A 72,089-nucleotide genomic window follows, 5' to 3' on the forward strand; every position below is an offset into this window, starting at 1 on the left:
GTGGTAGTTCCCCGAAGCCCTGGGAACGTCTACATAAGTGTGCAGTTGCCTTTCAGGATAATGTTGGTGTGGTTTTCCTTCTCACAACATCTTTAAGTGGCTCTTTCTACAGCCTAATTCTTTCTAAATATGCTTTAATTAACCAGTAAGATTTTTTTAAAAAGTACATAAAACATCAAAATTATGTTTGTGGCTATCAGAGAGGGTAATTTCAACATGAAAACTGAGCAGGAACACACTCATTAATACAACACTCATTCAACATTGAACACCTATTATGTGATAGGTACATTCTAGACACTGAATATATAACAGTAAGTAAAACAGACAAAAATCCTTACCCTTATAGGGAGAGTCTGGAGGAGAGGGATACTACACATTTAAAATTCTTCTTAAATAGTTTATTTTTAATTGAGGTATATCATATATAGTCAAATATATAGATCTTAAGCATACAGGTTAAAATTTTACATATGCAATGTATATACTATGTAACTGCTACTGAGATAAAGATAGAATATTTCTAGCTTCCCAGACTTCTTTGTTCTCCCTCCCTCCTTCAAAGTTAACTACTATCTTGATTATTATCAATATGTATTAGTTTGGCTAATATTTGAACTTTAAATAGAATCATAGTATGTACTATCTTGTGTCTAACTTCTTTCATCCAAAATTTTGTCTGTGAGATTCATCATGTTGCGGCATATAGCTGAAATTTATTCTTTATGTTGTATGGCATTACATATAAATATACCACAATTTTTAAATTCATTCTCCTCGATATTTCCATTATTTCTAGTTTCTGGATATTGGGAATAAATTATGAACATTCTTATTCATGTGTATGGATGATCATATCATTCATTACATTTCTATGAAGTCAGAGTGAATTAGCTGGGTCAATATAAAATAGAGACTATTCAAAAGATCAATAAGCACATGAGAAAGATCTTAATCAGGAAATGTGCATTAACATTAGCATGAAATACCAGTACACCAGGCTACCACATGTCTAAGATTAAAATGACAGTTTGAAAGCTTGGCAGGAATTTGGAATAGATTGAAATATCATAAATGGCTGATAGCAGTGGAAAACTGGCCATACCTTATTAAAGTTAATATAAGCATATCTTGCAGGGAAGTAATAAACAAATATGTTTGTTTAAAAATATAGTATGTTAGAGGTCTAAATACTATGAAAAAATAAAGCAGTGGAGAAGAATAGAGAGGATGTGAAAATGTTTTACAATTTGCAGTTATTCGGCATGTGCTGTGTGCCAAGTCTCACGGAAGTAACTGGGTATGGAATAAGATGAAGCATCTTCCCTTAAAGAGTTCCCAAAGGAAGAAGGCTATGTAACCAACTAACTGTAGGATACAGTGAGTGCTCTAATCTCTTCTAGGTGCATGCTTTGTGAAGGACCATTACAAAGGATTGGAAAATTCTGACTAGGTGAGTACAATCAGCTCTGAAACTGAGCAATGGAACACCCGTGAAAGAAGACAGAGATCTGAAGTGAAAACCAAAGACCTAAAGCCAGAGAAAACATAGCTGAGTCCAAGGAACTGAACTATGAGGGACAGCATATCATAATAGTTAAGAACTCAGACTGGATTTCAACTGCTTAGGTTCAAATCCTGACTCTGCAACTTACTAGCTGTGTGACCTTGAGTACATCCCTCAACGTCTAGGGCCTGTTTCCTCCTCTGTATAATGCAGTATCCTGTTCACTGGGCTGTTGCGAGAAGTACATGAGTTAATTAATATCCGTGAAGCACACAGATGTTAGGAAAGGCATTATTATGACTGTGGGGATGAATGTTTACTTGGGTTACACAGTGTGTTCCTTATAAAAATTCAGCTTTACAGGCACATAGTATAATTTTACAAGGTGACAAATTCTATGTTAAAAATGGGAATAACAGAAGCAGTAAGTATGCAGCAAGACCAGGTTACTCTCAACAATAAGGACATTTTGTTTTCAATCTTAAGTTGTCTCTGTTAGTTTGATTCTAGATGGGTCAGCTCATGGGATTTCAGTCTTGTTTGTGTTGCCCAACTAAAGGGGTTTGTTTGCCTGTGCACATCAAACCCAATCAAATATGAATAGGAATTTACAGCCAAGAAAGTAGTGTTTATTTTGAAGGAAATGGTGCCAAACCCAGAAGCATAGGTGAGTTATTGTGCAAAAGCTGGGTCCCCAATGGCTTCTAGGGAATGGGTTACATGGGAAAAAATCACTTATAATGGTGACTAAGGGATTTAGGGTTGTGATTAGGGTCATGGCTCTGTTGATTGGTTGGAGCTAGAGGAGGAGGTCATTGATCCCCCTCTGGTCCTAAGGTGAGCCCTGGAGTCACTCCTTCTAGTTTTGCAAGGGTGTGGTCTGTGGGGTCCTTCAGTTTTCCTGGGTCTGGAGCTGAAACACAATTTAGGCCTAGATGTTATCCGTAGTCTGGCTGAAATTCTGCCTCTGTGGTCAAGAACCCCCTGGCTTTGTTCCCAAGACTATTTGACGCTGACCACTGTTGAGCACTCATTGTTCCGAGGCTTTACAGATTAAGGGAGTGAAGGGATAAGGGAGAGGGAGGTGGGTGAGTCAGGGTGCTGGATGAGGCCAATTTTAATTAAAAGGGAAAAAAGAGAGAAAGGTCACATTAAAGAAATAAAGTTTCTGCATGATTATGTTTGTGGTTTTCATTTTTTGTTGTTGTTGACATCTAAAAATATCTGGAAAGTGACCCAAAAACTGGTGATGAAGGGAAGCTGAGGCTCAGATAGCTCAATTTAGATGCTAAGAGTTTTGTTCTGTTCTGGTTTGTTTTTTAGTACAAGTTGAAATATTTCAAGGGAATTACAATGATCCTATTGCAGTGTGTAACCCCTTAGTTATAGTCAATAATATTTGGGAGCTAATAGAGATTCAGTCCATTACTCCAAAGAAAGTAGTATTAGTCATTTACGCATAGATCTGGAATACTGAGATGAAAAAGAGGAGTTCTGAAAGTGTGGTCCCCAGAGCAGCAACACTACCATCACCTGAAAATTTCTTATAATGTTAATACTCCAGTGACCCTATACCCCAGGCTTCAGAAACTCTGGGGACGGGGCCCAATGATTTGTGTTTTAATAAATCCTCTGGCTTCTTCTGATGCAAGTTAATTTTGAGAACCATTGGTGCAAAATAGTCCTTTTATGTTTTTATCCAGTCAGCTTTCTGTCTGAATGGAATCTACTTCAGAAGAGAAGGCATCAGATCCCTTCCATCTCTTAGGTATTGTTCTCCTCTTGCCCTCCTTCTTACCCTATCTGGTCAGTTCTCCCACTCTACTGGAAATAAAGTGTCAAATCCTTCTAGCTTTAGGTCCTCTTCAGATGAAGAATTTACAAGATAAAGAAAACTTTCTCTTGCTAATCTTGACTGTATCTCAAGTTAAAACTGGAATAATATTATGATACAAAACAAACAAAAAATTCACCCTCCCAAAAGGAAAAAAATGGAGAAGTAAATCAGTCCTTTACAAAAGTTTATGGCTTCAATAGCCCTAAATCATATGCCAGCTTCTATAATGTAAAGTGAGTATCAGTCTTTGGGTCTTGTTACATAGCAGCAGAATGCATTCTAAAGCTTTATTTATGCAAAATTTGAGTTGTGTAAAGCCTTTCAGAATTGAGTAACTAAGGAGCCAAAGAGTAAGCCTTCTGTTAGGCATACCTAAAGGGAAGAGAGAAGAGAAGGACTCCTAGGCTGATCTCAAAGCCATACTCTTTACACTGACCAGTGTGGCTCAGTTGGTTGGGCATTGTCCCACAGAGCAAAAGGTTGTGTTAGATTCCCAGTCAAGGCACACGCCTGGGTTACAGGTTTGGTCCCCACACAGGGCATGTACCACTTAAGAGAGTCTACCACTTAAAAGAGGCAAGTAATGATTTTTCTCTCTCTCTTTCTCCCTCCTTTCTCCTCTTTCTAAAAATAAATAAATACAGACAGAGAAACTGTACTTGAACAATTAAAATTAAATTAGGTTAAAAATAAATAAAGTCTTTAAAAAAACATTCTTTAGGAGCTACTTACACTTTACTGAGCAATTTTCCTTTCTTCCTTCTTCCTCCCTTCCTCCCTTCCTTCCTTTCCTCCCTCCTTCTTCCCTTTCTCCCTTCCTTCCTTCTTTTCTTTCTTTCTTTTTTATTATTGTTGTTCAGTTACAGTTGTCCCACCTTTTCCTCGTTACTCTCCCATATCCCACCACACTCAATCCCCACTCCATTGTCCATGCCCATGAGTCCTGAATTCATGTTCCTGACTTGCCTCTCCCCCTTCTTTCCCTAATTATCCCCCTCACTCATCCCCCCCATCACTGTCAGTTTGTTCTTTATTTCCAGTTTGTCTCCAGTTCTATTATGCTTGTTTGTTTGTTTTGTTGAGTAGGTTCCACTTATAAGTGAGATCATATTGTATTTGTCTTTTACCACCTGGCTTACTTCACTTAGCATAATATTCTCCAGTCCCATCATGCTGTTGTAAAGTGTAGGAGTTCCGTCTTTCTTTCTGCTGCATAGTATTCCATTGTGTAAATGTACCATACTTTTTAATCCACTCATTTATTGATGGGCACCTAGGCTGCTTCCAGCACTTGGTTATTATAAATAATGCCTCTATAAACATTGGGGTGCACAGGTTCTTTTGGATTGGTGTTTCAGGATTCTTAGGATATAATCCCAGCAGTGGGATCACTGGATCAAAAAGGAGTTCCATCTTTAGTTTTCTGAGGAAATTCTATACTGTTTTCCACAGTGGCTCCACCAGTCTGCAATGCCACCAACAGTGCACTAGAGTTCCCTTTTCTCCACATCCTCACTAGCACTTCTTGTTTGTTGATTTGTTTATAATGGCCATTCTGACTGGTGTGAAGTGGTATCTTGTGGTTTTAATTTATATCTCTCAAATGGTTAGTGATGCTGACTATCTTTTCACATGTCTCTGGGCTTTCTGTATGTCCTCCCGGAGAAACATCTGTTCAAGTCCTTTGCCCACTTTTTTAATTGGATTCTTTGTCTTCCTGATGTAGAGCCATGTGAGTTCTTTACATAATTTGAAGATCAAACCCTTGTCCAAGCTGTCATCGGCAAATATATTTTTTCATGTGTTTGGTTCCCTTTTCATTTTGTTGACGTTTTCTTTAGCTGTGCAGAAGCTTTTTAATTTGATGTAGTACCATTTGTTTATTCTTTCCTTTATGTTCCTTGCCCTAGGGGATGTATCAGTGAAAATATTATTGCATGGGATATTTGAAATTTTCCTGCCTATGTTCTTCTCTAGGAGTTTTATAGTGTCACATCTTATATTTAAGTATTTTATGCTTCTTGAGTTTATTTTGGTGTATGGTATAAGTTGGTGGTCTAGTTTCTTTCTTTCTTTCTTTCTTTTGCATGTACTTGTCCAGATCTACCAACATCATTTACTGAATAGGCTATTTTTACTCCATTTTATGCTTCTGTCCCTTTTCTTGAATATTAATTGACCATAGAGACATGGGTTTATTTCTGGGCCCTCTATTCTGTTCCATTGTTCTATGTGTCTATTCTTATGCCAGTACCAGGCTGTTTTGATTAGAATGACCTTGTAATACAATTTGATATCAGTTATTGTGATTATGATATGTCCTACTTTGTTCTTCTTTCTCAAAAGTGCTGAGGCTATTTAGGGTCATTTCTTGTTCCATGTGAATTTTTGAAATATTTATTCTATATCTGTGAAATATGTCATTGGTATTTTTATAAGGATTGTGTTGAATCTATAGTTTGCTCTGGGTAGTATGAACATTTTAATGATGTTAATTCTTCCAATCCATGAACACAATATATGCTCCCATTTATTTGTGTCTTCTTTAAGTTCTTTCTTCAGTGTTCTGTAGTTTTCTGAGTATAGGTCTCTTACCTCCTTGGTTAAGTTTATTCCTAAGTATTTTATTTTTCTTGTTGTTATAGTACATGGAATTTTTTCCCAATCTGTTTCTGATATTTCATTGTTAGTATACAAAAATGCTTTCAATTTCTGAATGTTGACTTTGTATCTCACCTTTTTGCCAAATTCATTTATTAGGTCAAGTAATTTTATGGTGGAGTCTATAATGTTTTCTATGTATGCTGTCATGTTATCTGCAAACAATGACAGTTTTACTTCCTCTTATCCAATGTGGGTACCTTTTATCTCTTTTTCTTATCTGATCACTGTGGCCAGAACTTCCAATACTATGTGGAATAGAAGTGGTGAAAGCAGACAACCTTGTCTTGTGCCTGGTCTTAGGGGGAAAGCCTTTCGTTTTTGCCCATTGAGTATGATGTTAGCTGTAGGTTTCTCATATATAGCCTTTATTATGTTGAGGCATGCTCCCTCTACTTCCACTTTGCTGAGTGCTCTTATCATAAAAGGGTATACTTTATCAAATGCTTTTTCCACATCTATTGATATGATCATGTGGTATTTGTCTTTCATATTGTTCATGTGATTTATTACATTTATTGGTTTGCATATTTTGTACCATCCTTGCATCCCCAGAACAATCATGGTGTATGATCTTGTTAATGTATTGCTGGATTCAGTTTGCCAATATTTTGTTAAAGACTTTAGCATCTATGTTCATCAGCCATATTGGCCTATAGCTTTCTTTCTTTGTTATGTCTTTATCTGTTTTTGGAATTAGGCTAATACTGGCTTCATGAAAACAGTTTGGGAGTCTCTTCTCTTCTTGGATTTTCTGGAAGAGTTTGAAAAGTATTGGGATTAGTGCTTCCGTAACTGTTTGGTAAAATTCTCCCGTGAAGCTGTCCAGTCCATGGCTTTTGTGTGCCAGGAGCTTTTGGATTACTGCTTCAATTTCATTAGCTGTTATCCATCTATTCAGGCTTTCTGCTGCTTCTTGACTCAGTTTTAGAAGATTATATGTTTCTAGAAATTTGTCCATTTTATCCAGGTTTTCAAATTTCTTGGCATATAGTTGTTTGTAGTAATTTCTTATGATTCTTTGTATTCCTGTGGTATTGGTTATAATTCTTTCCTTCCTTCCTTCCTTCCTTCCTTCCTTCCTTCCTTCCTTCCTTCCTTCCTTCCTTCCTTCCTTCCTCTCTCTCTCCCTCTCTCTCTCTCGCTCAGCATCAAGTTTATTACAAAATTTAGGAGAACACCCACAAACATGGGAGCTCAGAACAACAGGGGAGGGGAGAAGAGCCCCAGGAAAAACAATTCAGTCTCTGAAGTTTCATTCAGCTGAGGGCTGAGAGGTAGACCCACAGTGAGGGCAGCCTCTCTTCCTGTCCCCCAGGGTGCTGTAGGCTGTCCTCCAAGCTCAGCAGATATTTTGAGTAAGATGCTTCTGAAGGCCATGGAGATGCTCAATATCCTCTTCATGTGAATCCCATGCAGAGAATGCTGTGGCAGTTTGCACACCTCTGTTGTCCCCTGGACCAAGCCCTGTCACCTGTACACACAGTGTGTATTTCTGGTAATGCTCTCATCTGCAGCTATTTGCGTCCAGCCTCTGGCTCATCTCCCAAGCCATGCGGCCAGCCTCCCTGGAACTTAGCACCTTCAAGTTCAGCATTTAAAATGCAGGGAGTGTGGCTTGATCTCCCCAGCATCTTTGACTGTGGCTCTGCCTTGTCTGTCCATCACTTAAAAAATTATATTGGCTTGACCACTGTAATAACATAAACAATAACATATTTTAAAAACTAAATTGAAAGAATATGGAATAAAAAATTATATTGCTTTGACTCTTGTCTTTTTGAGATGCTGCCCTTTAGTGGATGGCCTACAGCATATAAATTTTAAGAAAATCCTGAAGATCCTGCTAGCCACAATCTTGACCTTTTGCATCAATCTCTCTGTCCCAATCTTAGTACCTGACAACCATCAACCTTATTTCTGTCTCTGTGCTTTTGTCTTTTCTAGACTATTATAGAAATGAGTCATGCAATATGTAACCTTTTATGTCTACCTTCTTTCACTTAGTATGGTTTTAAGATTTATCCTTTTGTCACATGTATCAAAAGTGGTGTTTTGGGAATTTTTTTTTACTCCTGGGTAGGAGTGTAAAAGTTTTGACTTTTTCAAGAATTTGTTTGCAGTCTCTCTTCTAATAGTGTACTAAGATGACCTGATATTGATGCCCCCTGGAGCAAACTTAACACATGAGAAACAGAAGCTGTATTGAATCACAAGCCTGTTTGGAGCAATGAAATATCCAAAGTCAGTCAGACTTATTTGCTGGATTATTCTGCACACTCTCCTTTTAAATCCTATGGTGGATTGAAGAGGTTTCTCTTGAAATCCAACTTTTTCCTTTCTAAAGCAGGAACAACACAAAATGTGTGCTGTCTGTCATTTAGTAAAATGAAGTTTTTGTTCACTGATGGGGGTTGGGGGAAGCAAATTGTAAACATCTCATCCAAACCACTGGCTTCAATCCTGCCTGGAAGTCAAAATTACCATTAGAAACAAAGTGTCTTCACATGCAAATCCCCATGCCTGACTTTGGCATGTGAACATTTTTTTTTTCTTCTTTTTTTTTTCACTTTTTTTCTTTCCTTTTTTTTCCTTTTTTTTTCTTTTCTTTTTATTTTTATTTCAATCATTTTTCAAGTACAGTTTTCTCCCCCCTACTCCCATTCCAGCAGCATGTGAACATTTTAATTATGGTTATTGGCTCCAGTGAATAACCAGAGTTGAGAATCCCATGGTTGACACTCTCCTTAATTTTGAGAACTTGAATCCTCTAGTATAGAAGAGACTCAAGCTTTACCTTTTCTCAACTATTTCCTCCTCTTTTCCCAAGATGAGACAAACACTTTGAGACAGGTCATCTATGAAGAAGCCTGTGACATCCATATTTCCATTTTGTAGAACTGGGTACAAGGAGCCAGGAACCCCAACTGTAAATGGTTCCAGGGAAGCCCATTATCCAACCCCACTGCATCTATTAAGATGAAATGCCACTAAGGAGCCATTATCAGTCATGCAGAAAGGACAGGGTCAAATTATTGGCTTATTTTTAGGTGTAGCACAACACTCACCATGGTAGGAACCACAAAACATTACGAGGGATGGCTAGGCTTAAGTGAAAAAATTGCTTAATGAGTAAATCATATAAACTCTGTAACTAATCTGATGTATAAATTTATGGAAACAGTCACTAAAATTGCCCCAGATGTTTGTGTAATTTAAAAACATTATTTGTGGTCTATATGTAGATGCAACTTTTTACTCCTGCTGTCTTAATTTTATGGTGACTATTGCCTACCATTGAGGAGGAAGTGAAACCATTCCCACACATATGAGGCATTACTAAAACCAGAATAAATTTACAGTAAATTTATAGCTAACCACATCTTCCTAAATAATTTGAAAAGCTCTGAATAGTGCATTGAAATTCAAAGAGTTCTTATTTCCTCTTCTTCTTTTGCAGAAGAGTCAGAATGATTTCACTTAGATTCTCACACATTTTCATAGCTGGAATTGTTTAGGTGAGAATGAGAGTAATTGCATCAGTGACTTTATAAAAAAGTAATATAAAAGTAGTATTCAGCAACATGGAGAGCAGTAAGGGATAGAGGAAAGAGCATGTACCAGACAGGGAGCTCTGAATGCCTGTTCTGCTCATACCCTTTTTAGAGCCAATGCCCAAAGTGGTTTTCACAGTCAAAAGGCACCATCCTGCCACATGACCACAGTTAATTAGCTCAGGGAGGGATGTCTCATTCAAGTTATTTATTGGCTAGCAGATTGTCTCTAGACATAAGCATAAAAGATCTGCCCAACAGAGGGGCTTCATACTGACTGGACTTGCCAACCAATTGGATCCTCTCTCAGAGGGAGTTTGACTGTGAGCAGTTCAGTTAGTCAGTAGAAGCAGAAGTGGAATCAATGCAAACACACATTGGAAGTTGAGCCACTCCTTGAATAGAAAGTTAGAGTAAGGAGTCATGCGATTCATTTCCAAGTATTCAATTAGCACAAACACATCAGAAAAGGCTCTCTGATTATGACAAAAGACTGTATAGGACTACCCCAAACACTGGTGGGGAAATGAAAGGAAAGGATCCAAGTGGAGACCCACTTAATATATGTCTAAATATTTAGAAATTATAAGTCAAATCATGTCCATGGCTCAGCTCTTCTTTCTAGCCAACAACCTGCTATTGATGTGGCCTTCAAAGACTGAAGGCTAAAGCAGCTGGACTCCCACCTCTCTCGCTACCCTCTCCCACCCCTTCCATTCCTCAGCAGCCTTCAAGGTTGAATGGTACTGTGGGTCTGTTAAAGCAGGTGGGAACTGGCCTCTGGCCAAGACTCCTTGACATAGCTGGCCCTGTCCAAACCTAGGATTGGGACTCATCAGGTCAAGTGCACTGTAGTGTATAGATGACCCTCCCCAGTGCCTCACTTCTGATTCCAGATTTCCAGGTAATTCTAAGCACCTCCACAAATCACATGTCACCAACAGATTGGAGCAAAAGAGAAAAGATGTCTGCAGGGACACCCATTTCATGTGATTTGGTGTAGACAGCTTCTTACCCAACCCCCACTGCTCACATGTAGACACTGACACACCTTCTTCAGCCTTGCCCGGGCTGACTTAGAGGGCCAACTCAACTTGTGCATTCTTCTCCCATAAGGTTGTTCACTTAGTGAGGTGGCAAATTTTCAAAACACCTTAGTTTATCAAGTAGAAAGAAGGCTTTATAGTTCTGTGTTTTTGATATGCAAGACACTAAATGCAGGGCCCACTTGGTTGCCCTTCTTGCCCAGTTCAAAGGGTGGTACTGGCTGTGTGCCTGCAGAGCTTCTGCCTGTCCTCCCCGTGTCTACAGGCATCCTCCCCATGAACTTATGCTATGGGGTACCCCAGGGTTTTCCTGTGCCTGGTACTTGAAAGAATCTAACTTCAGGGCACTAGCTTATGAGAAATAAGACAAATCACTTTATGTCTTTCATGATCATTATATGTTATATGAGCTATCTATGTCTAGCTATCTATATATCTATCTATATGTATATATGTGTGTATTAATAGAGATATGTCTATATATGCATATATCTATCAATATACACACATATATACATATGATAGATAATTGACAGATACAGATATATATATGTAGATATATATCTGATACAGATACAGATATATATATCTGTATTTATCTATTATCTATCTATCTATCTATCTATCTATCTATCTATCTATCATTTTCATTCCCCTGCCATACACTGAGCTTACAGTCTTAGTGGAGAATACAGAATAGAAAACAGGCAATTGTAATGCACAAAGGGGAGTCATGCCCCTCACCCATACCTGGGTTCAGAAAAGGCTCTCTGGATGAAATGAAATTTAAAATGAGGTCTGAAGGCTGAAAAAGAAATTAGCTGGGACAAGAAGAAAGGCATATCTAAAGCCAGAAAAGAGAAAGAGAATGACATCTTCAAGGAACTGAAAGAAGGATGATGGAAGTATCGAGTGCAATGGAAAGAGGGCAGCAATGAAATGGAGGACAGAGAGTCAGAGACTAGGTTAGAGTGGCAGGTGTGGACATGGGGGTCGGACCAGGTGACCCTTGTAAGCCACAATGAGGAGTTTGATTATATCCTCAAAGCCAACTGGAATCATTGATGGGTTTTAAGCAAGGTAGTGTGACACACTGCTAAATAAGGAGGAAGTAACCAGACCCTTTTCTCTCCTTCCTGAACAAATGCCTATGACTACGAGATGACTTTGGCTTCTGGTGTAGGTTTGTACTCTTGACTAATTTGAAGGTAATTTGCAATATTGCTTTTTATGATTTATTAATAAAAGAAAGCAATGGATATATCCTAAGCACAGAGTGGAAAGAAGCAATATTTTGACCTCTTTAGTTAATGTTCTAAGTGAAATTAACTGATAAAAAAAACTCCAAGAAAAAAAAAAAGGATTTTAAATTTTATATTCTGTTTTTTTTTCCAGTGTGGTTTGAATCATCCATATAAACCTGTATTGGAAAACCTTATATATTCCTTATCTAATTTGTTCTTTCCACCTAGAAGAAAATTCTTTTCCATTCAAACCAAGCCCTGACATTCACATGCAGGATGGGCATGGAAGAACAGTTTCTGTCAACTTTCAGTCAATCAACAACTTCCATGTATATTTTAAATATGTGAGTATAACTTCAAGGGTATTAGAAAAGGAAAATATACATATCTGAATCTGAAAGATTATGATCATTCAGGGGAAGACCAGATTAAAGAGGAGAGAATTTCAAGCCATGAAAAGCAACATTTTTTTGTTTAATCTCTATTGTATTTTTTTCATTACCATTTAGTCCCCTTATGCCCCCACCCCTCAACAATCACACTGTTGTCCATGTCCATGAGTCCTTTTTCCTTTTTGCTCAATCCCTCCACCCCCTAACCATTCCCCACTAGCTGTCAGCTCCTCTCCATCTATGAAAGCAACGCGTAAACAGCCTGAAACAATATCTCAAACAAACTGAGAATGGGAATTAGTATGTCTCAGTGTGTGGTCCACCAGCATCTTTTAAGTCAGAATTTCCAGAGGTCCGACTGAGCTAGAATCTGCATTTTCAATATGGACCCTGTGTAAGACATATGCAAAAATTTGAAAGCTGCTGGTAAATGTTGTAGGGAATAAAAAGAAAGGAATGAAGATTTCATTTTCCTGTTCTCTTTTTCAAAGAAGAGCCCAAAGACTGTAGAAAAGTTTAGTCAGCACATGAGTTGGATGAGACACAGTTTGGAGGAAACCACTGACTTCCATGGAACCAAATCCCTGGCCTCAGGTTGTCATCTTTTCTACATGGGTAACCCTGCTATGGGTAGGCCCTCAACTCAGATTCCCTCAATGAGTCCCAGAAAAGGATAAGACCGTGAGTGTGCATTGTTAAGGCCAGTGCACAGGACATGGCCACCTGGATCCCCCGAAATGTGTAGATTCTTTTTGCTTCACATCAGTTTTGCCCATGTTGTCTTCCTGTCCACCCCCAGGTCTGCATTTCAGGAGCACAGATGACTCACTTGAGATCTTCTTGAAGCCAGCTTGTGCCTACAATGGACATGTCGAGCAGTAGCTTGAAAAGCCTGTTAGTTTTACTTCTCTGGGTAGAAGTCACCTTCTAAAAATATGAGGATTGCCAAAGTGAGGCAAGTTCAAGTGTAGGTGGGGGAGAGTTTCACCGACTTCAACCTACAAGAGTAGGAGCAGCCCCAGAGTACCTTAACCTTGGATGAGCTGTAAATTTACTTAAAACTTGTTGTGTTTACTTACATTTCAATCTATTCTATGTGTTATGGTAGAAGTAATTATGTCTTTTCTTTACATAGAACTCTACAATCTACACAAAGTTCTTATGGGGTGTCTTACTTATTTTTCAGGCTTCGGATGTCCCTTAGTCCATGGACATTGAGGTTGATCCAGACATTTACTTTGGAGTTTTTCACATGAGAATGATCATTTTTTAGACTTTCTTTTCTCAGCCATTTCTCTACTGCATTGCTGCCTCACAGTAGCTTTTAAGTCTTTTCCAGATCTTTTATGTATTTGCTGTAACCAGGACTGCAGGAATTATTAAAAGATATATTGCACAATAAAAAAAATACTTTCATTTTTGCACAAACACAAAAAGTACACATCAATAATTTCATATACTGTGGAATAATTTTATCTGAGTGCTTAAGAATCTGGACTTTGGAGTTATTCAAGCTTCAAGCCTTAGTTCTGTGTCTCACTGGCTGTGTTTTTGAGAAAATCCTTAACCTTTTCAAGTCATGGCTTTCTCATCTGTAAAGTGAGCCTGATAATAGACCTATATACATCTGTTGAGAAAGTCAGATGACATAATGAACATAGGACACTCAGCACAGTACATAGCTCAATAAATGTTAGACATGAATAATAATATTGTGATTATTAAAAGATCAAATAAAATTAGAGTTAACTCTTTCCTCAAAGGGAAAGTGTAAAATGCCTAGTCACTATGCTGTATACCTGAAACGAATATAAAATAATATTGAATATCAACTGTAACTGAAAATTAAAAAGGGCAGGGAGAAATGTATTACTCACCTTCTTTAAAATGGAGACAAAGGCGACTTTGCAAATAATCATGAAATAGAGAAATTTTTTTATTTGTTTGCCTGCACAATATCTTCTCTTTCTGTTAGTAAAAAGCACCCCTCCATTACTTTGAGGAATCCCCATTCTCTCCCGCAGGATGATTGTGCGGCAGAACTCAGTTCAGTTCAAGCCAGAGCCACCTGTCCTTACCAAGCGTTGCCAAAGGTCTTAAGCTGGGGGAACCCAACTCTCACTGCCTGGAGTTTGACTCTTGAGTTAAGTAACATAAAACAAAAGCAGTTGAGTGGAATTATCTCAATGGCATTGCCCAAAGAAATTCAGGTTCCTGTTGCTGAGATATCAGAACTGCTGGATTTTGTCTTTTCTGACATCCAGGAGTTTAGCTGTTCTTTTAACTCTGTGAACTACCCAGAATCTTTGCCAGACTCAACTTCTATAATACTTACACTCAAAAAGCCCTGGGGACATAAAGTGGAGTAAAAGCTAAAACAGAGAGGGTAGTACTGGATTTAGAAGGCAGATGATTTTTGGCTAGGGTGACAAGAGGATGCCTCGTGGAGACAGTAATATGTCCAACAGGCATCCATCCAGATGGATCAGTCATACCTCTACTTCCACCTCCACTCTTGCTGTCAAAGAAGTCCCTCTTCTCTCCTCTATGTCCACTCACAACTTTTCCTGCCTCATGGCTTCTGTCCATTGACTCTTCTCTATTTTTTTCTTCACTCTTTTCCACCCTAAAGTCTATAGATTTCCTTCAATCTTGCATTTAAATTTCCCAGGAGGAAATATCTGACTAGTCCAGTATAGAACACCTGTTAGACATAGTTCTCTTGCCAGATTGACTTAGAGACCACTATGTAGGCTAGAGATGTCCAGAAGTTCCTAGACCAGATGCTTTGGCCAGAAAATTGGGATCCTATGTAACAGAGTATGGTGACCCTGTGTATGGGCCAGGAGGGCATGGACATGGTAGACATGAATAGTGTTGTGTCCAAGACAGGCTCCAGGGTGAGTCACTTAGATTCACTCATAGGCAGTGAAAAACCACTGAAGGTTTTGAATGAAGACCAATTGCTAGAATATTGTTTAGAGAGATCAGTTAGTAATGGTGTGGGGGAACGATTACCAGCACAGAATGTGTAATACTGTGGAGGACACTGTAATCGCCTAGGTAAGAAGTTGTCAGGACCTGACCTAGGGCTTAGCAAGGCCTTATTTCTTCCATACTTGGGAAGTGGGAATAAAAATTTGGCAAGAAAGGCATTTAGAACAATTAGGCAACTGGTTGGATGGAGACAGAGAGGAAGAAGGAACTGTCAAAAATAATTCTGAAGTTTGAATTTGTGTGACAATACCAAAAATAGTAACAGGAAATTCAAAATTGCTTGTGGGAAAGACAGACAGAATTAATTCTACTTTGGTGATGGTTACAATTCAAGAAGGAAGGGGCTTTTCAATAATCATAATCAGTGATTTTAAAAGTTTATATTTTTAATTTTAATGCAAATACATTTCTTCACATGAATCTTAAGTGGAAGTCGGAACTGCCTAACAAAATAAAGGAAAAACTATTCCTGTTGAGGTAGAATCAGATAGAAGGGTCCCAGAGCCTTCCCACTCAGGCTTCATCTTACTTTCTCCACTCTCAGCACATACCTAAGGGGGCCTCTTAGAAAGTTGGAAAACCAGTGCTCCAGAAAGAGCTTCCCACACAAGAAAAAGCTAAAGGACTACATCACCACTAAACCAGCATTATATGATATGTTAAAGAGTCTTCTTTAAGAAGTAGATCAAAAAATGAATAATAAAATGGCAACAAATATACATCTATCAACCACTGAATCTTAAAAAACAAAACAAACAAGCAGAACAAAAACAGAATCATATATACAGAGAACATTTTGATGATTGCCAGATGGGACGGGAGTTAGGGGAATGGGCAAAAAAGGTGAGGGGATTAAGAAGCACAAGTAGGTAGTTACAGAATAGCCATGGGGATGTAAAGTACAGCATAGGAAATAGAGTAGCTAAAGAACACATATGCATGACCCATGGACATGGACAACAGTGTGGGGATTGCCTAGGGGAGAGGGGATGCTGAGTGGAGGGAGGCAAAGGAGGAAAATTGGGACAACTGTAATAGCATAATCAATCAAATGTAATTTTTAAAAAAGTAAATTGAGAAAACTTCTGTCCAAAGAGGCAAAGTGAATTTCCCAGGGCGGGGACAACTGGTCACTAACCGAGCTAGAATGAAAACCCAGATTTCCTAGTACACAATTAGCTAAATGGAATGTGTAATGTGTGCCTGGCCTGTGCTAGGTGCTAAGGTTACAATGTGACAGAGATAGACTCAGGCCATCTTCACAAATCCATATGCAGAGTGATGAGCGCTGTAGAGGAACTGGAACAGACTGCTGTGGGAAACAGTAGCTAGACAGAGTCTGCTGTGTGAAGAACCAGGGGAAGTATATCCAGGAAGGAATTGCGATGGTAAAGACCCTGAGGCAGAAATAAGTTTGATATAGTTGAAGAACAGGAAGGCACTGCTGTGGCTGAAAAATAGTGAATAAATGAAGAGATACTTGATACAAGAGAACTGACATCAGAGAAGCACACTGGAGCCAATCACGCAATCCTCTTGTTTTCTGAACTTTGGTGTGCCAATAAGACACACCAAAGTTTGAATGGAGAAGTCCAATAGACACTGAAAAGTTGAATCATGAGCAGGCCAGAATCACAGGTTTTTTAAAATCATATTTTCATTTTATTATGGAATATTCTTTTTCCTTTCTTTTTAAATTTTTTTCAATTACAGCTTGCATTTAATGTTATTTGGTATTATTTCAGTTGTACAGCATAGATGTTACACAGTTGTATACTTTACAAAGTGTTCTGATATTTCTGGTATACAACTGACATCACACATAATTATTACAATGTTATTGACTATATTCCCTGTGCTGTACTTTTCATCTCCATGACTACTTGGTAACTACAGGTTTAAGAGGCTGTATCTCCTCAGGGAGGAGCCATTTGAAACTTTGGAAGGGCATCAGGCAGCCGAAAGCATGGGCACGAGGAAAAAGTAAAAGGGCTGATGAAATAAACTTAGGGAATATTTGTGAGAGAGTAAAAAATTCACAGAACTAATAAAAACACCAGTTAAGTGAAACCTCACAGAAACTATGCATGCCATGACCTTTAAAGTTGGAGGCCACATCAACATTTTCAAATGCTGCCTCTTCCCCCCAAGAGTCAAAGACATGAGGGATTAAGATTCTCCAGCCTGGTAACCAGCAAACCCAATATCCAGACACCTGGAAGCACAGTCTTTGTATGAAGTAAAAGACCCAGCTTCTTCCAGGGCTATATTTTCTCTGTCAAGTTTGTTCTGGCTTAGCCATCATGTAATAACAGAACTCTACTAAATTTATTGATACCACCGCTAGAGGACCCTAATTCAAAAATTAATTGGCTTTAAATAAATAGGTTTTAAAAGACAACTGAAAACTAAAGGAACAGACAATATATCTCTCTGTATAAAAAATATGAATGATGCTTTTCTATGTAATAAATCATCTCTAAATACAATGTGTGTTTCCATTCTTTCCTATTGATTAGTATGCATGACTTGATAAGTCCTTGTTTTTTAAAATTTTTAAATTTTTTAAATTTTTATTGTTCAAGTACAGTTTTCTGCCTTTTACTCCCATCCCAGCCCATCCACCCAGCCCTCCCCACCTCCCTCCCGTTTCCACACTCCCCCTTGTTTCTGCCATGTGTCCTTTACACTTGTTCCTGCAAACCCTTCCCCCTTTCCCCTGAAATGCCCTCCCTTCTCCTCTCTGGTCACTGTCAGCCTGTTCTCAATTTCAGTGTTTTTGGTTATATTTTGCTTGTTTGTTTGTTTTGTTGTTTAGGTTCCTGTTAAAGGTGAGATCATATGGTATTTGTCTTTCACCACCTGAAAGTCCTTGGGTTTAAATGTGGAGAAATACTAACTAATTCGTTCAGAGTGAGATCATTTAATCAATAATTCCCAGTGATGGAAACCAAACTCCCATTTACACAGAGCTTAGCCCTTAGAGACTGCGAAAAACTGTGGGAGTGTTTGCATTCTTCCAGTGGTCCATGCTGCGGGGAAATCGACTAGAGGGTCATGGCACCTCCCCTGCCAAGGACATACACAGGCACGCAGCGCAGACGATACATTCCTCTTCTATACTATTTAGACACATGTTTCTCAAGCGCCTTTGGGCACAGCAGCTTACAGCAGGACACATCTCTACAAACGGTCTGTTTTCCAAGCCCCCTCATTTCTTCCCATTTCCTTTTCCCTTTCTCCTCGCCCTTTTCCCTGATCCTGCTGGGCAAACCCTCCTCTAAGCCAGTCGGCAGCACTTCCTACACAAGGGTGTTTCCTAGTCAGAATAAGACCACTTACCTGGAAAGTTTAATAATGAACATGACTATCTCTGAAGCAGGATGACTGCCAGATTTATTCAAGGTCGCACAACCAGCCCTGGCCTGAAAGCCATGTCATCTAGTCAGCTCCTCACCACGGCCAGGGCTATAGGAACCACCACCCGTGGGAGGACACAGCGAAGATGGAAGACGCTATGCCTTTTTGCAAGATTGAGAGTGCTCAGGGCTACAAACATAACATTAGCAGCTGTCTTCACTTTGCTTAATTCAGTGACTGTCTAGACATACAATAGAACTCTAAAACCCCAAATAACACCTACTTAAGGAATCATTGGAACTTTTGCATTTTCATTGAGCGTGAGAAGGCAGGTGCAATCAGTTCAGGGACCTGTTATTTCCCAACTACTCTGCCCACCAGTTGGGCTCCCAGGAGTCAGGAACTGTAAGTATTTACCTAGTCTGCCATAGAAAATTGTTTAATCCCTATTTTTAAAATCACATAGAACAAATAACTTGATTATTTATAACTGTAACCTGCAGATCAATTCCCATGATTAACTAAATATGTCCTGGCACTTTTTACCTTAACTTTCAGCTTAGATGGCTTGGTTCAGTTTTATGCCTAAACCTAATTTTGGTTCCTCCCTGAGAAATATATCAACAACCTTGGTAAACAGAATTAATCTGCTATATACATAGAATTACTATGTTTAGTGAATGAAAACGTGATGAACAATAACACACACAGAATGAATTTATTCTGAGAGATGGGGGAGACAGTCTTCTTCATGGTAGCCTGCCAGTCTCTGAGAAATTCAGCTATGACAATGAGTCTCAAGGGCATGTACGAAGAGCCTTCTCAGGCTTGACTCAATGCTGATGAATATGATATCATGTTCAGTAACAGGCATTCAGCTGATTTAAAACCAGGCCTCCCCAGGGTGTGTTTTTGCCCCTTGGGTCCAAAGTCTTAATTCGCAGTCACTAAGTAAAGAATCATCAATGATTACACCATCAAAGGGAACACCTTAAACGGAACTTGGAACTGATAGCATTAATTTTCAGTTGGGGTTGGAGACAGGCTAAGAGATAGGTCAGGTATCCTTCGGGTAGCGTGAGACACACTTATAGTGCTGTCAGGTAAGGGTGGGGCCATGTCAGTGAGCTGTCCATGGAATGAGTACACTCACACCATGAGGTTTTAAAACAATGGTTTTAGAACCAGAGGATTTGGTTTTCAGCTACACTACGAATGCTCAGAGTTGATTCAATTAGTGATGCAGAAATAAAGCCAGACTCATGGTTGGAAAAAATGACTACCTTGTGCTTTAGTTGGCTGGGTCATGTGGCATGATTAAGTTGTGTAAGTATGGGAAGAAGTAAGTTTATAAAAAAAGTTGAACGTCAACAGTTTCTGTCCTTGCTCGTCCTGAGGATCAAGCAGGATTTTATTCTTAGATGGGCCATACCCTAGAGTACAGTGTCTTGTTAACCCCATCTAGTCCTTACCTTTCCTTGGGAGAAACCCTGATGATTGGCTAATCTTCCTTGCAAAATGTCCCTGGGCCTTTTCCCCAGGCTCTGTGTATACTCAGGAATTTTAAAGCTAGCTTAAATAAGGCATCTAGTAAAGAAACTGTTTCTTCCAATAACCTTTCACATGTGTTCCATGAACAAATAATAAATCCTTTATTAGATGTTCTATCCTTTTTGTTAAACCATTGCATTCCCATGCTAATATCTGCTATTTGTACAGACAGCAAAATAGATCATCAGATAGTCTTCACAAAGGGCACAAATTCCTTTTGATGTCACACTCATGTAGGAAGAGCCTCTGTTGGCCCAGATCAAACAGAGAGGCAGGACTTACTAGCTATAAAGAAGTGGATGACTGATGTTTGTATTTTTAATTCCAGAAAGCTCCTTCTTGGAATCATTACAGCAGAATTTTATGTTCTCAAGAAGTGTGGAGGATATACACACAGTCATTTAACTAAACTGAAGAGAATTAGATTGTGTGAACAAAGGAAGTAGTTAAAGGTTATAGCAATAAATCTGATAAAAAGAATGCAGCTACTAGTTTGTGGATGTGCTTCATGTCTCTGGTTTGGGTAGACTCACACTGCATATCTCCAGCAGCACTGTTCAGGTAGCAGCTATCATTTTGTGAGCACTTACAATGTGCTCAGAAACACATGCATTAGTTTGGTTTAGAGCATAACTCCAGAGATAAAATATCTGGGTTCCAGTCGCAGTTCTTCCACATACCAGTTGTATGACTTAAGACAAGTCTCTTAACCTCTGTGCTTGGTTGCTCACTCATAAAGTAGAAACAAAAATAGAACTTCTGTGACAGTGAGTAAATTTGTGGCAGCCAGTTATAAGACATAAGCAGAGCAAGGAGGGTGGACTAGGTACAGAGGTCACCAGGATGGGAAGCCCCTGGTGTCTAGTGATGGGCAAAGCTGGAAAACAAGGACCTCTCCTCCAGGGTAACCTTTCCTCCCCTAGCATGTCACTGGTCATGTGGTTTAGACCCCCTGAGCTTCCATGTGATTGGTCATGCAGTTCAGACCCTCCACTGACCTTTCCTCCCTGGTATGTTGCTAGTCACGTGGTAAACCCCCTTGGAGGAGAAACAAGGGGCTAAAGAATTGCCTCATGTGACTCCCATGTGGGCCCTTGAACAACCACTCCCCTAAGTATTAACCCCTAGAGATCACATCTAGGCCTCAGTTGTGTTTCAGGTCCGGGCCCAGAAAAGCAGAGAACCAGAGAAGTGATGCCAGGGCTGCATCAGAACCAGCTGCCTTGACTCATGCCCTTCTGCCCTGGTGCTGACCAATCAGTGAAAACCATGACCCTGAAAGGACACCCCTGGAAAGTTGATGAATATTCTATTGAAATCCTCCTCTGGGACCTCCCCTAAAATCCCTACCCTTAAAAGCCCTTAGGACAAAGGACCCAGGATCTCTTTTTCTCTCTGGAGCTGCCTCCACCATTCCCCTTCCCTTCTTCTCCCCGTCCACCCCAGCCCCACCCAAGCACATCACCTTTACCTTCCTCTCTCCTAAGCTCCAAGGGCCCTTCTTTTGCTGTAACTCTTTTCCTGAGCCCATTCCTTCTACATCTTACTTCTTCTACCTCTGTGACTTTCTAAATAACCTTTCTCTTAAAGCTTGAGTCTTGACTCTGAATTCTTTCTTAATCAGAACTCAAATACCTAGGTTGCTTAACTGAGCAACCTAGTAAAAATTGGTGCTGTTTCCGCTGTCAACAAATTAACACATGTAAAGCAATTAAACAGCTTTGGAACATAGAACAGGGTAAAGACCCACTACTATTATTATGAACCACACTTTAGAAATGTGGTTTATAATGGACTCAGAGAAACTGAGTCTCTCTGAGGATTTCACACCTCAGGATCCTAGAAGCAAGTTAAGTACTGCCTTAGGGCATAATATTTAATACACGGTTGGATTACTTGTTCATATTATAACATTGGCTCCAGTTTCTCCTCTCCAGCCTCCCAGAGTAGCATCCCATTGTCAAACTAATCCTCCCGTGGAGATGACACAGTCAGATGGCAGTGTGCTTTTCTCCAACGGCCCCTCCTCATTCTGCCTTGAAAGGAAATGGGGAATGTTCGGTGGGCTGAGTGTTGAAAGGACAAAGGAGCTGGGTGTTGTCAAGAGGTCTGGTTAGGTTTGGAATAAAGTGAAGATGAAAGGAGACTGATAGATGGAGAAAAATGAAGGGGTGTGACAGCACCACACTTTTAAGAGCCCACATTGCTCTGCTGAGACTGCAATCCTCCGAGGAGCTGTGAGTGTGCCCGTCTGCACCCTGTGTCTGCTCTCTTCCCGTTCAGTCCCTTTGGCAGCCACTAGCTACAGGTGCTACTGAGCACTGGAAACATGGCTAGTTAGGATTGAGATATGCTCTAAGTATAAAATACACACTGGATTCTCAAGACTTCATATGAAAAACAGGATGTAAAATATCTCATTAATAATTTTTAAAAATGTAATTATAATTGAAATATGTTGGTTATATTGAGTTAAATAGAATGTATTATTAAATTCCACCTTACTTGTTTCTGTTTACTTTTTATGTGAACTTTTTAATTACAAAAATTTTAAATTGCATATATCACTCATCATATTTCTATCAGACAGTGTTATCCTATACCATGAATCCCTTGAATTCACCAATGCCAAGGTCTGAAATGGCCTCTTCCACCAGTCTGTTCTACCAAGGATGGACCCCTCAATGGTGTGCATACTCCTGGTGGTGACCAGGGGCTACTGGACACAGGAGTATGGATGGATCTACAGGGTGGGGTGTTCACACACATGTGCGGAGGAGGTCCCTTGCCATGCTGAACAAAATCAGAGGGAGGAAGAGAAGAAGAATCTGCTGGGAAGAGAGTCCTGATAGTTGTCAGAGAGAATCCTGACTCTGGATGAAGGTGGTGGTCTTGAGAAGGTCAAAGAACACATACAGTTCTAGGAGATGTCGATGAGAGCGATGGGAGGAGCAGAGGGTGTGCCTGGCTGCTTGTGCCTACAGTGTTCGGAGTGGGGCCATGAGGTGGGTGCTCAAGTGCTGTGCAGATGCAGGCCATTGTAGTTGATTGTTATTTTCTTTCCAAAGAAGCCAACTTGATGGCTGAGAGTGAGAGTGAGGGAAATGTAAGATGTTTGGGATGGACCAAACAAAATCAACATAGTTGTATTTGTCTCAATATTTATGTCTTCACTGAAGGAAGGGGCCAGTGCCTCACGATAAATAGTAGATGCAGCCTCAGGGCTGAGGCAAGAACAAGAACTTGATCCCCAGAGAGAAAGCAGTGTTCTCTGAGCACAGAGTATTACAGAGCAGGGACTGTGGCATGGGGAAGAAAGGAGGGCTATGGTTTTGTGGCAAGGCAGCAACTCAATCTCAAGAAAAATACAGAAACTTAGTTGTTAAAACTAGATGCAAAGCCAAAGTTGTCCTGGCAAAGACCATTTTTCACTGAGTCCCAGACACTTGACTGGAGCTCCCTCCATCTCTCCTGAGGTCGGTCAAAGTCAAGCCACCTCAGCTGTGGGGAGAGGATGGCCAGCAAAGGCTGAGAACATTGTGGTGCCTGATACGTAGGAAGTTAATATAGACACTCCAACTCTGCTTCCCTTATACCATCAGATTAGTGGAATCCTACAGTAAAATTATATGTATTTCATGATCCCTGGTAAATAATTAATGTAGGATCTTGGTCTGGAAAGGAGAGGAGTGGGATGATTTTTATGGTCCAGTCTTCCACATTACTGTATGGTCTTACATCATTTCCTCTCTTTCAGCATCAACTTCTTATTTATAAAATGAAAATTGAATCAGATTATATTTAATTATGTATTTCCTATGAAATTGGGAATACAAACACTTAGGTGTATCTATTTATTAAGGGATAAAGCCTGATAAGTGGATTCAGAAGAGTGGACTTGGCCAGAGGCATAGCTGGTGCTATATCTCACCCCTCTGCTCAGCTCAAAATGATCCAAGCTAGTTTGCCAGAAGCAGAGCCAACATGAGCACACATTTTAAAATAAGCATACACACTGTATGCCACGTGCTCAGAGGTACTTAGAGCTCACAAAGCCCCTTTTCCTTGAGGTGCCCTGGAAACAAAGTCACAGCCTCTGGGCACTCACTAGGCTGAGGCACAAGCTGGTTGGAATGTACACACTGGAAAGGCCATGCCTGAAACTACAGAGAGCAGCACTCCTTTCAGATAGAATTTGGAAGGCTCATAGGAAATTTTTTGGTGGTGCCCTGTGCTGTGCTAGATTTTCGTGCCCAGGCTATTAAAAGAAAGGGAAGGTTGTCAAGAAAAGGAAGGTTGCTGGTGTACATAAATATTTTAGGAAAAACAAATAAATGGAAACACATTTTTAGTTACTAACTTAAATATTTTGGGCAGAGCAGATGGGGACATGGCTAAGGATGCTTGGATGATATCTTTAATCCAGCATGAAGTCATGAAAATGGAGACAGCACCATCTTTACTTGTAAAGAATGGCAAGATATAGCAGATAGATTTTGAATAATGTGAGTCCAATCCCTTTTCAACCAAGAACCGAGGGGCTCACAGATGCATCAGCTATCAAGGACTTACAACTGTTCCCTGCTCAGTTGATGTGTATTTACACTATTGAATGATCATGTCTACAGTGGGTTATAAATTTTAAATATATGGAAGAAAATTTCTCCTTGTCACAGCATCTAGTTTTAGGGCATATTTTTACCATTTAAGTCAAATGAGACATCATAATAAACTCTAACAAAAATGGCTGTGCTATTGGTGTAAACCTAACACATCTCTGGTTTTCCAGAAATCATTCATAGCTGTGGCCCAATTTTAGTGCCTAATGAGCAGCAAGGTAGAACAAAGCCAAGAAATTCTAAATCAGCTTTTCACACACCCTACGCATGAAACTTCAAAAATACTGGAAAAACTAAACCATGGGAGACAGAAATTTCGGAAACATTAGGCATTCTTTTCCTCTAAACTTGACTGTGTCTCCAGATAATAGTCCTGGTAATTTGAGGTTTTCTTCCCTCTTGATACTGGCAGTTTGGTTACTCTTTTGAGGACAATTCCATTCCTCTGTGCACACTGGATTTTTTGTGGCTCATGCTGGAGTTTGTCACCCAGAGGCTTGTGGATGACTCACAGCCCTAGTTCCAAGGGACTGTCCACGGGTCATAGAGGCTTGGAATGATGCACCATCCCAACACTCACTTCCGGGAAGGAAGCATTGTGTTGAGGGGATAGTGACAAAGACACACCTGAACAAGCAACCTGGAGCCACCTGTTCTTGAATTTCTTAGCCGGTAAACCTTATTTGCAAGTTAGTGGCATAAAGTCAGAAATTAAACCAGCAGTGATTTGTTCAAGTTCCCCATCCCTACATTAAAGGAGAAAGCACTGCTGTTTTGTGAGTTATTTTAATTATCTGAACCTTTCAGCATTTAAAGAGTATTGCTGGTGCCACCTAGTGGAACTACTGTGAATCTCACCGTCTTGTGACGAATCCTTAAATCAAGGTATTTTCTGTAACTGCAACTTAAATTTGGGAACTAGTTATGGTGGTTATCCTTCTATGAGTTCTTCTAATATATGTTTTAACATTTTTGTTTTGACATGAGGATGCAGAGATACAAGGCACTGTTTTTAATTTAACATTACAGTTCTCCCAGGATAGCTTTGGGACTAAATTTGTTATATCAGCATAATATCTTGTCAATGGCTCCAATTTCAAACACATTTAAACTATTGGTTCACTTTCAGGGGGTTTTCAAACTTTCCCCCTTCAGTGTTTGATAAAGAGGCGATTACTAGCTGCAATTCAACTTGAGTGCAGTGCATTTGCCCAAAATGTTAGCTCTGCCAAAGGCCCTCCAAGATGTGTGGACATAGTACTACTTCTCAAAAAACATTCACTTGGTTTCCCCAAATCACTTATGAATGACCTAACAGTATTTTAACTGTAATATATTTTATATCAGATCCTATGAGAAGCAACTGCTGAACTCATAATGATCTCTTTGGAGCTTACCTCACCCTCTTTGGTAAGCTCCAAATAGACATTTGTGACCATTTGAATTCAATGTTCTGGCCACAGTGGAAGAACACAGATTCATGTAACACCAACCATATTAAAATTTGGAATTGAGAATGAAGCAGAGGTGGGAGTAGAGAAATAATCCCAACTATACACCTATATCTATCTATCTATCACCTAGCTAGCTAGCTAGCTAGCTACCTACCTACCAACCATCTATCTGCTTTGTCATCTATACCTATCCATCCATCCAGGAGAGAGAGAAAGGGAGAGGTCATGTAATCAAATGATAAAGAATAAAGTAAATGAGGTCCCATGCTCAGATGTGTTGGAAAAACCTTTTTCAACAAAGTTAAGCAGCTGCTTTGCCAGAGAGCTACTTGTAAACTTTATATACTATTGTGCACTATAAGTTTTCTGGGTGGGAGTGTAGAAGACCCCACAATCTTACCAGAAAGTTTTGAGCCCCAGTGATACCCATGTACTCTCTCCCAGAAAAAGTGTTGCAAGGAGCACACATTTAGACATTCTCTGAAGGACTGTGGGAAAGGAGGGACCTGAGTGCTTGTTAAAACACAAATATGTGGGTCCTGAGCTAGTGTTTCCCATGCAGTAGGTCTGCAGTGGCACCAAATGTGCATTTCTAGCAAGTTCTCAGGTGGTGCTGATGCTGCTAGTCTGCAGGACACACTTTGAGAAAATCTGTTCCAGAGCAGCCTTTCCTATGCAGACAGGAATTGGAAACCATCCACCTGGTGTTTCCCTGTCAGCTCAGCTGTCTGCTTGAGACTAGGGCTGGGGACAGTGAGTGGCCTTGTAGCACACCATTTTCAGTTCTGTCACTGGGCTTCAGGCCAAGACAGACTCGTGTTCACTGGGGATACCCCTCTCCCATGCTTTTACAGGGACAGGTGCAGACCTGCTCTCAGAATAATGTTGAAAAAGCAGCCAAATGCTCAAAAAAGTTAATGTTTCTATCACCTGACTCAATTACTGAAAGGTAGCTATTCACATGCCAATCCTTAGAATGGCCCATGCTAATTTTTTGTTTGTTTGTTGATCTATTAATTTATATTTGATATTGAGAAAGCTAGGAGGAACATTCTTGGATCTAATGGGGTTCTCTGTACAGTTACCCATCTCTGCTCTGCCAAAATCATCATAAAATGCAACAGAAACTCTCCACTCAGCTTCCTTCAACATACCCACTCCAGTCTGGAGGGATGAGCCTGGAGCCCTCTCCCTGATTCCCTTTGCTGCCCAGTTTTGTTCATTTTTGACGTTAGCTTGAGTATCACTTCTGTTGTGAAGTGTTTCTTGAACAATCCTGCGGTGTTCCTCCCCCTATATACACCATAGAGAAAATCTTTTTGGATGCACTCAGAGCACCATGTTTCTTTTCTTTATCCCAGTTGTAGTTTGTACTTATTTGATTAATATCTGTGTCCCCAACTAGACTGTGAGTTCCACAGAAGTAATGAGGTTTTGCTCTTCAGTTTATCCCCAGCATCTACTTTAGTTAGGTGCCCAATTAATATTTATTGGGCGGATGGGTGGACAGACTATGTTCTACTTCAACAGCAATCCTGAGAAATCAGGAATCAAAGTAAAGTGTCAAGGAAGGTGAAAGTGCATAGATTCACTTTGGGGGCTACCTGGGAGAAAGAAATCAGCAGATTTTTCTGCACCAAAGAAGGGGTCACCACTCCTTGCGAAAGCACTTAATTCATTGAGTTTTCATTGTTTCATCTCCAAAGTAGAATAGGAGCTCTCCAGGGGTAGAAACCAAATTGTTTTGGTTCATCTCAACATCTTATGTGCCTGCATTTAAACAGACACTTACTACATGTGTGGGGATGGCAATGTTTAGGGAAACAGAAGGGACCTAATGTCTTGAGCTCAGTGGACCCTGATATTCCCAAATAGACAGTGTTTGCCTACTTCATTAGAGTTTCTGGCCTCCCCATATTTCCCCAACTTCGCCAGAGCTGTTAATCCTCTCATTTTAAACATCAGATAAGTAAAGCCCAAAGAGACTAAATGACCCATGCAAAGTCATGCAAAGTTCATGGCAGAGTGAGCATTAGAACTCCAGATCTATTGCTCTTTCCACTTCATTACCCAGTAATACTCTCTAGGCAAGGTGGCCCAGAAAGGGGCTTACCAGTTCCAGTACCAGTACCAGTTCCAGTTCCAGTACCAGTACCAGCACCAGTACCAGGCTGGCCAAACTCTGTCGGAATTTTAGTTAACATAGCATGGTACAATTAATTCTAAATTCTGGATTTTATCTTCTTACAAAAAACAAATAAACAAAGCAAACTAAAACAATGAGTGAGCTACATTCACCAAGAAATATTGGCAAGAAAAAGGAATCATTTAAATGGACATTTTTTATGAGGGAAGCTTAAAATACACCAAAAGACAAAATATACCATATAACCCCATTTGTTGAAAATATCTTTTTATTATAAACAATATAAATATTTCCTAACACATTTTGCAAGTATAACACACTTTATTTCCTTTGCCTGCGTTTTTATAAACAAGGTCCCTCAGCACAATGCCCTTCCCTCGATGGCCATTCGTATGCTCAGCAAATGCCAGGCACCAGGCCCTGTGGAAGGTTCTGAGGGATTCGACCAAAAAAATGAAAGAAAAAAGCACTGTTGCATATCCTCAAGAGGACTACAGTCTATTTAAACTGCTTTCTTTCTTTTGGGTGTCTCTATTTTAATATATATCCTTCAAATATATGAATAGTACATTTTAGTCTATATCTGTACAGCCTACATATCCCAAGTAAACTAGACAATTAAAATAAAAATAGGGTAAAAGTGCTACTTTTTGTCTTAATCAGATAATTTATGAGAAAGTGATGCTGTGGTCTTAAATCATTTTGATAACAATTTTAATACTTTGATATTTTTGAAAGACCTGAAATATTTGAATACAGAGAGATTTTCTTTATCTTCTATAAATATGCAAAGATATATTTGTCTTCTTTGAGAGTAGCCATTGAGTCATTGCCAAAAGTGAAAATTAAACAGAATCCAAAGGTCACATCTACTGTCCTCACTATTAGTCTCTGTCTCCCATCTTATCAGTGACTCTGATATGTCCTTAGTGTTTGCTATATTTTCAAGTGTTACAAATATTTTCAACACAAAACCCATACTATTTTTGTACAGTTGTTTACAATATATTTATTACAGACAGACATTTCCCTTTGGTTTATCTTTGTTCTTCTGTAGCTACCATATGGTTTCCCAAATTCTATTTTGATGCTATTTTATAGTTTTTGACAAAGATGATTTATTAATTACATAAGTGTGATTTATGCCTTGCAAAATTTTCTTATAAATATATTAAAAATTATGCTAAGTCTCTTTGACAGACCCTATGTTCCATTTTTCATGTGGGACATATAACCAATAATTGCTTCTATATCACACACAAGAATTAAGTGATCCTTAGAGATACTGAATTTCATCATCTGAAGATTCAATGTGGTTCCAGCCACATACAGCCATATAGATATTTCATATTCAAAGATAACTTACTGAAGCTTGTTCACAGAACGAAGCTTTCCCCTGATATCTTTCCTGCTCCCTGCCCCCCACCCCATACCCTTGGAAGTATTATCCCAAACGTTCTTCAGGATTTAGATAACAATATTTAAAAGATGCTTAACACCCCAAGAGGGAGTGTGCTGGCATGACACGAACAACACGGTTAGTCCAGATGCTGTATTCAAATTGTATAGGCCCATTGAAAAAATAGATGTAACCTATAAGAGAAAGAGCAAAAATATTTTTTTAGTTTGAAAACAATAAGGGTTTACTCCAGCTGCCATAAAAAGTTCTGTTAGATGCCATATTTTTTAACATGCCAATGTTCATCTTATTTATCTTCATAAACCCTACTAATGCTTTAATATATTCCTTATAGTTGAAGGGATAAAAACCATCTAAAGGTTCCCAGCTCTCCTAAATTATCACCTCACATTAGTTGTCTTGTCATGAGCTGGCACGCTGATGTCTGCAGTATTGATATTAGTTGTTTGTTGTAAGCTAGGGACAATATCCCTTTTCATAATTCAAGTAAAAGTCATTGTATAGTTATGATAACCATTGGCCTTCATATGTAACTTACTTCCCACCCTACCCCTGATTTGAGTTACGGAAATATTCCTTGCATCCTGGCATCTTTAAGTGTGGTTTAAGATAACGTTTGATATCTTTTATTTGTAGGATTAGCAGTGATTAAATAAAATTCTCATTTACTCTAAGCACAATATTTTTTGTTTGCTGTCTGTGGAAGTATTCACACAGGAATGACTAATTTCTTAACTGCCACGCGTTTATTATCACATCTAAGTCCTGTAGAAAAACCTCTTAGAAGGGAAATGACTTCGAGGGACTTCAGAAGCCCATTACAGTCAGTAAAATGGTGTTAGTTACCACTTTTCTCGTAGACAGCATCTACGTTGTCACCAATCCCTGGGAATTCCTCTTCTATTAGTCTGGGGTAGTCTTTATCCATTGTGTGGTTAGTATCGTCATAGCTATTTAATAAGAAAAAAATTCTTAAGTAGGTTGAAATTTTTAAGAAATCACCTTAAAAATGATACAATAGATATAATGGCATCTTTCAAAATTGACAAGTTTAAAAATTTTAAGTTCATTTAAAACATCTGGTAGCTTCTTAAAATAAGGGATTATAATGCTGAGTATGTAGTGGATGTTTGGTGAGTATTTTTTGACTTGCCTAAAGGCCATTTTTGTAAAGAGAGTTACAAGCTCATTTCTATTTTACAAATTGCATGTCTGTTATAAAAGTATGTTATTAGGAAAGTGTTCTTAGGGTGAAGTCAACATATGTAAATGCATTGAACAATTTTCTATTGATCTCCCATTACACGTAAAAGAGATGGTTTTAGCAAAGTTGAGCTATGACAAACAGCAAAGAAAGAAAAGGATGGCTCAAATGAGGTAAGAATTATATAAATACGTATAATTTCAAGAGGACTTGAAACTTTAAAATCTCTGAGAGGCTGCCTGCAGGAGATGACACAGTATAGAAAATAATATGACTGGTTGAACGTTTTAAACAAAGCAGGAGATACTAATGTAACACAGTGAGAGCTGTTCAAGGTTCACTTCGCCTCCATGACACAAGGTATTGGGTCAGGAAACGTGGCCGCCATACCTCCAGACCTGCTTCCCTGAGAAGAAGAGAGTCTTCTCCGTATCCTCAAAGTGAACAGCTGCACTTATCTTTTTAACCTCTTTCGGAAATCCTAGTTCGGATATTTTTTTGGGATAACCTTCCAGAATGTCATAACCATTCAGGGCCCAAAATTTTCTGCCTAGAATAAGTAAAAGATGGTTTTATTATCCAAGGGAATCCATTCGGAATCACACATATAGACATGTATTTTAATAAAGAAGGACTCATACATTTAGAAATAAATTAGTATTTGTGGTCAATAATCAATTATTTAGAAATAAATTAGTGTTGGTGCTCACCATGTTTATGAAACACAGAAATATGATCATCCTTCAAACAAAAGTATGACTTAAGGTTTTAATTTCCTAATTATGAATATGGCCAACCAAATATAATAATTAATTTGGCAATTTATTACCTCTGTATATTCAGTTTAAAGCTGGGTGAAAACTACATTAAGATGTCTGCATGAATAAGAAGCACAGTAGGAATGGTAAGTAGACTGAAAACTCAAATTTTATATGAGATAAAAATTTGTTATTTCTGCCTCTAAAAATAACTTCATTATAGCATTAATTACAAGAATCAAACAGTAGAAACAATGTCAGTAGAATGCTTATGTAACCATTATAAATTATGGTCATGATGGTGGAGTGACAATTTGGAAAATTTTTCATGATGTTGTGTGAAGGTAACAAGTAGAATATTAAAATACATATATAACATGAATATATTTAAAAATAGTGTTACATATAGTGAAAGACTAGAAAAGAAAGTAAGAAAATGAAATATGCTAAATAGACTTCAGGAGGGGGAATTATGGATAATATTTTTTCAGTTTTTCAAAATTTACATTGTTATAATGCTTGCTCAGTAAGTAATTTTTATTTTATTTTTTAAGTATTTTATTTATTTATTTTTTTAGAGAGAGGGGAAGGGAGGGAGAAAGAGAAGGAGAAATACATCGATTGGTTGCCTCTTGCAAGCCCCTAGCTGGGGACCTGGCCCTCAACCCAGGCCTGTGCCTTGACTGGGAATCAAACCAGCAATGTTTTGGTTCACAGGCTAGCCCTCACTTCACTGAGCCATTCGAGCCAGGGCTGTAAACAGTTTTTAAAAGGAAATAGAAAAACTGACATGATTTCTATGAAACACAAAGTAAGTATTTATCATATACAAGGGGGACTCAAAATAACCAGAATTATCTTCTGGAGGGCAGGCCCCTTGTAATGCAGGCTTTCTTGCTAGATGAGTGTGTTCTAGGAACCCATCTACACTGGTATACCAGCTGGCATTGTTGTGAGAGGCTGTGTGTGGCTTCAGTGAGTTCATTTGCCCATTTCATGATGAATGATCTATGAGCACACCTGCCCACACTGGCGCAGTGAGTGCTCAGCAGTTTTTGACTAAAAATTCACAACCCCCATGCTCCCTATTCATCCAATCTTGCCCTGAGCAACTTTTTTTTTTGTTTTCCCGGATAAAAAAAGTCCTCAAAGGGAAACGTTTTGCTGATATGGAAGAGGTTAGCAAAAAACAACAGAAGCACTAAAAGGCATCAAAATCAATGAGTTCAAAAACTGTTTTGAGCAGTGGGAAAAACATCTCCATAGGTGTATTGCATTAAGTAGAGAGTACTTTGAAGGTGATGGAAGTTTTTAAGCATACAAGAATAAATACACAATTTTTTATAAATAAATTCCAGTTTTGGGGACCCCCTTATATATTTATTATAGCCTTATATACTTATGATAATAATGTAGACTTGTTACTTGTAAAATCTGAGGACACTTGGTAGAAAGGTTTCAGGTGCTTTCTGTTTTCCATTTTGTTGTACTTGGTTTTTAATTAGGTATATTTTCAGGGGTGGTCATTTTACTAAGTCTCTGGTAGCACCAAGTTCATCCCTGTCTATCCTGAGCATGTGGGAGGCCTTGTCAGTGGAAGGCTTACCTCTAAAGATGAAGATAAGGTCATGAGAAGGATGCTCGTATGCAGCGTCAATACGGTTGGGAAGTTCCGGCCAAAACGATTTTGTTAAAAACAGCTCCGCATCAACCTGCTGAGGATGCAGGCGCCAGAAGAATCTAACACAAAAGTAAAAATACAGTTTTCTGTCGCTTTGTAAGTGTAGTATTTCTATCCTGCCAGCCCCCTGTCTCTACATCAATGCAGACAAGTTAGACACGGCCATTCTCTAACACCTGTGATGGAGGAAAAGTTTCCATTTCCCCTTAAGTGCCAGTTAACCAAGCTGTTGCTATCCTAACCCTAGCCTAAGTATTAAAATTTAAAGTCTCACAGAACCTTTGTGAAAAGCTGTAAGACTTTTGTGGATTGAGACTATGTTTTGCTCAATTTTTCATGTCTTGAAAGTGGTGAGCAAATATACCAGGAGGCCCTACAAAGAAAACACGAGTTACATGAACTATGTCAGCCAAGATCCCATGGCCTGGGGAACCCGAATGAGAAAATACCTGCAGTAGAGTACGGTGTCACTACAGCTATAACAGGAGGTAGAAATGCTATCGGGTCTCAGATGAGGGAACAATTAGTTGATGAATGAATGAAAAAAAAGCTTATTTATAAACATACCAATATTAAAAATTACTATTTCATTTTTCAATAGCTATAGGTTTAGCTTGTAAAGCACTCCCTCTCTCGTATTCCCTCGTGTGTACCCAGTGAAAAACCTTTCACACCGAAAGGAGTTCATGTGGACATTATGAGTAACAGTTTATTAATATGGTAATTAATTTCCATATTTGTGTTCTTAAATAAATTGGATTTATGTATTTACTTGACTATCTTTCTAAAAAAGACTATACCAAAGATATAAATATATCTGCACAATGCCAAGGTTATTTATTGCAAAGCAAGATGCTTATTCATTAGTCATTTATTTCATCTGAAATATGTAAATAAACTGCTCAAAGGGTTATCACTGTCACTGCTAACTACACCGTTGGAAGTAAGACCAGACGTTTTGCAATCTGCAGACACAGCTTCACAAATGTTTGTTACATGCAGATTTTATAAAATAACGTTAAGAATACCTACCTGTCTTTAAAGATTATTGTTTCTCCTCGGAGACTGGTAATGGCATCAAGGGACAGAGAGGGGTCACATTTGTCTGGTGTTTTGGGGTGTTTAGGGTTGGGGTCTTCATCTCCTGGACCTGTGATCATAAAATAAATGAAAGAACTTACCAAGGATGACCTTACTGATGACTCAGCCCTGCTAATGGAGAGTCGGAGTGGGTTCCCTCCCAGGCTGGGGGGCAGGAAATCCTGCTGCTCCTGCATGTCAGTCCAAATACCATGTAGTCAGTCCTACTTCCTTCCTCCAGGGCTACCAAGGCCTTGAAGGTGGGACTTCCCCTTCTGCTTTCCTCCTTCAAGACACTTTGAGTTTCATTTGAGGTACAAATTTACATTTCTTGAGGATGATGACAGAAATGAGGGTAAGGGACTTTGAGGAAATGTCCCCATGTTTTGCACTACCTAGTGAGAGCCTGCTCTTGAGAAACACACTCTTCTTAAAGCCATTTCTGGTGGCCCATTGTCCTTGTGGGAGCCCTTATCTGAGCTCTTTCTCTTGCCTATTTCTCCAGCTGTCCACATCAGCTAATGTTGCTTCACAGTTTACCACAGTGCAGCTGTAGCTCGGTGAAAAGCCAGAACCAGGCCTTCAGCAACACTAAACTGACACCACATGATCATAACTTTGTGGGCTCACATGAGTGCAAAAGGGGTGTGGTACACCGCAGCCATTCTAAACTGCTTTTTCTCCACCCAGTTCATACGGGTTCTGTCATCAAGTCTATTGGTCACAGTACTGTAGAAATAGTAAGAATTACAAAGCACTTGCCCAGACCTACACTAGCTGCTATAGTAGATTTAAATCCAGAAGGGAAATGATGGGTTGGGAGGTATGAGCAAGTTTTCTGAGCTGTGCTCTGGAAGTGTTTACACGGATGACTGTGCACCAAGGCTTCAACTCTATTTTTGGCAGGTAATTTTGCTTGTTTAGGTTTATGTTTAATGACTTTATAAATATTGTTGACAATTTGGAAGGAAAAAAGGAAGAGAGTCATACAGTGGTCAATGTATATGTTGATTAAAAACTATCACAGACCACTTGAATGATCTATACTGTGGCAAAGCAGAGTGGTTGAAAGAATGCCCAGAATTTATAAAAGCTGGGTGAGATATCACTTTCACCCTCAGCTGCAGATATGTGATTTCAACTCTGCAGGGCTTAGTGTCTTCACTGGTTAAGTGGGGCATAAAATATTTTCCTTTCTTATGTCAGAGGTGTTTTGAGGGTGTCAAATGGACCTTGAAACATAGGAAGTACAAATGTAAAGAGCTATATTCTACAAAAACTTTGGAGAATAGAATACTTTCTACTTGAGCAGGTAGGTCGATTAGGAAAAAATAAATGGGCCTGCTTTCTCAGGGTTTAATAACAATACTACAACAGCAAAAGTGATCATGGTAAATTCACTAATAATTTAGTAAATAAATGTATATATCTAATTTGTTTCTAAGCTGATAAATTAAGAGTTACCATAGAGAGACTGGATCCCTTGTACGTCGTCATCGGGAAGCATGAAGTGACTTTTGCCAGTGTAGGTGTAGATGGGAAACATGAGTGCCCCCGGGTCCTTAGAGTGGTCGAGACCCAACGAGTGGCCAAACTCATGGGCAGCCACGAGAAACAAGTTGTAGCCTGTACGAAAACACAGCAACAAGGAGAAAACAAGGTCCTCCAATGACTACTTAATGAAAGGAACGCTATTTTCCTCATCCATTTTATATGTCATCATTTCCTGTCCTTTGCTAAGGGCTCACTTTTTAAAATTAACATTCAGTTGCTTAAGGTAAGATTCAAAAATTGGCTTAATCTTTATAAATAACTTGGTATTCTCACTATAGTTGCACATAATTAGAATAGCAACAGATTGCTCTCAAGTAATTATAAACAATAAGAATTCACTAGCAATCCTGACTATTCTCTGTTTTCTCAGGGCAGACGAGGAAAGTGCATAGTGGTGACCTTATGTGAGAGTTCATGCAGGGTGGGCAAAAGGGGCTTTACAGTGGTGAGTCTGCAGAGCAGAGTTTATTCCTGTATTATTATTTGTTAATTATTATATTATTTTTCTACACAAAAAAACTGTAAACCTACTTGCTCCCCACCCTGTTTACAGGATGCTGCCTGGAACACCATCCAAACAGGAGGCAGCGTCCAAAAGGATGGAAACCAGGTATGGGGAGCGCAGTGAATAGGGTCTCTGAGAGTCTACTTGGGAACAAATTCCATCCAAATGACCCTTTTCAGAATACCTCCAGACCTCAGAGTTCACAGAATCAGAAATTCTGAAGAGGATTGGCCAACTTCCCTCTACTTGAAAAGACTCTATTTGAAATGATTCTATATTTACATTATTTCCTCTACTTATCCTTTCCACCAGTTTTTTAGCCTTCTAACACTGTACTAGTATTTTAAATTGGAGAAAGACGAAAAGAAAAAGAACACATTAAAGCTGGAGCCAGTGGTTTCAATTTGACCTTAAATCCCCTTTGCTATCACAGCCTATGCGTGAAGAAGAGGCATAATTAGGCCAGCAAATCGTGCAGACCCTGAGAGCAATCAAAGTTCACATAATCTGTGTGACAAGTAATTGGTCACTGAAATGACTAGGGATGGACACCATTTTGGCCTTTAGCTGAAAAAATTAATCCTGATTTATATTTGTGTACCAATCCTGATACACAAGAATTAATTTCAATTAAATCTTTCCAACCCAGAAGTTACGTAGAAACCTAAAACTGAGGTTCATTGTGACTCTATCTTAAAAATGCGAAATGTTGTTCTTTCTGTCTAAATCATTCTTACCTATGAAATCGTCAGAAAATAAATATGTAAGCTCTCATGTTTCCTTCCAAAGAGAGACTGGAGGCAGGGGAGTTGAGATGTTGATCATTCAAGGCCCAGTTTTACTCTTTGAAAAAATAATCCTTTTAATTTAAATTAATAATAAAAATGAGCTGTCTATTAAGACTCCCTCTAACTGTCACAACTCAGGGTCAGTACGGCTTCAGAGTTACCCAAGTCCTAGTTGGAACAACCTGATTGTTTTTCCAAAATTAACATTTCCAATTCTTTAGAGCCTTGAAGATTCAAATACTGACTGAGGTTATTCAACCCTCAGTTTCATTTTTCTCTTGTAAATACAGCTTTCATCTTGTCTGCCTCATGCTGTCGGGAGTAAGACACTGCCTCGGTCTGTCAGAGTGGTCGGAATAAAGTCAGTGACATAGACAAGCCTGGGACAGGCAACGCACATAACAGGAAACAGAAATTGGACTGGGCTTGTGCCTTAATATTTCTACTAGGGTAGACATTCAAAAAATAAATAAAAACTATTTAAACACACAACCAACTCGTCTCTGACCTACATATCCAGCTCTGGTGGTTTTAAGGTAAATGTCTGTAATAAACTGCACTTACAGGCCAAAGGTACCCACCGCAACAATGCACTGGGCAGCAGGAAGACATGTGGTCCATTTCAAAGTGAGCAAGTATCTCTTAAGCCACTAAACTAGGCAGATTTTGCTCATTTTTAATGTTTTTACATTGGTTTATAGAAATGTCACTTAAGAGACTAATAAGTATAAGATAAACTTTTATACTCTTTTGGAAAATATAATCAAATACTAAATATAATTTATATGCTTTTACATATAATGCATATGTGTTCTAACATCTTATCAATGGGTTCACCATCTCATCTAATCTCATAATCATTCATTATATCTTTGCAAGAAATATTACCTTTGGAACAACTTGTCCAAGTTTCATCATCATCAAAATGGGCATCTCCTCCATAATTGGGCCCTGGAGGGAAAGCATGAGCCAGCAGACCAGAGGGCCCATCAAATGGGTAGAAGTCACCATGCTCTGCACAAAAGCAAGAGTTCAGAATCTAATTATACTCAGTTATACTTGTGCCTAGCACAGGACCTTGGTGAATTTTTGTTGAATTCTGTAAAAAGCAAGGAATGACTGAAAGAATAAATTTAAAGCAGAGCCAATTAAGGGGCAGAATATGAAAATATTTCAAACATGATTTTGTGTTATTACCTTTAGTTCCAAAAGAGATCATGATGTCAGCAGTGCCATTGTGAAGTCTGGTGAAATTCAGCGGTGTCACATCAGACCAAACTTTGAAGGCTTTTTTGAATGCCTTATCGACTTCAGAATGAGTCATATCAGGGGTATAATTCACAATTCTAGTCAATAGAAGAAGTTTCAATTACATTTTTAGAAGGTGAAAGTTATTTTAGAATATATTTTCTTGGAATACAGCTTTTTAACTCAGAATGTAATAGCTTCTCTAAAAGTTCTACTAGAGGTCTGCTGTTTTAACTTATTAATTATGATGCCATACAAAGATTTAAAAATGAAATTTTCAAGCAGACATTTTGAGTATCTCCAAATATCTGACTAATTGGCATTTTAAATTTAGAGTACTCAGATATTTAAAAAAACTTATATTGCATGCTAAAAGTTTAGAATTGTACTGCTATAGCCTCAATAAATGAATAATTCTGTAAAGTTCCTGGAGCGAGTAGAACTCTCTCTTTTTAGTATTGTTATAATAAATATGCCTTATGCACTACCTTTGAAAATTTTGTGAAACCTCCTTGTATTTCTATTTTGAGTCATATCTGAAAGAAATACTTGGAGACGTCCAATGAAAAAATAATGCCAGTTAACATAATGATAATTGATGTTATGAGACATTTTCATCAACAGTATTAAAGCTATTCCTGGACTTACTTTACTTCCAGTTAAATATTTAAGGCCTATCTTAAAAGAAACTGGGACCACACATATTCTGTCATCTGTAGCTTATGCTGAAAATTAGATATTTAATACTATAAAAAAACTAACAAAAAATACAGAAAGAGAGTCTATGATTTACCTGTAGGTTAAATTCATTTTGGACCACTTGAGAGTTCTAGGGAAAACATTGTATTCACCCACATCAGGAACCCCGCATCTTGGTTTTTTCATGATGTCTAAAGTGTTGTCGTCAAGTTTGCCAGTCACCTCTAAGCCAAAAAAAGACTGCATTTCTCGGAGCCTGTCAGCCATGGAGTTTGCTGCAGTCTTCTTCAGGATGCCCGCAGGGTTCAGGGGGTGGTAGTATGATTTAAGGTAGTGCTAGAAAAGAGACCAAAATGACCTGTGTTTAAAAGAGAAGGGCATTTATGATATATATCACATCACTGGAGTTGGAGAGACACTCTACCTCTGCAAACTGGAAGTCCTCCTCAGACAAATCTTCATCATCTTCATCGTTGGGAATGGGCAGGGACCAACACTGTGTCCAGCTCAAGAAGAGGAAGGCAGCCAGGACACCTGAGTGCATCTTGAGTGGCTGCTCCTGAAGCCTGCTGCCTTCCCACAGACAAGCACCTTTACTTTTATAGGCCCACAATGGTGAGTCATCATTTGTGGACAAGGTTCAACTTCCTCGTCAGTTGAAGGTAAACATGCTTACATGGCGACTTTTTTTTCCTCTCCCAAGAAGTGAGGTTTGTGGTCAAATTTGAGGGAAATATAAAATGAGGGCATCTCTCATTTCAGCAGGGTCTCAAACCCCATCTGGTAAAACAAACGGCCTCAGCATATTTACGGACACTGTGGGAAGAAACAGAGAGTAGTGACTTTTTCACTTCATTTGGCAAAATGTTTTTCTCTCTGCAGAAAAGCACCTACTTTTACTTTTTCAGATAAGAATATGAAGATAGTGCACTTACTTCCATAAAAAAGAAACCTGTCCTACTTTCAGGATGTTTATAACATGGTGAGTTCTCAACTCTGTTTTCTTTAGAGCAACTAAACAGAAATATTATACCTGCCTGAGGGTCATGCATGGAATTGGACCAGAACCAAGCTGGACTTGGAGGCACTATGGTGCATCCACAGAACCAAGTACTGACTGTGGTTGGAGTTTAAAAGCACAATGTGACATCTCAGTGAACATGGGGTCCTGCAGGAGTTCCCCACAAGTCCAGGCAGAGGGAGGAGGATGTACTGGAATAAAATACATGGAAATACAATAGAATGGCTAACACATATTGAGGGACTTACAACATGCTAAGCTTAACAGGTATTACCTTATTTAATCCTTACAACAGTTTTATGAAGCAGGTACTACTGAAAACCTTGTTTTCACTTTACATCTGAATAATCTGAAACATAGAAAACTTAAATACCTTTTTAAGATCACATGGCTAATAAATGTACTTCTGGAACATGAATCCAGGCCGGTGGACTCAGACTCTATGCTCTTAACCAACATCCAATACGGCGTCTACTCCACCTATTTTCAGATATTTTCTTAAAAACTTAGCTTCTTGGCTCCCACACCTCTGGAGTACCCAGGAAAATCAGGACTCTAGGTAAATACATGCCCAGTTTCAAATTGGACATGTTTTTTTTTTATTTTTTATTTTTATTTTTGATTTTGAATGATGGAAGTACTTTTGGTGAAAAACAGTTCAGGAAAATAGTCTTCTGGGGGCCTCCAGTCTGTTACTCCTTTCAGTAAGTCACGCATTTAATACCATGAAATCAGAAGGCCATTTTGGTCCTTTGCAAATGTAAATGAACACAGATTTATTAAATAATTGAAAATGCAAGTTAATTTCAATAACTGAGAGTTGGAGAAAAGCTCGGGTCAGGAACATATTAAGATAAAGAGAATAAGCATGAATATACCCTTAGGGTGAATATGGGAGGGATGCCCCAAGGCAAAATACTATAATCTATACTAGCCAGTACCTCAGAGACAACCAGAAAAGCCTATAAAATGTAAACAGTTACATTTGGGATTGAAAGTGGAAATTGAGGAAAATTTGTTACTCTTTTATCCAAGAAATAGCCTAATAGATACTTACAATATTTCCAGAGTTCATGATTAGGTTTGGGCTCAATCGGTAGTGCTAAACAATAACTTGTTTTAAGCCTTCTCTGTGTACCACATTGAATTTTCAGATTAAGTGAAAATTATGCAAAAGTTTGATTCATGTATTAAGCTTACAAAAATTAGTTCATTAGAAAGCATTTGTTTTTACCAATAAATATTCATAATCTTTTAAAATCTCTTTAGATAATAATCCTTGAAAAAGTTTAAAACAAGTGACATTTTGTTTTATGGTTGAAAGTTAGAGAAAAGAATCAAATAAGCTAACAATACTTTAAAATTTCCATATATTTATAGAAATGTTGTTACTTTATTTTATAATATATTTTATTGAGTATGCTATTACAGTTGTCCCATTCCCCCCCCTTTTTCTCCTGTGCCCTGCACATGCTCTTCCACCCTTATCCCCCCTCTTTAGTTCACGTCCACGGGTCATATATATGTTCTTTAACTTCTACATTTCCTGTACTATTCTTAACCTCCCCCTGTCTACCTTCTACCTACCACTTATGGTGCTTATTCCCTGTACCTTTTCCCCCTCTCTCCCCACCCACTCCCCCGCAGATAACCCTCCATGTGGTCTCCATTTCTGTGACTCTGTTCCTGTTCTAGTTGTTTGCTTAGTTTGTTTTTGGTTTTGGTTTTGTTTAAGGTTTTGTTGTTAATAACTGTGAGTTTGTTGTCATTTTACTGTTCATATTTTTTATCTTTTTTTCTTAAGTAAGTCCCTTTAGAAATGTTATTATTTTAAACTAGACATTTTTTAGAGTCCTTTTATGTATTCAATCAATCAATATTTATTGGGCATCAAATATGGAGGATACCATGCTAGTCATCTATGAAGATGAAGGCTGAGAGCCTTTTAAAAAATCATATAATATTGTTTCTCCCACCAAGAAATATTGTAATAAGAAACTAAAGTATATAAATGCCACTATTGTTCAACTTTAAAAATAAGGCTTATTACCAAACACTTCTAGTATTTATTAGGTTCTCATTTCATTTAAGAATATCAATAGTAAACCAATAATGCGGTGAGGACTTTCTTTACTAAGGCTGGAAAATCTTGTCATGCCCTAGGCTAGAAGTTTCATTTTAGTGAACCCTCTAAACTAACTGGAATAAGATGAAGAAGGAACATCTGCTTTCAGTCCTATTAAAGTCATAAACACCCTCTTTGGTGCTTGCTTACTTTCTCAACTATATGGCAGCCACTGGCCAATACATCCTCTTTAGTTCTGAGCTCCGCTCTAATGTTGGCATTCCTGGGAGTGACTTCCAAGCACTAGTTAATATCCTAGGCCAGATAGTCATTACACGGCTTATCCCCCTGGCCTACCAGAGCAAGACCTTATTGAAGACTTCACACTATTCTAGGGTAACCAGAAACTACCAAAAGAGCTTTAGCACTTGATCATGACTCTTCCAGCCCCTCACAGTTTTGGGGTGGTGAGTGCTCTCTTATATGCACTTACCACCTTGGACAGGAAAAAAACTTTAATTTATACTCAAGTGCATTTTGTACATTTTTTCTTTACCCAGAGACTTCCAGTTTTAGACTCTTCCCATGTCTATGCCAATGCCACCCATCTAGCTTATTCTTCCTTTCTGAGCCTTGGTATCCTCATGTTCCTTCTCTACAATTTGATAGAGCTTCATTTTGTCTCATTCAGCCTTGGTTTTGAAATAAAGCACAAAAGTCTAAAAAAATATCAACAATGCAAAAGAAAAACACAGAAAGGTTAACGAGAACATGCTGTTACATTCTATAGATTTTCTTACTCGTGTAAATAAAAATTCCTCAGATTTAAGTAGAAATGGATTCCTTAAGAAAAAATCAATCAGACTGCTTGCCCACAGGCTGTTGTTCACGGAGGAGCAATCTTAAGATGGTGATCAGGATGTGTCAGTGCAGGGAAATGTGCTGGCAAACTGCTTGTCCACACAAGCCCTTATCTTCGGTTGTTAATTGTTAAGATGAAAGTCTGGCCTCTGGTTATCACTAGTGAAGTGTCTGTGGTTTCAAATGATACCTTTAACACAATGTGTCTGAGTTGGCTTTTACAAAAGGTTTTAACAATCCTACCTACTGGGAAATTTGAAAACCTGAAAATGAGCCAACAAAACATTGGACTGAATTAGGAATGTGTATCTATTGCTGATTCAGACATAAGCAATATGGGGCTTTTTAAAACGTATGTCGTCATGAGTCTCTAAATTAGAAACAATCCCCAGGAGAGAACCAAAATCACCCATGAACGGCCCTTGAGTAAAGCACAGGGGGATTCCAGATTAGGAATAATAGAAACAATGGGCCATTTGAGCTGGGTGAAAATTATGAACATTCCTTAAGTCAAAGAATCTTTAAGATAAAAATTTTGGCTTCAGTTTAGAGTGTTGGGAATTGTGAATGTTGACAACAAATGACACAATATTACCTTTATTTTCTACAGGGTAACTGATTTGATTTGGTGCAACTGCATGAAGTAACGACTTTTGTCAACACTCTCTGACAGTTGCTTTACTTTAATTTCTGATCCCCCTCCCCCATAATCCCAAGGAAAGGGCTTACATACTCTTAAAAAGAGAAGTAAACTAGAATTTTAACACCCAGTCATATTGTCAACATAAGAAACATCTAAACCTGTAGAGAATTTTTCTAAGAGTTTGAGCTACAACTGACAACAAATGCTGGGTACGAAATCTAAAATGCTGCAGAAAATAAGAGTTTGCAGTTTATTCCATGCACCTGAGACTATGGAGGGAAAGTAAGAAAGATTGCACGAAGGTGGGAAAAAGGAAGGCAGGGATCAGATGACAGGACAGTTAAGATTATTTGCTCTCTTGACAATGGTCAGGCTTCAGAAGGAGGGGTCTGAAAGGGGCATTTCAAAATATGTTAACCTAGATGGACAGAAACCATGAACAGGGTTTGCTTAAGGCAGAGATAATACTTTTATGAAAGAAGTTATATGCTTGGGCCCACCATGACCTGCCCAGATAGCAGTTTATAGTCAGATCGCCTTGTGAGGTTACTTTCCATAGAACACTTTTTTTCACCCACAATATTTACACCCCAGAGTATGGTGTAAGAGTGCCCCACCCAACCTCTTTATGTGCAGCCAATCACAGCACAATCCCCAGGTAGGTGCCAAGTGCAAAGAATCTTATTTTCGGATGTGCAACTGCAAAGCAGAGGGTCAGCAATTTAGAAGGCCATTTACTTTTAACATCTGAATCACCTATTCCTTAGGGATGCTGTATTCATACTGGGTTGATAAAAAAAAAGACTCTGCAAGGGGGAAAAAAAGGAAATTCCTTTTAGTTCTTACTGATATATGACTTCTGAAAGTCAAGACTTAATTTCCTGGGCTCACCTCCTAATGAATTTTAATTTTTATTGTGTTTTGTTAAAAAGAGTGGTTATTGTAAATTGTGCTGCTATGAACATAGGGGTGCATAGGTTCTTTTGAATTGGTGTTTTAGGGTTCTTAGGGTATAGTCCCAGCAGTGATTAAAAAAAAAGAGTGGTTACTGAATGTCCACTTCTGCCAGATTTAACCAGATACTGTAAGAGAAAACAACCAGGAAAAGAACACATATTCCAGCCCATCACTGCCCAAATGTCTTTGAAAAAGGAAAAATCTGGATATAAACAAGCAAGAAATTAGGGGCTTCATGTTTTAACAATAAGCATGGCTATAAGCAATAAGCATATAACAATGTCGTTATGTTTAAAGATTTCTAATATTTAAACGATGAAGCAAAAGTCTATTTTTAAAATAGCCTAGCCTCACCTTGTTACCTTAATTCACTAAAGTAGTTGTTACATATTATTAAATAAACTTCCTGATTTAGAAAAGTAATATTTAAAAAAGTAACAACCCTATTAATGCCTGGAAAATGGGGAGAATCCTAGAAGAAAAAAATTACTGTAATACCCTAAGATTTTTTAGATAACTGTCATATATATCCTTAAAGTTGATTTATTTAGATGGTAGTCAATCATCAAGGTTTTTAAAAACAACACTTTCTAGAACAGAAAATCTTGCCATGTTGTTGTTATGTTACTTCTACTTTATTTTCAGTTTCAGGAGAGGCATATTTAATGAATACAGCCATAACCATCTTCTACAGTTTGCCTTTCTTCATTGAATTTATCATGAAATTGAGAATAAACTCAAAACTGCAGAAAATACATTTTAATAATGCAATGCATTAAAGAAGTTAATATTTTAAATTTTTCTATATGCTCTAGTTAGTTAATTTCAGAAAATTATAGAAAGGGCTTCACTGCAACCATGAACTGACAACAAAGATTTCGACCTCAGTTTGGCTGCTTGGACGACTCCATACTTCCGGTACTTGTCCACAGTAAACAAAGGCGGTCATCTCAGCGTTAGGATCACGGACAGCAGCTGTGTTCCCTCGGGTATCTCCTGGGAATCTAAGTCCATTGACTTCCTGGGGCCATCCTTCCAGCATTGCAGGAGGGCCTCAAACATTTTTTTCTGTTAGTAATAGTGAGTCAAAGAAAGGTCTTATTCCAGACAGCAAAGTTATCACCAAGCAACTGAAACATCTAAGTGAAGGCATGTGATCAGCTGATATCTAAGATGCAAAGAAATCATTGCAGTCTATGGATTAGAAGATGTGTGATTGGTGTTTGACCCCTCCAGTGACCCAGCCTTTAACTAAGTCTATGAGAGCCATGCAGAGATTGAGAGCGCAGGCTTCAGGGTCAGTTACACCAGCTGAAATCCCAGCTCTGCCATTTATTAGCTCCCTGTCATAGAGCAATTTGTTTAATCTCATGGATACACCAGTGAACAACACACATCAAATCCTGGTCCTCGTGAAGCCAAGACTCTAGTAGAAGGAGAGAGATAATTATAAGGAGAGAAACAGAGCAGGAAAGAGGGATAGGGAGTGAGGGGTCAAGGAGGAGTACTATAGTTTATACACGGAGGCAGAGACGGGCTCGCTGAGAAAGCAGTGTTTGAGCAAAGACCTGAGGGAGGAGAAGGCATGAGCGATGGAGCTATCTGGGGGAAGAAGTTCTTGGTGGAGAGAACTGCAAGTGCCAAGGTCCTGAGGTAAGAATGAGTCCGGTATACATGAGGGAGGCAGCGAGGAGGCCAGTGGGGCTGGAGCAGAATGAGAAGAAAAGTTCCTTGTCTTAACTAGACAAATGGGATCACCACAGTACCAGCCATATAGAATATATGAGAATTAAATGACATAATGATTTAACTTTAAAAAAAATTTATTATATAAAAAAAAATTTTTGTTGTTGTTCAAGTACAATTGTCTTCATTTCCCCCCATCACTCCCCCCACGCCAGCCATCCCCACTTCCCATGCTTGATCCTACCCCCCTTTGATTTTGTCCATGTGTCCTTTATAGTTGTTCCTGAAAACCCTTCTCTCTTTCTCCCCCCATTATCCCCTCCCACCTCCCCTCTGGTTACGTCAGTTCATTCTTAGTTTCAGTGTCTCTGGTTCTATTTTGCTTGCTTGTTTGTTCTGTTAATTAGGTTCCACTTACAGGTGAGATCATATGACATAATGATTGAAGAGCACTGGCATATAGCAAACATCTGATGTTTTCCATTAACTCAAAATAACTAACCTAAAATAGCACCCAGCAAAACTATCCTGCACAGGAAATGTTGCATGAACAATATTGACAAGGACTCTTACATATTAGAAGAAAGAGAAAGCAGACCCTGAAGAAAGGTAATTATGGATCGTTATGTATGTTATTAAGAATATAAAATTAAGTGATGCTATGGAATTATTGGAGGCAAGACTGAGAGGACAAACATTTATTTGAATGTCAAGGAAGACCCTTCTAAGGAGATATCTTTCAAACTGAGACCAGAATGACAGGAGAGGCTCAGCCTCCGGGAGCAGAGTATTAGTCTCGGCAAAAGAAACAGGAAGCACAAAGGCACTGGGGTGGAAATGAGCTTCTGCTTAGGGAACAGAAAGAAACAAGTGCTGGAACACGGTAAACGAGGAGGATGGTGGGAAGGCTGAGCTGGGAAATTTGCAAAATGTCAGCCTGGGGTTTGTTTTCCAGGCTACTCCACTGCGTACCTCCCAAAGTAGATATTAGGCCCCAAATTTCACTTACATGTCCTTAAAGAAAAATATTTTTTTCTCTTGTAACTGCATAATGGCATCAAAGTGTGAAGTCTTAATTATATTTCTCTGCAGCTTGGCCATTAAATGATCTCTTTTGTGGATCTGAAAGTAAGAAAATAATGACCCAACATGATTCTTTGATTTGCCTCAGATTGTCTCTGAATTCTTTTCAAAGACGAAATAACCATTAGCATTGTAGTTTGATGTCTAGATTAAAATGTGGTAGGAAGACTTTGCATCATGTATCATGGCTTATTCCTAATTCTTACTCTAATAATGCCCGTATTTCTCTGTGTTTTGGGGGTTACTGGTTCACTTTAAGGTGCAGTTGATGTCCTTAATTTCCTGTCTCCAACCCTTCTGCTGCTAATCCCTTTTCCTGGGACCTCTTGCAAACTGGTAGGTTCAGCCAGTGGGAGGCACTGGGGAGCAGAGAAGAGCCAGGATTTTCCTGTCCTTTCCCCTCTCTTCCCTGGGAGGTGTGGCTGTCCCCAGTTCAGTTCCTCCTGGACAGTCCCCTCAGGAGTTCTAGCTCCCCCACCCCTTCCCCACACCACCCAGGTTTTGCGTTGGTCCTGTCACACGTTCCCTGTGTCTTCTAGCCCCAGGGGCTGGTAGAGGCTTTTCGTGTTGCCAATTTCTGGGTCAGTTCACTCTTTTCTGTTTATTTTCTTAGTTCTTCTATCACCTGGGGAACTTTACCCTCTGTTTAACATCTAAATGGTTTCTGGTTCCTCATTGTATCCTGACTGATACAGTTGACAATATGAGGATTAAAATGGGAAAAAAGAAATACATTTTCCAGTCCCAATCAGCACTAACTTACTGTATCTTTTTATATAATTTAATGCATATCTTCATGTATATACTATATATAAATATGATGTTCTTCATTAATTAGACTTCCCATTAATTAATGTATTATATTATTATGCATTAATTAGATTATACATTTCCATTAATAAATCTCCTAGTATTAATAGAATTTTTTCTCACACAAAATTTGCAATGAATTTAATATAAATTATATGAATTTTAATATGATAAATTTTGTAAAATGGTAATCTGTACTCTGCGTCAGCCATGTACTTACTAAACAATGCACAATTATAAACTATTCTTCTGAGATGAGAAAAAGAGTTAGAGAATCTTAAACTAGAGGTAGACAGGTAATTTAATTATTATAAAACATCCACCCTGAGGTAAGGTTAAAGGTTTGGATGAAAAGTAAATGGAGGCCGTCCTGATAACCCTGATTCCCTTAGACCCGGACCTGCACAAACTCGTGGCAAAAACCTCTCCTCATTATGACGTGTCTTAGGACTGCATTTTCCAAAAGGAGTGCTGTGAAACCCTACTCCATGGATGTCAGAGATGTTTCACCAAATTTAACAGCAGAAAGGAAGGGAGGGAGGAGAGAGGGAGGGAGAGAACGGGAGATTTCTACAGTTGAGTAAATTTGGGAAATTTTGGGTTAAACAACTGTGAACCAGTTTCTTTCCTGGAACACTTCTCAGAGCTTTATGACATTATGAAAATCTGAGACAGGGTTAGAGCTTGGAGTGATTCCCTCAGTTATTTGAGCTTAGAATATTCTTTTGGGGTTGCTCCTTGCAGCACTGGAGCCCCATAGCACACAGATTGGGGAAAACTGTTTTAGGGGATTCAGCAAGGCAATTGACAATTCTGTGACGAGCAGAAACCCAAACTTCGGCAAACCACGGAAAGCCTACATGCCTGCATCAGTCTCAGAGACCTCACCCTTGCTTGGGCGGACATATAGCATCATGTGGGAAACACCAGAGCCCCCGGGTTGCCAGAGTAATAGCCAAACTTGTGGGCAGCAGCAGCAAACAGGCTGGAGTCTGCAGAGAAACACAGTGTTGATGATCTAGGTAAAAGCCACACAAAATTAGTTCTTGTAGAGATTTTTTAGATGGATTCCTCCAGCCTTCTCAATTACATCCCTCCCCAGTTTCATATTTAGGGAAGACAGACCAAAGCCAAAACCTGTAAGGATGCCTTCCTCAGTGGTCTGGACGAGTGACCCTGATAGACACAGTGTCCAAGGGGTTCAGGTGGGAGCCATTGAGATTGCGTTGCTGATGTTGTTGTGCCCTTTGACTCTCAGTTGTAAGACAGTAATGAATAAGAGAAAAATTATGGTCACTTTACTTTTAGTGAAAAAGTAGAATATATGGCCACCACCAACCATACAGTTTTACCAAAGACCTAGTTAGTTTTAAATATGTAACAGAAGGGGTGGATACTGTACTGCCAGTGGACATGGGCCCTGAAGCCAGACAGACTGAAGCCTGTGAAGTGGGTGGGAATAATGAACAAACTAAACTAACAAGCAAAACAGAGACTCATAGACAGCAGGATGACAGCTGAGGGCGGGTGGGGTCGGTTAGTGGGTGGGATGATTGAGCAAAAAGGAAAAAGGACTCATGGGCATGGACAATAGTGTGGTGATTGGTGGGGCAGGGGGTGTATAAGGGGACTGAATGATAATGGGAAAAAATATAAAAAATTTTTAAAAACCAGTCATAGGATTTGTGAGAGAATTTAATTGTAAAGAATTTGGCATATTGTAAGAGTTCAATAACTGTAATTGAGATTAGCTTTTGTTGTTGTTTATATTAACAATATCCAAAACACCTGGCAAATAGTTAATGTTTAATATATAGTAGCCATGAAAGATTGAAATCTGAATTAATGGTAATGGAGCTTAAGCAAAGTTTATTTGGGCACTATAAAAACAACTTCTGAGTTGCAAGCAATTATGGACATAGGAAGAAAATTCAAGCTTGAGGCTTTAGATTATGTTAAAATATTTAGCAACATTTGCATAAAAACAATAAACATGTCAATAACAATAATTCTTATTGATTCTGGCAGAAAGGACTTGGCAAACAGAAGTATTATTATATAGTCAGCATACACACACACACACCCTCTAATTCCACATTTGTCCAAGTTAGGGCAGTTTTTACAGCAAGCTTTCCTAATGCCCATTGAGCTCTTGTGAGGTGTATTTGCTGCACCAGCTTGGGGGCGGGGTGAAATGTCTTTCTACAGAGAATGTAGGTAGACATTTAATGCCTGTGCTCTTAATATAATATACCTCTTAATATAATATTTAGTTGACATGTTAGTGAAGAGTAAGAATATAATATAAAGCAGCAAAACATAAAGAACATTGTTTTATGTCTTAATATATGACAATGTTTTGTGAATCATTGTAAATGATTCCACCCTCCTGCAGTTTAAATAGTCAACAATTGGTAAACTTTGTTATACTTTCTTCAACCACAGAGGCAAAAAACTGGGCTAAGTCAAACTTCATAGTGTTACCTCACAATCTATGTGGTGCCAGCTCAACCTCCCAAGACCTCAGAAAGCATTTGGATTGATTGTTTTATTGCCATAATTACCATTTTGGGATGTGAGCTGGAAAACTCAATGTTTTGTCCATATCTATATATACATATATGTAGTGGACAAAACAATTGTCTCCCAAATGGGGGATTTCTGGAATTTTGACTACTCTTCAAGGTCAGCGATTATACAAGTTCAGGAATTAGGAATACACCAGTCCTAACTGAAAAATATTCACATTTCCCTTTGAAATTATTTGTCCAGAATTCATCCTCATTGGAGTAAACATGGCTGCCCTGACCCTCGCTGGGAGGAAAGGCATAAGCCAGCTGTCCACAGGACTCATCAGATGTGGAAGAATCTTCATGTTCTCAAAGGGAAAAACCTCTGATAATAATGGAAAATTTTCAGGACAAGAACAAACCTGTCTCTTTGGGTAGAGTGTGTTGAAAAATGGGAAGTCTTTGATAAGGACAATGTTTTTGCTTTTTTCTCTTATGGTTCCAGGCAGTTCTGGAGCATGGGCTTCAGTGTAGAAATGGCCAAGGCCATGAACCACACCACACACAGCCAGTCCCAAAAACAGCACAGAAAGAGCATCAAGAAACCCTGATCACAAAGATGTGAACCTCTTAAGGTGGTAGACCCCAGCTTCCTGAGGAACATGTGTTGGCCAAGAAGCACAATAAGAAGGCTCTGAAGAAGATGCAGGCCAACAATGCCAAGGCCATGCATGAGTGCATGTGCTGAGGCTATCAAGGCCCTTGTAAAGCCTGAGAAGGTCAAGTCAAGATCCCAAAGGGCAGCAGCCAAAAACTTAACAGACTTGCCTGCATCGCTCACTCCACTTGGAAACGTGCTCACGCAAGCATCGCCAAGGGCCTCGGGCTCTGGCCAAGTCTCAAATCCAGGCCCAGGCCCAGGCCCAGGCCGCAGCTGCAGCTCCTGCTCAGGCTCCAGTTCAGGCTCCCAGCGGTGCCCAGGCCCCCACGAAGGGTCCAGAGTAGAGGCCTGAGCAGTTTTTAAATCTAAGTAATTATAGTGTAGTTTAGTTTTCTTAACCAAAAATCCTCATAAACACATAAATATTAAGGCTGTCTCTAAAGAAAATTTAATATACCATGGCATACCTTAGATTTCTGATTCTATAGGGAAATAAAATGAGTCATCAAAAGGATAGATTTTAAAAGTATAATAATCTCTAAAATTCCACATTTGGGGGGTCACTAAAATGCCTCTGTGAATATGTGTGTTAGTCAGAATGGGAAATTACACTTCCAGATCTTTGCCTTGAAACTGTGGCCCATGCTGTCCAACCAGCATTCAGTGAGACCCAACTCAGTTTATTTTACTGGAGTTTTCTGGGACACTGCTGACATCATGGTCTTCCTTGGAAACTGAGGTAAGTAATGATGAAAATATTGTCTTTTTTCTTTCTTTCTTTTCTGTCTTGCTTCAGGTTTATTTGTACAAATAGCACAGGAGGACACCAGTCCCATGCAGGGGTCAAAATCACACAAAGAGATAACATTGATGCTAGGATTAGAATCCCAGCCATGTAAACAGGACAGTCCGGGATACTGTGTGTTACATAAAGTACTTCTTAACACATAAGTGTATGACCTGCCAGAGCTGTACCTTCCAGCTAAAGGAACATTATACATGTACACAGGAAAAATTCTGAGCTGTCTTTTTACCTGCAGGTCAAGTTATCAGTTAGCCACTTCATTTTCTTAGGAAAATATTATATATGCCACTATTGCACTGTATCAGGGACCCTGTACCTTAGCGGCTCCATAACATTTAAAGTTTCAGAATCCATCTGGCTGTTCACTTGTATACCAAAGAAGGCTAGCAAATGCTGGAGTCTATTCTTCAGTAGCTCAGATTTCTCTTCTGCCCATGTGTTAATCTCAAGGAAAGGTGACAAAAGGCTTTCAAATAACCTAGAAGGAAAGCACATGACCATGCCCATTGAATGGAGAAACTATCCACTAAATTAGAAGAACAGCAAGAGAAGGGGACCAGGACCTCTGCAGGAAGCAATTCTGCCTCGGTGAGGCAGCCTTGTTCCCTATCAACAGATAAGGGTACTGGGAGGGCCTGCGGACAACAAAGGTCCAGAACAGGAAGGTGAGTTGCACAAACACGGTTCCTCTGCTGCTCAGGAGTCTGCGGAGACCTTCATTTGGGGCCGGGGGTTTGGAGGGAGAACATCACAGAGCTGGTTTTATGGAGTCCAATGTTGGCATAGGATTCCCTCTATTTTGTTTGCACTCCTTTTATTCAAGGACAGCGCATTCTTTTGTCCAAAGTAAAAGTTTATGGATAAAAACAAAGGTTTCACCCCTTGTTTAGTGACCTTAATACAGAATACACATTTTGCTTTATTTTGAGGATTTCTTCTCTAAACTAGGCTAAGCAACAGGGAACTTGTAATTTACCCTCTGACACAGGAAAGAAGAAAGAAACTGCAGGTGAGAGAAGGGAGGGAAAGAGGGTGGAGGGAGAAAAGAAGGGGAAAAAAGAAGGAAAGAAACGGGCAAGCAAATAGAAAAGGAAGGAAGGAGAAAAGGTAAGAAGGAAGGGAGGTAGGTTAGAAAGGAAATAGCACTTTTCTGAGGTAACAAAGGGCCAAGCAGTGTCATTTTGCATTCAGTCTGAATATTAGAGAGTGGCCAAGAACCTGAGCGGGTCTGCCCCAGACATCTAGGTGAAGGTACGAACAGAACTAGACAGGGCTGTGGCCTGGGAAGGATTTTCCCAACAAGTCCCCGCAAGAACTACTAATTTATTTCAGTTGGGGAACCAATCTAACCACCTTACTGCCAGGACCATTTTAACCATGAATACAGCCCTAAATGAGATAATATAATCCATATGTAGGGAATGAGCCATTTGCCTGGTAAAGCATTGCTGAAAAATTGTATCAATTTTTTCTAAAAACCAAATTTCTTTCCAAATTTTCCCAAACATGAACAAACACAAGTGACTAAGCAGATCTTACCTCTTCTTGTACAACATGGCTCAGCTGATGAAACTGATCAAGCAAAAGGTTAAATATAGAATTTATCTATTTTTCCTTCGATGGTGAGTGCTTTACACATTTGTGAAGTCCTACACCTGCCGGTTTCTGGCTGACTTCAAAGTGCCTCAGCCAGAAGAGGCAAGTACCTTTCATGACTAGTGGAGATGGAGACATGCGCCCTCACAATTCATTTGCCCCCAGGGTATTTTGTCATATTCAGATTAAATAAATGATTTGGAACCGGTTTGCTGTGCCACTACTCATTATCCTGCTGCAGAATCTAGTCAGTTGAGGGGGATGGAGGCAGGGCAAGTCCCCAAAATCAAGCTGACTCATTCCTAAATTTAGGCATAAAGTTAGGAACCAAGGGTGGTCAGAGATGACTAGCCGATGAGACGTAGGTGAACTCATATGTTCTCAACCTATTTTCCATTGTGCCAAGTGATGGTCGATGTTTATATATGGTGAATATTTCCCTGAACCACACAGAGAAGCACCTGTAATTCCACTTCTTTCTTTCCAATTCAAGAAAAATACTAGAAAACAGTCAGAGTCAGATTATCATAATAAATAACCCAGGAAATGATATAACAAATTAAAAAACATAAATCATTTCAAAAACCCAGTATTTTATTACTATTCCTCATGATGGACCTCACACAATAAATTGGGACAAATTATTGAATTTGTTTCCAAATTTATGATAGCAAAGTGGAAGATTTCCCCAAAAGGTGGATATGAAGATAAGAATATTAAAATTAATATAGAGTGTTTATCTGCTCTTTGCTATGCAATAGAAATGCAATTGCCTTTTTAGTGCATATGTTTGAGTTTCAGGAAAACAAATACAAAAAAAATATGACACAAGCAACTCCCTAATCAGAATGGAATTAATCAAGAAGAGGTTTAGATATTTCTTTTTAGTTGCCTGAAGAGAGTTCTCTGTAAACCTAACATCCTTATAATTCATAATTGTTTTTCTGTGGGCTGTATACTACTTATTGTTTTTTAATCCTTTAGTTTATGAAGTCAGTGCTGAAAAATCACTTAGTTGATGGCTAGATTAAACAGGAAAATCACCTAGATCCAAATTCAGTTTAAATTGTATGTAGCCATATTCAATTAGAATGTTAGCAACCTAAATAATATTATTATACCATTGATATTACCACATAAGTTTTAAAGAAGATGTTTACAATATCTTGTAAATTGATAAGATTTACTTATTTATTTATCTATCTATTTATTTATTTTAGAGAGAGGGGAAGAGAGGGAGAGAGAGAGGGAGAGAAACATCGATCAGTTGCATCTGGCAGGCAACCTGGGCATGTGCCCTGAGTGGGAATCAAGACGGTGACCTCTAGGTTTGCAGGACGAATCTCAACCCACTGAAATACACCAGTCAGGGCAAGTTGATAAGATTTTAAGGTACAAAGTGTCAATAAATAATGTGAGTCATGTTGTCTGGCTTCAATTCTAGACAATATTTATGGCTTACATTGAATGAAAATATAAATCCTATGAAGAGTTTGTGAACCATGCCCTTGGGACAGGGAGGAGGGTACTGCATACCTTTAGTAAACACTTTGAAATTGATTTTGTACATATGAATCACCTTTGGATTTTCCACAACCACAAGAAAGGAAAGAGAACTATAGTTAACTAGTAAATGACTTCATTTCCTTAAAGGCCATTTAAGGAAGAATAATCTTAATTCAGAAATGCAAAACATTTTCAAAATAAAGTGAACAATTGTAGAAACTCACATTTCAGGCTCCAAGCAGTAGCAGTACTTGAGACGGGATCCCCCTCAGTGTAACACCTCAAAATATTAACCCCAGGTGTACAAGGGAAATGGGCGCTGAGTTTAATACTGGTGGTGTGATTTAGAAGCTGTGTGACTTTGGCAAAATTATTTAACCTTTCTGAATTTCATTTTCCTTACCTGTAAACTAGCAATGAAAAATATCCTCCTTTCATATCAATATGAGGAATAGAGATAATGAAGGAAAAGCATCAGCGCCTTATCTGACACACAGCAGGTCCTCCACACTTATTCTCAGCGCCACCTATTACTGAATACTGGTCAATATTTGTTGAGCATAAATTATGCATGAAGCATAGTATTTAAAGTTTTAGCAGACACACAAGGAATAGAAGATGTAGTCTTTTAAACACAAAACAAGGGAAAAACAAGCTGACAGCATCCTTTTTACAGAGCAATATTCCTCATACACTCCCTAACACAGGACAACAGGAATGATCATGAGCTGGGGCAGATCAGGTGGAAGTCTGTTAACTGAAAAACACTTGTAGGAGTTTGTGAGCTTTCACTAGGTTCTGCAGGGACATGGTAAAGGGGCTTGGATGGTAGAAAAAAGGTAGAGGGCATTTTTGGTAGAAGAAATGGCATATGTAGCAGATGTACAGAGATAAATAAGCTGTTTTCTGGTTGATAAATCATTTTCTTTTTTGTTTTAATGCATTCACAGCAGTCTTCTTTGTGACCTTTTCCCTCACCAGTCTTACCTTCAAGTATACGGTGCATTGAGGTTTGACAATCAAGGCCAACCTGGAAGGTGGCTAGAGGAATGACATATGTGTGGTTTGCTACATGTGCTGCCGAGATGCTTGGATACACAGGCCTATAAGTGAAAATAGGCTATCTGCTAGCCAAAGAGAAAGGAAGTTGGAACTTGGTCACCTGTAAGGGTCAGCATTACCAGGAGATTGACCAAGTGGCCACTATCTGGGAATACCTGAAGGGATTCACGGAGGCCCCATTACCTTTAAAGCATTTATGATCATCCAGGCAGCCCTCTAGGCTTTCCCAGTCTTGTGGCAATTCCAGTCATCTAGCAGCAGCTCTCGTGACAGCCCCACCAAAGCCAGTCTCCAACCAGGAGGTCCTGTGGGACTCTTCTTCTCCTACATTCCTTTGCTCTTGCTTAACTCTCTACTGCCTGAACTAACTCCTGACTCTCCCAGTTTGCCTTCTGTCATGGTCTCTGTTTATTCATTGTTTCAAAGTGTCTACTTGTAAATTTTCCAGTCTCTCACTCTCTCTCTCACACTCTCTCTGTCTCTCTCTCCTCTTTCTGACATACACAGTTAAGTCCTCATTTAACGTCATTGATAGGTTCTGAGACTAAGCAAAATGTCATATAACAAAACCAATTTTACCATAGGCTAATTGACACCAGCAAGAGTTATGTTGCTATGGCATCTCATCAGCATTATAATAAAATGATGTTGAGGAAACCAGAAAACCATGTTATTCGAAGACTTGCTATAGTTTAAGAGAGAGACTCTGATTGATTGATTCATCTAGTTACTCTCAGTATAGAATTGTTCCTCCTGCATAAAGTTTTCTGACAAGCCTATAAATAGCTACCTTTGGTTCAAGTGTCCTAGTTAAATTAGGTGGTCAGGATGAAGTTATGGTGGTCAATACAAGCATGGCAACGAATAAGTAAGGAGTCACCCCTAGACAGGGGGCTGTGGGCATGCTATACACTGAGCAAATCATTAACTCCCCCCAAATCCTGTAGCTGCTTCACAGCCATCACTAGGATTGACTAATCCTGTTAGAATGTAAAAGACAGAGTAGAGTGGACAAAGAGGGAGAGGCAATAATCAAAGTTAAAAATTCCCCAGAAAGTCCCCTTAAATTAATCACTTATAGACTAAGGAATTTTCCTGTTGGCTAATTTGTTCCTATACAACTGTGCTACATTACCTGGTATAGAGACTAAATGAGAAGAATGATGATAAGAATAACTAATATTTATTTAGTAACTAGGCTAAATAATCTCATGTTATTTAATAACAATATATAACTACATTTCATTATCATTTCCTCCTTACAGATAAGAAAACTAAAAGTCAGAGAAGTCACGGTTCTTAACGCTGATAAATGGAAGGTGCGAGATTTAAAACTAGCTCTTTCTGGCAACAAGGCCCATGGGCTTAACCACTATCCTATAGTGTTTCTCAACTAAAAGAAGAAAGAATTTTGGAAGATAAAAACAGGAGTATATTTCACAGAAGAAACCTCAGACAGGAGGTCAAGGGATAAAATATCAAGAGGAAAACACTCAAGACTGAAGAGGTCAAAAGATCTCTAGGTCAGTGCCATCCATCCAGTAGGGAAGGAAAGCTAGCTGAGTCACTTTCTGCTTGTTGTTGACAATATATACTCGTGACTCAATAACTCATTTGCTTTCAGACTCCCACCCCAGCAAAAAATAACTGGCCCCAAGGACAAGCTGAGAGACAACAAGAGTGCCCCAGGCTCCTGGTGTCCTGAGGTGTTACTCCAGTGCTTTTCACCTTCCGATAGACACCAAAACCCTCACAAGAATCACCAAGTAAGCGTTCTGAAAACAAAGCGTATACTTCATTGTACTGCATATTCTAAACTTGATTGTGTATTCTCTAACACAGATTTTGTCTTATATAAAGCCAAATTGATTCAGATCAAAAATAACATCCCAACATGGCTATTGACTTATTTTTGGCATGTGTTATTTGCACACCACACTCCTAACCAGCCTTTGGGTAAACCCATTCCAAATAATTACTGGGGCAGAGTTCAAACTTTGGGCAGAAAAAAAATCCAAATCAAAATAAAGAGGGCTTGTCACCCAGGTGCATTCTCTATAAAATCAACAACAGTAAACCAACCAGAAGGAAAACAAGAAATTAAAAATGAGTGAAAATAAAGGTTCATCCAGATCCCATTATAAGATCTAAAGTATTGTCATTGAGTCCAATGATTTACTGTTTCTGTTTTGAAGAAAATGTTGTATTAGGGACACAGTTTAACATAACATTTTTCTTTAGGTTACTGGAAGCCACTGTGGTGCTCCCATCTAAAGTTGGCACTGCTCTGCTGTGGGCTGAATGCCCTCCTCTTATGGCTTTTCCTCTTTCACATCCACCACAGCCTATTATTTTTACCATAGACATTGAGCAATGCATTGGGTCTGTGTTTGGGAAGAAACCTGATGAAATTTCTGTGTTTGCTAAGCTATGGCAGGGTGGCGGTGGGCATTCCCTGAAGTCCTAACTCCTGAGAACCTATGAAATTCATGGAAATCGGGGTGTAAACCACCTGGAGTTCTCCTCACTGACAGTTTACCACCCCATCTCATACCCTGTGAAGCTCCATTTCTTGAACCTTTCTTGTAAGCCCAAAGGGTAATAGTTCAATATAGACACTGAACTGATCTCCTGACCTCGTACTAGTCCTGTTGGCTATGATAAATAAAGTACTCGATCTGAATCTTCATCATTTTAACCCAGTTCCTATTAGTAGTCATCCTGTCTCCTCATTGGACAAAACCACCGGAACCTGTTCAGCCACTGGGTAAGAAAGTCACCTAGTTCAAAAGGCAATATCTGAACTATTTATCAGGAGACAAAACCTAGGGGTGGCAAGTTATTTCCAAGAGAATGTGGGGGCGGCAAATTGATAGAACATTGCTCATTACAAGTCTGAAAAGCTGAAAAACAACTGTGATCATGCATGTCTCGGGGCTGGCCCATTCCATTGTGATAGCAAATAAAAGCTAATGAACAAAATATTCTGACTCACATCCTGGAATCAACATTAGACACTACCTCAGGGTTTTAATCGAGGAAATAAAAAAATAAATATGAAAGCAATGTCAAAGTGTATTTTTAATTTGCCTTGGAAAGTTGGGCATATTCTATTTTTAGTTCAGAAATTACTTTTTTGAAGAGTTGATGTTAACAAAGCATCAACCTACTGAAATGGTCCTACTGTTTTAGCTCAGTTCTCTTGCTAGGCTCTTTCTTAAACATGCACTAAGGACGGAAGGAAAGCATACATGTGTGCTTTCTTTAGCCCAAAGAAGTAGTGATTCTTGCTTTTTTGTCACTGCCCATAAGTCTTAATGTACATACTAGGTCAAAACATACAAAATTGCCACTTTTATAGGGCAATAATAGTCAATATTAGCAATTTCGTGTGGTTCAATTTAATTTTTGTGTATACATACAGCTATTATATAATGGATGTGTTCATCTGTGTGTGCTGTTGTGTGTGTTTGTGTTGTCTGCATATCTGTGTGTGTCTCGGAGAAAAGCACTTAAAATATTTTATTTCAACTAATTTTTACAATATCCTATAACGTAGGTCAATTTCTTCAAGGTACACATGTAAAACTGAGAGCTAAGAAAATGTAATAACTCGTCTAAGATCTTTCAGGATTCAAATCTAGGATTTTTTCCCTGGGCCACACACTCTTTTCAGGCTCCTCATTATCAAAACTACTGAACTGGCTGAATCATCTGGACTTCAAAGCTGTCTTGGGAAGCGACCCAAATGAGAGCTCCCAAGCTTGCAGACACCTCTTCTCTCATCCTGTCCCAGGATGCAGCAGTGCACGAAGGAGTAAGTCAGCATATTCCATGTCTGCTTATCCATTAGTGAATCTTGGACAAATTAATTACAATGTTTTAGTGGTTGTGATACTTATTTCTATAAGAAAACTGGAATAAATCTTCCAGCCATTTTTTTTGCCCAGGTGTGAGCAAAATCTTGCAATTATTTTAGAGGAATGCTAATTTTCCCAAAAACCTGAAGAAAAAAAAGTGCTATTAATATAGTTGAGCAAAGGTATCCAAACACTGTGAAATCTAGTTCTCTTCCAAATTATAGAGCGTGAGAAGTGGTTTGCCGGCTTTCCGGTTCCTTACCGTGGGCATTTTGGGAAGTAAGACCACAGCCGTCTAGATTTACATTGTTGGGATTACTTTCTTTCAGTAAATGCCTATGCAAATCCATCCTTTCCTGTTGGTCTTGACTGATTTGTTTTCAACTCACATTCTTAGCTGAACTAAAGTTATTAAAAAAAAAAGCAAAACATTCGCACTAGGTCATGAGAACATTCACAGTTCACAATTTTAGTAACCAGCAACAGCAAGGGAGCTGGGGTCCAGATAGCAGTCATCTGCAGGATTCTCTGAAGAAGTCTACATAACACAGACAAGCAAACAAGAGTGAGGTCACCAGGAAAATGTCTTTGTTCCAATCATCTAGTTCATTAACTAAAACGGAAGGGGTAGGAAGAGCTGTTCCCAGCACAAAGATCACCAGAACAGAGGGCCCTTCAGAATTACACTTTTCTCAGACTGAGGTCTCTGTGTGCGTGGTAGTTTGTTCTTGGGAATCTGCAAGGTTCCCATGAGCAGGTTTTAGTTTGTGTTTTCATTTTTCATGGTCGTCTACAAGTGATCAGCATGAGTGTAACTTGCATCACTTGGATGAGTGTAACTTGCATCACTGTGACCAAGAACTATGGCATGATTTCCAGGCCCATGTTTGCAGCTGTGTTTATAAATTATTGGGAGTTACTAAAAAAAGAATGGGCAAGAACTGAATAGTGATGTCCTAAGCATTGTATGAAGGAGCATACGTTCTGGAGTAGGGAAAGGGGAGTTGAATTACACCTATACATTAATGAGGGCAGTCAGGAACACACTCATATTCAGAGCCATGATGTGGTTACAGCAAAATTAGACCAGTTGTCTCACTAACTTAATGTGGCACATTTCAAACTCATTGGTTTTATAATTTTAAGCTTAAGTATTGTGTAACTTTGTTTTGCCTTGATAGTTGTAAAAGAATTTTAGGTTTATAGAGTGTATAACTAGTACTGGTTTGTACATATGTAAGTGTATTATTTTGCTCAAGCAGCCATGACACAGTAATACAAACTGGATGCCTTAAACACCAGCAACTTAATATCTCACAGTCTGTAGGTTACAAGTCCAAAATCACGGTGTCAGCAGGACCATGTTTACCCTGAAGGCCTTTCTCCTAGCTCCTGGTAATTGCTTGGCTGGTGACAGTATCACTCCAGTCTTCAGGTGGTGTTCTCTCCACATGAATGTCTGTGTCCGAATTTTCCCTTCATGTAGGAACATCGGGTCATGTTGGATTGGGACCCACCCTACTCCAGTATGACTTCTTAACTAATCGCATCTTTAACAATCCTGTATCCAAATAAGGTACTACAGGTTAGGACTTCAATATATGAATTTGAGGGACACAATTCAATTCATAACAGGAAACAACATAATAAAAATAATTGCCATCAATATGTCTGCATATTGCTCAATATTGAGAAACCATGCTCAAAATTATGTAATTCTGGTAAGAACAAAAAACTATAACTCATTTGCTCATAGAACCTTATAAAATCTTTATTAAAAATAAATTCTCGATGGATCAAATTATAGAAAAGGCTGAAAAAAAAACAAATTGCTTATTTAGCCAGACCACTTGAAGAGAATGAATCTCTTGGCCTACAAGTAACATAAGAACTCACAATGAAAAAAGATAAATAGGCCTGGTGGTATGATAAAATGGAAATTTGTAACTGAAATGGTATTTGCAAACATACAGGCAGGTATAAATGATGAAACTGTAACTCTTGTCCCTTGCTGGCACTAGGGTGAATAGTTACCACCCTTTTACAAAGCACTATTGAAAACACTACAAGTTTTCTCAAAGTTAAGAAATGTATAGATGACTTTTAAAAAAAAAGATTTATTGAGGCAAAATTCACATAAAATAAAATTAACCACTTCAAATATATGACTCTGTGACATGTTGTGCATTCACAGTGTTGTCCACTTAGACTGAGCCCAGAACATTTCCATCTTCCCAAAAGAAAACCCCCAAGCCATTGAACAGTTACCCCTTCCCCCACACACCCCTTGGCAATGACTAATCTTGCTTTCTGTTCCTATGGATTTACTATTCTAGGTATTTCATATAAATGACATCATACAATATCTCATTTTTTCTGTCTGGCTTCTTTCATTTGGCAATACATTTTGGAGGTTCATCACCTTGTAACATCTATCACTACTTTGTCCCTTTTTATGGCTGAGTAATATTCCATTGTATATATGTATGTTCCTCAATTTGTTTATTCATTCATCCGTTGATGGATATTTGGTTTGCATCCATTTTTCTCTATTGTGAATACTATAGCTACAAACCACCTTTAACAAAAAAAGTCATATCTTGCTCTGGCCACATGGCTCAGTTAGTTGAAATGTTGTTCAGTACCCTGAAAGGTTGCCAGTTCAGTTCCTGATCAGGGAACATGCCTGGGTTGCAGGTTTAGTCTCTGGTTGAGGCAACTTTTGGAGGCAGCTGATCAATGTTTCTCTCTCACATCAATGTTTCTCTCTCTGTCTCTCTCTCCCTTCTCTGCCTCCCTCCCTCCCTCCCTTCCTTTCTAAAATCAATGGAAACATATACTCAAGTGAGCATTAAATAATATCTTTTATTCAGTCATTATAACTCCAGAATTTTCTCCAAAGGGAATAACCTAAAACATGGGGAAATCTATATCTTTGTTTATTGCAAGGGTTATAGAAAACCCCTGTTTATTGCAAGAGTCTAGGAAAACTATGGCTGTTCAATCTTTTGTTATAATCTGCTAACTGGTCCCCATTGATTCCACTTTTTTCTCCTAAAATATATTCTTTAAATAATAGACTAAGTAAATGTTTTCCAGTAGAAAAGCAGATCATCTCACTCCCTAAACTCTTCCATTTTCCACATCTCCAAGATAAAGTCCAGTCCCCAGTGCTTGGCTTATGAAGCCCCGAGTATGTCTGCTCTGTCCTTATCTCTATTCACCCTCCCTTCCATTCTGCTCAGTCACATTGGATTCCCTCTGTCTGATGGGACTTCTGCTATTCTCTTCCAGGTTGTTTCACTGTTTCCCCCTTGATTTCCCAGTCTCTGTTTCCTCTTGATTCACTCACCAATGCAATCTGACCTCTGTTTGACCACTTAATCAAAATTGTTCTCTGGAAGTGACTCACATAAACAATTTTGAAATAAATACCCATAAAATAAGTAAATATGGGATCTCTGATGATATCCTTAAAAACCAATTGCTAAAGAAAAAAAATAGTTTTCAACTTCTTTGAGATTTTCTGCTGAATTAGTTCTGGAAACTTTTATGAATTGGGTCTCTATGACTGGTCATCTTCCTCCTCCTTCTACCTCCCCCTCACTAGGTATAACCATTCTCCAAAGTGCAATCTTCTGGCCCCAGCCCTTCTTCTTCTATGGTTGCCCTGGCAACAGGAGGCAGTACAGGACCCAGCACTGCTCTGACAACTCGAGGATTTGTGACTGAGAGCACTGGGAGTTAGTATCCCCCATATCGAGGCAGTAGAAGCAGAAAAAGTGGTTAAGGTGTCTTTAAGATGGCTATAAAAACAATACAAAGTGGACTTATCCCTGAGCACTTGTGTCATCCAGCTATATGGAGAATATACAAAGTAGCATGAGGAATCTGGATCCCTAGAGACGAGTGAGGACCAGATGCTGGTGAAAATCAAATACAGGGGTGGGTAAAAGTAGGTTTACAGTTGTGAGTACGCAAAACACAGTTTTTTTGTATTATTATTATTTAATTGTTGTATTATTTGTTTGTATTACAACTGTAAACCTACTTTTTCCCACTTCTGTATTAATGTTAATGTGGTCTCTTATGATCTCGCAAGTTGGTAAAGCCTGGTGCCTTGAGGACTGTGTCACATCCATAGTTCTCCAGACCTAAGAACTCCACAGAGTAGTCAGCTTGCACACCCACTGTATGTGCTTGCTTCCTCTGTCAAACATTAATTGACCATAAAGTCGTGGGTTTATTTTTGGGCTCTCTATTCTGTTCCATTGATCTATGTGTCTGTTTTTATGCCAATACAAACTAAAAAGTTTTCGCAGAGCAAAAGAAACCATCAATAAAATAAAAAGACAACCCACAGAATGGAATAACATATTCATTGATACCTCTGATAAGGGGTTAATATCCAAAATGTATAAAGAACTGATAAAACTCAATAGCAAAAAAACAAACAATCCAATTAAAAAATGGGCAATGGGCCTGAAGAGACACTTCTCCAAGGAGGATATACAGACGGCCAATAGACATATGAAAAAATGCTCAACATCACTAATCATTAGAAAAATGCAAATTAAAACCACAATGAGATATCATCTCACATCAGTCAGAATGGCTATCATCAATAAATCAACAAACAATTGCTGGCGAGGATGTGGAGGAAAAGGAGTCCTCTTGCACTGTTGGTGGGAATGCAGAGTAATGCAGCCACTGTGGAAAGCAGTGTGGAGATACCTCAGAAAATTAAAAGTGGAGGTGTCTTATGTCTCAGCAATTCCACTTCTGGGAATTTAATTGAAGAAACTGAAATGCTAATTTGAAAGAATATAAGCACCCCTATGTTCATTGCAGTGTTATTTACAATTGCCAAGATTTGGAAGCAGCCCAAATGTCCATCAATAGATGAAATGGATAAAACAAAAATGGTACATTTACACTATGGAATACTAGTTGGCTGTAAAAAAGAAGATTTTACCCTTTGCAACAGCATGAACGAACCTGGAGAACATTATGCTAAGTGAAATAAGACAGTCAGAGAAAGACAAATACCAAATTATTTCACTTATATGTGGAATTTAATGAACAAATGGAACAAACATGCAAAATAGAGACAGACTCATAGACAAAGAGCAGGATGACAGTTCTGGGGAGTGAGTTAAGTGGTGGGGGGATTGAGTAAAAAAGAAAAAAGACTCATGAACATGGACAACAGTGTGGGGATTGTGGGAGAATGGGAGTGGGTGGAGGTGAAAAAGTGTATAACAGAAATAAATGGTAATGGAAAAAATACAAGAAAAAACTTTTAAAATTTTCAAATGCAAAAAAAAAGCAATAAAAATAGATAAGTAATACCCTTTGGAGACACAAAAAAAACAAATCCTTTGGTGACAGAAAAAATAAAGGAATTAATGCCAACGGGTGCCATACTAGTCACTGATATAAGTAATACAAGGTTTCTAAGAGTTCATATTCTAGTTAAGATCAATGGGTATACAGATAATTTCCATAAAATACATGAAGGCATATGGTGACATAATCAGTCGTGGCCAGAAACATCTCTGTGGAAACAGTATGAGTTTCTGGAGGGGGGAGCAGGGACTGGAGGCAATGACCCCAGTTAGAAAGCAATTGCAACAGTCCAGGCAAGGGATCAAGAGGATCATGGAGTGGCCAGGAGGAAATGAAACACGTGCTCAGACAGAAACATTCATTTTGGAAAATGTGACTTCACGCTTCCTAAAACAGGTGAAAGAAACAATCACAAGTAAAGATACAAAAAATCATATTGCCTTTTAGATTTCCATGATTTAAAAATCATTTCCTTCCTGATTGGGTGGCTCAGTTGGTTTGAGTGTCATCCTGTACACCAAAAGGTTGCAGGTTCCATCTCCAGTCTGGGGTGCACACCTGGGTTGCGGGTTCAATCTCCAGTCTGGGTGCGTATGGGAAACGACTGATCAATGTTTCTCTCTCATGTCCATGTCTCCCACCCCTTCTCTCTCTTTCTCTCTCTCTTATTAATTATTTATTAATAAAAATATCCCCAAATGAGGATTTTTAAAAAATCATTTCACACTATGATTCAACAGGCTCTTCTTTTCCACTGGTTGTAATGGAAAGCATCAGACCAATTACTCAGATACCAAACAGCATACTTTTTTTGTTTATTTAACTCCAGTATGTTCCTGCTGTGGAAAAATAACCAAGAGTTGGCCCAGATGTCTGTTTGTGCACTTAGAAAACTATAGGATAGATTCTCAGAGGTTTTTATTTTGCCAGGAATCAAAACCACAGTCATTGTAAAATTACGAAACTAAATATTCAGGACAGTAAGATGGGAAGCTGTTTTTGACAGGACAGGGAAGGAAGGAAGGAAGAGGCAATTAGAGTGGATTAGAGGTGATGTGCAGGAGATGCTCATAAAGAAGTTACTGTCTCTAGGTAACTGTTCAGCTACCCCTGAACAGCTCATGAAATCAACTGCTCATCAAATCAACATTGATAATCCTTCATTTTTCAAATATATATTGAATTAGTACAATGGGTCGGGCATTCTTCTAGATGCTTGGAATATAGTAGTGAGTATAACCAAACAAAAACCCATCCTCAGCAAGCTTACTAAAAATATATATAACTGGAAAATAATAAGTATGTTAGATGGTTTTACTTGTTATGGAAAAAACATCATGGAAAAGTAGAGAAGATGGTCACTGCTGGGGCTGGTGGTGTGCAGAGAAATCTTCAGTGAGAAGCTGACATTTGCATAAAGACCTGAAGGAGGTGAGAGAGTGGACAATCAATGCTTCTTCATTATAGCGTCCAAGGGCACTTACGACTCAGCATACTCCAAACTAGGCTCTCCTCTTCCTTTCCAATGGAAGAATCAGGGTGGGTCGATCTGTGTTCTGTGGGTTAGTGAATGGCACTAGTATACAGGGGACCCCTAAATCATTCTGACCTTGTCTTTTCCATTAGCCTCTACATTCAGTGTATTACCAAGGGCTGTCAGTTTTACCTCCCGAACATTTTTCTGCTTTGTCCTTTTGTGCAAAGTCTATCTCAGTCCACCCAAATGCATTATTAAGCTTCCAGACCTCCCTGATCCCAGTCTTGCCTCTCAAATCTATCCCAGGCCTTTGTTTTGCTTAGAATGCTTCCCTGTCTCTCTATTTCCTCTAACTCATTGTCCAAACCCTTTAGCATGACAAACAATGTCCTCCAAGACCTGACCCTTCCCAAATTCTGCACCCATGTCTTTTAAACAACTCATTGATTTTTTCCAACACAAAACATGCTACTCCTTGTCTTTGCTTGTGCCATTCTCTCTGCCTTGAATGCAGTTCCCATCCCTCTGTGTCTAACTAACTCTAGATATCTTTCAAGCTCAACCTGAACACCACTTCTTCCAGGTTTCTTTGAGTGCATCTCCTCTTCATGTAGAACATATGACACTATAATGTTATTCTCTATAGATATGTCTATCCCACAAGACCAAGCAGTTCTGGGAAAGAACTGGAACTTATTCATTTTTATATCTCCTATCATATTTTCTCTTGAACTCTTCAAATAAACAAATTTAAAGATAAGGCTCTCAGAATATAGGAAATGATTATTTTTTGACTGAACGTTGATGCTTCTCCCTACTTGGAACTCCAACTACAAAAATTACCCTCAGTTTTGCAGTGTGGTCTGTTCTTGCCCACATAGGAAGAAGGAGAAAATGCTGTTCATTGACATTTCCCCTGAGGTCAAAGCAGAGATCAGTTTGTGGCCTGAGTGTGGGCAGCACTGATCTGTGCAAGACAAGGGAGAGAATTTCATGTTAATTCCAGAGTCAAGATTGGAGTAGGTGAGCACTTAACATTCAAATAGAAAGGAGAGAAAAGGGAAGCCCAGAGTTGGCAGAAGACTGTGTGTGGTCACTGTGAAATTTCTAGTAATTACTCAAATTTTACTAAGTCATAAAAGGTTTGGTGCACAGAGTGTGCATACGTGCAAGTGCATGCTTGCATGTACAGGTGGGGTGTAATCTGGGAGCTGGGAGGGGGGTGGGTTTATGTGTAGTGATGAGGGGTTTAAGAGAGACTGCTTGTGAGGATGTGAGATTATAGACACTGGGGACCATAAACCAATAATCTGTCACTATTGTCAGTGTTTGGTTTATTTGAAGAAATGCATGCCATATGGTTTGGGGTACATACGGACTAGAGTTGGAATGTGGTGGGTTTCAATTCTCCATTTAACTTTCACTAGTTGTGTAGCCTTGGGCCAGTCATTTAACTTAGAGAAGTCTGAGCCTTTTCTTCATTATAAAGGGGATAAATAACACTACTTCTGGATCACTGAAGAGATTAACTAAGTGCTCAGTGCACTGCAACTGTTGTTATTTTCATTAGTCCTATGTTTTTGGAAGGAGTGGCTCCTAGGAGTGGCTCCAGGAGTGGACAGAAGCCAGGAGAAATTAGAGGTAAATTGACAGGAGAATATTTGAGTAATTTTTCAAGATATAGGGGATTGAGGGTCTGAATGCAGGAAATAGTGTTGCAAATGAAATGAAAACAAAACTTTGAAGGTCAGGACTTAGTAGCTGATTGACAAGCATAATTGAGAGAAGGGAGGGTCTGAGATGGAGAGAAGGCTTTGCACTTCAGTAAGTGGAAAATGAATGACAATGCTATGTTTTAGCCATTCCACCCCACTCCGTGTTCACAGGGTGCTCCGCTCTGCGCCTGCTCTCTGAAGGGTGTGCTGCTCTCTTCTGCACTCACTGGGACGCCGGGCCTTGGCACACGTCCCTTGTTGTCAGAAGTCTTCCCTGACCACTCAAGTCTAGGTTTAGCAGTTTATTCTTCAGTTAGCTGCTGTACTTCAAGTCACTTAAGGACTGGGTTATCCTTTAATTATACTTTATTCCTGGGCTTTAGATCTGACTTGCCAACTAAAATTCTTGTTATTTGAAGATAAGAACCAAGTTTCACTTATGATTCCATCATTACCTCTGCCAGGTGGTCCATACCTACTCACAGCTTCTGTGGTCTAGTATTGATGACTTTGTTCTGGACCTTTCTGCAATTTCAACTAAAAGTAAGGATGTAAACTGCCTTTTGTGAGAACATCCATAGGAAGAGAGTAAGTTTCAGAAAAATGAAAGAGAAACCAGGACACAACCCCAAAGAACAAACAAAACCAACCCAGTACAAATATTTTATATTTACTCTATTCATTATCATTAGTACCACCACTAACATTTATTGAGCATTATCATGTGCCAGGTTCATGGGTCATCGCATTCAAACCTCACAATAACCCCAAAGGCATGCACTACCACTATTTTCATTTCACAGATGAAGAAATGAGACAAACAGCTTCAGTAAATTCCAAATATTAACAGCTACTAAGAGATAAAAGATAGAAACTCTGGTATTATCACATGACTGGCTGAGTTGTGTTAGTAACCAGATTAAAATCATTGCACCCATGGAAGGAACTAACTATAAAATAGAGTATGAAGTAGTAGAAAGAACACCGGGCTAGGAGTCAGAAGGCCTGGAGATCTGGTCCTAAGCAAGGTAAGTTCTCTACGCCTCATTGTCCCTTATCTGGTAAGTGAAGGAGTTACACTAAATAACTTCTAAGATGACTTCCAGCCCCAGAATTCTATATTGGAAACATCATCTATTTCGTGATGATATAAGGGGCTTAATAGCATCACTTTTTAATATAGATCCATATATCCTAAGAGGGTATTGGAACTACTAGGAACAAGTTAATCTTGGTAGGTCACATGGAGTTTTGAGAAGTGTTTTGAAATAAGAAAGGAAGTGGCATAAAGTAAAGACATAACAAAAATTCAGCTTAGGATATGGTCAGGAAAATGACTAAAAGGAAGGAGTGGGTGAGTCATGTGCACGGGGCAGCCAGCAGATTCCCCGGGCTGCATGGGAAGTACCATCGCAGCAGGAAATGGCACGGCCAGTCAGAAAAGGATCCAGGTGGTAGGCAATCTTGAAAGCAAGGCATAGAGATCCAAAAATTAGTAATTGGGGCAAAATCTCTATCCAACAAGTTATTGACTTTGTACAGACAAAAAATGCTAAATAAATTAATTTTTCATCCATTAATCTGTTCTCTGGACATAACAGGAACATAGCTATCCGGAGCTTCTGAAAAGGAGAAGTGTGGAGTAAGTTGTTCTGGAATGACATTCTAAAACCTACCTGAGCCAAATAAAATGTTTTGGGACATAAGAGTTACATTTCCTCAGAGCATGTTTATGGATGTGCGTGTGTGTGAGTGAAGGGGGAGGGGAGACAGAGATCTGAATGTGGTGTGCGCATAAATGTAAGAGGAAATGGTTGAGGTCTGCATGTTAGGTGGTTGGCTTTTTTTAAGTGATGGCTGGTTTATTTTCTTAATTTGTTCCCAGAATGTAAAAATCACCTAGTTTAACTTCTCAAATGTAAACAAGTCCCTTAAACTTTGCTTTACTTTTCCAAAATCTTGGTACCAAGGAATAGGATATTTATCAAGAATAATAAAATTAATAAAGCTATGACATTTTTTGAGACAGCTCTACTTCTGAGCCACTAGAAAACAGCAAGTCTATTTCAATTTACAATCCTAATAAAATGATTAGTTTTGGTAATAAACTAGATAGTTCTTATCAAATTCATTTTTCCTAGAAAAGTACATCATGAAAATACTTATTTTCTATTCTCCTGTTTCTAAAATTCATTTTCTTTAATTATATAAGTGATAGAAGGCATGTTTAAGATTTAGATTTTCTAATATATTTATGGGAAATATGCCAGGCCAGAGCTGGAGAACCACAGCAGGTCCTTGATGAATGTTGTTTCATTCAATGTCATTTCATTAGAATGTTGATGAGATCCATAGGAACTTAACTTGTTATATCAATTATCCTATGGTAACACCGGTTTTGTTATATGTCGCTTCTCTTGAAGTCACAGGACCTAGCAACAACACTAAGTGAGGACTGTATACTAGGGGAAGGGAACAAGAAGAAGGTACTCATCCGAGTGTGCATTTACTGTGTGCCAGGCACTACGCTGGACACTTTACACACATCATTTCATTTAATCACCATAATAATCTTACACAAGAGAACAAAGAGCCTTTGAGCTGCTTGCCTGAGCTGCACAGCTCATAAAGGAAAGCACAGCAGGCAAGCAAGCCCAGGTCTACCCAACTTCCTTCTATCAGCAACAGACTCATACTACTGACTACCTCATTTTGCCACTCTGGTGGAAAAAAAGTGTTCCTACCTTTTAATAAAATGTTTTGGTGTTAAAGATTATTAAACAATAACTATAATTTACAAAGATATTTAGACTCAATTCTATTGCACTTCCTAATTTGCTTATTTGCTACCTTAGAGTTGTAGATTTGGGCAATTAATATGAGACCATCCACTGAGCTCTACCTTAAAGTACACACCCAGAAGAAGACCGTTTCCCATCACTGCCATTGCTACTGTCCTGGGCCATGCTGCTGCCATCTCTCTTGACTACTGCAATACCCCTCTAACTGTTTACCAAATGTAGCCCTTGTCTCCTCTTCAATTTATGAAATCAATACAGCATCCCAGAGGGATCCTTAACACAAAACTTTTTTACTCAAACTCTTAAATGACTTTCC

At 38.9% G+C, this 72,089-nt stretch overlaps 1 protein-coding gene across 1 annotated transcript; it reads right to left on the reverse strand.

Moving 5' to 3' along the window:
* Positions 1 to 28,618: 28,618 nt before the first annotated feature.
* MMP13 (matrix metallopeptidase 13) lies at positions 28,619 to 40,322 on the reverse strand. Its single transcript, XM_028516674.2, has 10 exons — positions 39,730 to 40,322; positions 39,400 to 39,641; positions 38,556 to 38,704; positions 38,247 to 38,372; positions 35,976 to 36,137; positions 34,464 to 34,581; positions 33,357 to 33,490; positions 31,383 to 31,542; positions 30,635 to 30,738; positions 28,619 to 29,961 (listed from the first exon to the last, which is right to left on the reverse strand). Exons 1-10 carry the CDS (start codon positions 39,847 to 39,849, stop codon positions 29,861 to 29,863), a joined length of 1,416 nt encoding a protein of 471 aa, XP_028372475.1. The 5' UTR covers positions 39,850 to 40,322; the 3' UTR covers positions 28,619 to 29,860.
* Between the last annotated feature and the right edge of the window lie 31,767 nt (positions 40,323 to 72,089).

The sequence above is a fragment of the Phyllostomus discolor genome, chromosome 6 (genome assembly GCF_004126475.2).
Source record: "Phyllostomus discolor isolate MPI-MPIP mPhyDis1 chromosome 6, mPhyDis1.pri.v3, whole genome shotgun sequence".
NCBI lineage: Eukaryota > Metazoa > Chordata > Mammalia > Chiroptera > Phyllostomidae > Phyllostomus > Phyllostomus discolor.

Bases quoted from the DNA above. Each gene is read 5' to 3' on its own strand.
- MMP13 (XM_028516674.2), bottom strand. From the start codon at position 39,849: ATGCACTCAGGTGTCCTGGCTGCCTTCCTCTTCTTGAGCTGGACACAG. The intron at 38,705-39,399 runs GTAAATCATAGA...TCTATTGACTAG, and splicing joins AAAATGAATTTAACCTACAG to AATTGTGAATTATACCCCTG. The intron at 31,543-33,356 runs GTAAGCCTTCCA...TACTTATTCTAG, and splicing joins CCTTATCTTCATCTTTAGAG to GCAGAAAATTTTGGGCCCTG.